This window comes from Salvia miltiorrhiza, chromosome 3 (genome assembly GCF_028751815.1).
Source record: "Salvia miltiorrhiza cultivar Shanhuang (shh) chromosome 3, IMPLAD_Smil_shh, whole genome shotgun sequence".
Classification (NCBI taxonomy): Eukaryota; Viridiplantae; Streptophyta; class Magnoliopsida; order Lamiales; family Lamiaceae; genus Salvia; species Salvia miltiorrhiza.
In genome coordinates, this window is record NC_080389.1 from 33,821,685 (window position 1) to 33,893,059 (window position 71,375).

Sequence of the window (71,375 nt, forward strand, 5' to 3'; positions counted from 1 at the left end):
TTATCGTGGTAAGCAAGAATCTTATTGAGGAACATCCTCTCAATCTTGTTGATGTTCTCAGTACTGGTCTTTTTCGTTTGTTTATGGATAAAATTTTAGTTAATACTATGCTGAACACACATACCTTAATTTCGTACGTAGTGTTGTCTTGGAGTTTCATTACAATTTGTCCAAAGTATAGCTAAGCTGGGTTTTGCAGATCGCTTTCTTACCTTTATTCATAGAAGGTATATCAATTTCTCCCTACAGTTAGTTGGTGAGTTTGCTGGTTTTGATCACACAGTTTATTATGAGGAAGATGTTCATGTTTCTATTGTAACGACTGAACTCACTAGTGGAGTTCAAACTTATTAGCTCTATGAAATCTATGGATTCTATTTTTCCATCAAGTACTCTATCTTACACAAGATTTACATCCAAAATTGGTTTCCCACCAAGAACGGCTTTGACGTGGGAAAAGCTTTAGGAACACTTTAACATCGCATTGGTCTTAGTCAGTCGATCAACTTTGGGATTAGGGTCTTTAACCATGTTGCATCTCATGTTGAATCCTCGCGTCGTAGTAGTCCCTTATGATTTTCGAAAACTATTTTTTGAGTGATTATGCAACAAAGAGATGTGCTAGAGTCCGATAATTGTTATGATCCGCACCCAGACAAGCCTGTATAGTTAGAAGTTGTTCAACAAATCTCTCTGTATCAAATATACTGAAGAAGCTTCAAAGAGTGTCTAGAAGGGATACATGAATGTCAAAGTGACAAATGGAGCCCTTCCCAATAAGGGCATGTTGAAGGTGTTCGCCAATCGGGTCTTCCCTCGGTGGGCAGGGGCTCGTTTTGTGGTGGTGTCCCCTCATTTTCTCCCTCTCTACGTTTTTTTTGGCTCTTTTTTGCTGTTTCGGTTTCCTCTCCCGTCGGTTGTGGGTTTTTTGCAGGTCTGCGCTGTTTCCCGTTTGCGCTGGTGCGGCGTCTCTAGTGGTTCCGGATGTCTTGTGCGGTTGCAAAGCTGGAGAGGATCAGCGTTTTTTCGGTTGCGTGGCTCGTTTGCTTTGGTGTTGTGTCTCCCGTGGCCACGGTTGTCTTGTGCACATGTGACCAGAGCAGGGAGGATCAGTGATGCGTTCGGTGGGCATCCTGTGCTGCTCGCTCGGCTTGGTTCCGCCAGTGCAGATCTCTCTGGCTGGCTTGCGCTGCCCTCTCGGGTTTAGTTGTTGGCTCTTTTGTGCTGGCGCTGTGTTTCTTCCAGTTTAGGGGGTCGAGTCGCCGAAGGGTAATGGTTAGGCCGGAACCTGTGGCGGCGGCTTTCCCGTCCCCTTGAACTGTGGTTCTGTTTTTTTTGGTTGTTTGTTAGGTCGTTTTGCGCCTTTACGTTGGTCCCTTGTTGTTTTTTTCTTTTCGTTACACCGTTTTTGTAACAACTTTTCTTTCTTTCTTCTCAATAAAATTTTCATTTCAGCAGAAGGTGTTCGCCAATCGTACTTTTGCGGAGCTTGAGCAAGAGCATTCCCCTGTCAACAAAATTATTACTAGTCTTGTTAATATTGATCTTTCTGCTGGTAATAGTGATACCTTATCTTGTCGTGATGTCGTTGTTGAAAAGGAATATCTCGATGAATCTCTTTCCCCTAGAGTAAGCTTTGTTATAGAGGGAGTATGCCTGTGTGTGGATGGTTTATGTTTTTTCTTTATCTGTTTAGAGCTTGGTGGTCATAGACGTTTATTTCTCTGTTTCGTGTGTCATTTTCTTAGCTTTTTTTTTTTTGGTGTTGCCATGTATATGACTATTGAGCTAATCGCCTCTGTACTTCAGTGTGTTGGTACTCCCGCCTTTTAGCTTAATGGGGAGTTTTGATGAAGTTGGCTTCTATTTAAAAGGGATCATTGTCTTACTTTTTTATGCTTTTTCATATTCTTCTCACATGCCTTGGTTATTGATGAATCTACATAAATGAAAAAATGGGAGATTGCTAGTGTGTTTTGACACACTTAGTTTGTCACTATGTAGATTTATTCAATAAGCTCTCTTTTTATCCTGAGTGACAGTGCGAGTGCTTCGTAATTTATTTTGCAGTATTTTGAAAACTTTCCTCTTGCCAAGTAGATGTTGTTGGTAAGTATTATTTGCAAACATCCTTGTAAGATCTCTAGCGTGTGGAGTTGTTTAGCCAGATCTTCTTACCTTTCTTAAGTACATGTTCGAATGAAATATTTTCCAAAATATTCACTTGGCTACATACTAGCATATTTAGGATTTCTTCGGTACACCCTATATATACGTCTTGAAGATTCAAGTTGAAGCAGTCGTTTTTCTAAGTCTTATTTACTTAATGTTCTCATAACCATTCTGTGTTTGTGAAAGATAGGTTATGTCTTTTGTTGTTCAATAATCGAGTTGTAATCTTTTATTGTTTGAATCTTTAAAGTTTTGTTTGTTATGTTGTTGGGATTGCCTGGTGAGTGTTGGTACTCACATCCAAGTAGCGTGTGGTGCATACATACAAGCTTTTACCATATGGGTGAAGTTGTGGGAGTTAATTACTTAGGATTTTGACTCAGAGTTTATTATAAGTCCTTTATAACTTAACTTCAGTAGTTGAATGCGAGCCCTCCAGACCTAGGTGTGTTTATACCGAATTTTTTTATAACTATTCTTGTGCATTGATTGTCTATTATATTTGTTTTGTTTGTAGAGGGTGTGTGTGTGAATATCTTTACGAGTACCTACATATTAATCTTTTACAATTAGTGTTTCTCTACCCTCGTGCTATGCGAGGGAAAAGTTTTTATATTTCTATACTACTTATATAAAATTGATACCAACTCCGTTATCATATTTATAAATATAATGAAAAATTAATTTTAACTAAATATATTTGAGCTTAATATTAAAAAAAAAAAGAATTCGCAATAATAAAATAGCCAACTTTTGAGATAGCCATATTGAGCAATGGAACTCAATATTTAGCCCTCCCATCTTAAAAACACAAATTTCGGTCATTTTTTTTACAATTTTAGACTGTATTGCCCTTAATTTGGGTGGACCGGATCGGGTTAGGTGCGCAGGTTCGGGTGATACTTTTGGCACCGGAACAAATGATAATATTAATGCCAAAAGTACCAACACAAATAAAATAAAAAAAAACCAAGTAATTTGGTACTTTTGACACAAATGACAATATTAGTGCCAGAAGTACAAAATTACTTGGTATTTTTTTGTTTGCTTTATGTTGGTACTTTTGGCATAAATTATAACATTAGTGCCAAAAGTACCACCCGAATCCGCGCGCCCAACCCGATCCGGTCCGTCCAAGTTAAGGGCAATACAATCCGAAATTGTAAAAATGGCCAAAATTTGTATTTTTAAGATAGAAGGACCAAATATTGAGTTACAATCCCGAATATGGTTATATGAGTGCATATTCTCATAATAAAAATTGATATTATGAAAAGGCAAAAGAAAAGTTAAAAATGAAAGTAAAAATAAAAAAGAATTGAAAATATATTTATTTAAAAAAAATGAGAGATGAGAGAGATTTTATTAAAATTTTAATCTTTAAATAAATATAACCTTTACATTTTAAATCAAATATTTACAAAAAAATATATCAAATTAATGCTCTTATTGTGATCTTTAATTTGATATGCATATTAAATATTTTATAATTAATTGAATTTCATAAATTTAAAAGGAAAAAAAAGAAGATAAAAAGAGAAAATAAAAGGAAAAAGTATAGTCTGCAAATAAATAAATCTTCAATTTTATTATAACTACAAAATTGTCGTTCAATTTTGAAATCAATTTGAAATTGATTTCAAATTGAAATTTTAGCTTTGTTAATAGTATAGATGAATTATTTATTTATATAAACATATTTGGTGTTATATTTTTCTTTTTAAATTATTCATATTTTTCTAAATTTTTTAATTATTTTTGGGCTGTTAAAATGTAAAATTTTAATAGTAATACATTTTGAATTTTTAAGAGCCCAAAATTGTTATATTAAATGGCGACTATTCATTTTATCATATTGGTTTTTCTAGACAAGATTTTATTAATTTTATTATATTGACGTCTAGTAATTTTATTATATTGATGGTTTGGTGTTATTTGCTCAAAATGAAATTGACTCTAATTATTTTCTTTACCGTTTATAGATTTAATTTTTGTTATACATATCTATTATTATTATACACTACTCATTAAATTTAATATTATACTCATTAAGTTGATAATATTATTATTATACACTATTTAATTTACATTAACTACTACTATTTAAATTAACACAATTTTTTTTTTGTTACCAATTTAGTCTAACTCATAAATAATGATATTTTACACTCCCTCCGTCTACGATAAGTGTAGTCTTTTTGTTATTTTCGTATGTCCATAATAAGTGTGGTCTTTCTATTTTAGGAAATACACCTTTATATTATCGATCCCTCACATTCACACAGAATACTTACAAAAAATCCATTCCACAACTATTTATTAATTACCTAACATTCAACTTTGGTGGGAGACTTTCTCCGCCTTATACACATCTTCCAATATTTTCTTAAAACATGTGCCATCCCATTCACACCACACTTATCGAGGACGGAGGTAGTATAAATTAAAATTTTAAAAATAAATAAATATATCGTTGCTCGTGCATCGCACGTGAGGGCGTACTAGTTTTAGCTTTTAATGAAGGGAGATAAAATAAAATATTTTAAACTTTAAAATTTTCATGACTTATTCGTTTTAAATTCATTTTTGATAATTTTTATATCATATTAAAGATCTGTCGGGAATTAAATTTGACAATGTGAATTAAAATAAAAAAGAAGAAGAAAATAGAGAAAATTAGTGAAAGAAGAGAGAAAAAAAAGGAGAGGGAAGAAATGGATACAAGAAAACTCCATTTTTTTATATATTATATAGACATGAATCAAGAAAGTAGTTCAAATGATAGGAATATTCGAGGGATTTGGAATATCCCAAACTTCTTATCATATATTATAATAAACAAATAATTAATTAGTCTTACTCTATCAAAGCACAAAGTTTAATCCTCAAATTAAAATAAACAACTTTGTATTATAACTAATATTTTGAAGAAACTCCATGATCTCCCATTGTCAATATAATTTGAGAGACAGCTCTAGTGATGAAATTAAAGAATAAACACGTACATCGTAGGCGTAGTACCTAGCAAATTCAATCGTTAAAGAGAGTGTCACTCCATTATTTTTGGAATCCAGAAATTTAGCACATATGATCATTAACATTTCATCATTTGATTCAAAATCCACATCTGAGTATTAATCTTGAATTTGGTAGCGCTTTATCTATCCACAGAGGTGCTTGCGTATCTGCAGTGAAGAGTTGGAAAACGACATAACAACAATTTTAGTTTGATGGATGAACAAAATTAATTTGTAATATATATATATATATATATATATATATATATATATATATATGTACATACCTCAGGAAGTTTCTGGCGGAAGACAAGGTCTAATCGAGCATCCAAGGTATTCTCACATACAATTTTCCCATCTCGAGAAGCCAAAACGACCCCTCCGGAACTTTAATTCATTTCATCAACAAAATATCAGTGTATAAAAAAAAACATCAAAATATCATAAATAAGAAACATACACACAGACACACACATAGAGTTCAAATGGTAATCCTTCTTTATACATTATGTGCAATAAATAATACTCATATTGTTGCACAAATAGATTGACTTGGCGTGTTGTATATCATGAATTGTCGATATTTACAGAAATTCAATACGCATATTAACATAAACATTATGACAGTACAATAACTTATAATTTAATGTAACTAACCAAGAAGGAGCAATGGAGTGTATGTCGTCGGTAGGAGGAGGTGGCAAATACACTTTGTCAACGACAACGCTTGGGACTGGCACTCCTGCTTTTTTCGCATATTCACGCTTTGCTTCTTCTAATACTGAACTCACTACATTTGCATCCATCTCTCGACATCTCAACAACACTGACGCCTCCTTCAGCCGCATTAAACTCTGCATGCAACTAACTTCTTTATTATATCAAATTTTCATTCGAATTCATTTATATTTTGGCATGCTATGCGGCTGACCTGAATAATCAAGGCTTTGAGAAGGCCTTTATATGGACCTTTTTTAGTGGCAACTTGTTGGAGCTCTTTCCTCGTAGCATCTTTCATATTGTTGACGACGTCGTCTTGGGCCTGAAGCACCTTGATGCGCGATGCGTTCAACTGCATTGAGTACTCACTGCATGCATGCAGGCACCATTAATTACGTAAGTAATTAAGACTACATACATAATCTTGATAATACATACATCTTCTTGCGAACTTCCACCTGCTTGCTCTTGCGCTCGTATTCTTGTCTGATTTTCTTCTTCTCAGCCTCAACTATTTGCAATTTCTCAATATTGCATTCCTATATACGTACACACATTCTATTAGAAAAAAAGTAAGTAAATATGTATCGTAAGAAATTAATTGAGAAGAAAAAGAACCTCTTCGGCAGAAAGGGTAATCTCGTTGGCTTTCTCTTGGGCTTCCTGGCGGATGAACCGCACCATCTGCTGTATCTGCTTCGATACATCTGCGTCATTCATATTTCCTGTCTTTCTTCTTTTTCAATTCTTTTAATCATTCAATCTACAACACAATCAAGAATTATAATAAGAGATAGAGAGAGAACACAAGGCCGCGAACAACGTGATGAGACTTTACAGGGCTCTAAATTCGGACAAGTTATGGACATACTAAAATATTACTAATATGTCGACATAATCAACAAATTATATATTATATATATAATTAACAATCATCCAAGTCTCATAATCAAATGAAATTATATATTATATATACTTAGCATAGCTAGTCGTCCATTTTAATATAAAAAAGTATCATTTGAATTTACAATTTTGTCCGTTATATCTCCCAAGTCCCACCCCCTAACATTATATAGCTCGAATTTTCTTCAAAATTTAGAAACAAAAATAATGAATGTATTGCATTTCAACTAACTAAGATCAGCTAATTTGAAGTACCAGTAACCACCAGTACGGATATATCAAAACTCAAATTATGAATTACTCCACTATTTGAATTTAGTGCCATAACACAAAATGGGCCTACCATCGCCAGTCCAACTCACTAAACTTAGTAAATGAGCCCAAACCAAATCCCATATCCGCGAATTGGATCTTCTATTACGCATACACGGTTTCACAAATTTCGGATTATTTTAATATTTATGAATGCTGATTTTATCTTTCTATATACTCCCTCCGTCTACGAAAGAACTTCCTATCTTTTTTTTTGGGACGTACACAAAAGAACTTCCTACCTATTTTTGGGCTATACCCCACCACTTATAATCCTCTTACTTTTCACTTTTCACAATTCTCAATATTAATTATAACATTTTTTCACCACTCCCAATACACTCAACTACCTTTTATCCACTCTCAATACACTCGACAATATTTTTTCTTAAAATCCGTGTCACTCCCTCCTAGAAAGTTTTTTCATGGACGGAGGGAGTATATATATAGGAGATGGCTAAAATAAGTATATTTCTTAAGATGTAAAATAAGAATCATTTTTATCCTTTAGATCATTAAGATCTACGGTTGATTCATCATCCTGTTGGATGAATTCATGGTCCTGAGTTCGAACCCCAAATGCAGCAAAAATTTATTTTTCGCAATTCATACCTTTATACATCAAATTCATACGTGTTCTACATAAAATTCATATATTCAAAATTGTTCTTATTTTTTATTTTAAGATGTGTTCTCACGGTAGCCCTTCCCTATATATATATATATATAATGATCAAAAGCATGACTTTTTTTTTCTTTTTTTGTTTTGAAAATAAGCATGACTTGTTTGAAGTGATCTAAAGTTGTAAATTGGAACGTGAACTAATCGAATTGAATTGAATATTATTGGATTCGACTTATATTCATAAAAATAATTACATATTTGGATTAGTATTCGAATATATTTTGAATCTTAGAGCACTCACAGTGGAATAATCGATCGCACCTACTCGAGTAAGGTGGGGATTGAGTCCCCCACTACAGTTGAAGGGGACTCGAGGGAGATCCGATTTTTCGGGTAAGGCACGATGGCTGAAAAGTGCAGCGCGTGTCCACATGCGCCAGTTAAAAAAAATAATTTTTAAATTTTGAACTAAACGGCTATGTAGCCAATTTCGATTTTTTTTCCAACGACTATGAGACCGTTTTCTTCACCTTATTTATTTATTTATTTATTTAATTTCCTTTCTATAAATACCCCCATTTCTTCATTCACACATACAAAAAAATTTCTCCTTCAATCCATCTTTCTTTCTCTACTACATTTTCATATTCTCTTTCAAAAAATGGTCGAATGGTTCGATGATACTTCGTCGTCTTCGTCCGACGGGGTAGCGCAAGAGATCATTGATGAGATCAAGTTGCAGAAACAATTGATTGCTCAAAGGTACTTCCAATCGAAGCCGGAACGTGTTGTTCATCACCGGTCTTACGTCTACCGTGATCGTGAGGCTGCCCATTTACGTCTTATGCAACACTACTTCGAACGTGCCTTTGAATTGCTTCAAGCTTGATGGAGAATCATTCGAAGTCCGGCGCGGAGTTGGTACGTCTAGCATCTCAAGAACATCATGATGTATTGCATTATTCTCCACAATATGATTGTGGAGAACGAAGGTGAAAGAGCTACCAATTGGAGAGATGACGACGCAGAACACGGGGCGTCTAGCAGTGACTAGACGGAGAGTGCTTGAGCAACCCCGATTTGTTTCGAGAAATATGTGCGAAGAGATGCACTTCTCTAAGATAGGCAGATACATGCTCAGCTCTAAAATGATTTGATTGATCATGTTTGGGCACGTTTCGGACCTCTAGGGCCAAAATAGTTATTTTAGGATATGTTTTAAATTTTTTAAGATTTATGCAATTTTTTTATGTAATTTTTAGGATTTTGAAATTAATGCAATTTAAATTTAAAGTAAATTGTGTTATTTAAATTTGTGCAATTAAATTTAAATAAGAAATAAAAAAATCAAAACTAAAAAAATCAAGTAAGCCATCAAGTCATCCCACTGTGGCCTCCTTACTCATTCACTACAAAAAATTGAAGTTTTAGCCACACATAATTTGTGACATATAATAATGTGTGACAGTTTACCCACACATAACTAAATATGTGTAGGTAATTAAACATTTTTAAAGAATTGGTGAAATTTATTTATGTGTGGATAAAAATATTTAGTCATATTTATCTTTTATTTTATATTTTTAAAATACTCTAAATCTCAAATTTGCTTAAGTGGATGAATAACTTATATAATCTCTAGTATATTGACTCGCGAATACTCAAATCGAATCGAATATTCGTTTAATTGTTTTACAAGTGTATTTTAAACAATATAAATCGAATATTATCGAAAATTTCTACTATTTGATTTGATTCAATTCAATTTTGATAAAGAAAAATTCTAAAATAATATTTCAAACAAAACACTTTCGTTTGAAATATAATTAAAATCAAAGTCTTTTTAAAACTTTGATGATTATTATTATTATTGTTGTTGTCGTATTTTTTTTATTGTTGTTGTATTAATATGAATAATATATATATATATATATATATAGAGAGAGAGAGAGAGAGAGAGAAATGTTATGCTACATACCTTATGTGAGCACCGCTCACGTTTAACCCTCGTTAGCGTACTCTTTTTTTTTTATTTAGGCGTTTATTTTTATTCTAATACTTCATAAATTGATATTCGGATCGTAAATTTTATAAATTATATAAAAATCATAGTCCAATTTGTTATTTTTATTAATTATTTGAAGTTAAAGGGAATATGAACAAATTAGCTAGACTTTGATTTTTATGTAATTTATAAAATTAACGATCTCAATACTAATTAATGAAGTATTAGAATAAAAATAAACACCTAAATCAAAAAAGAATACGCTAACGAGGATTGAACGTGAGCGGTGCTCACATAAGGTATGTAGCATAACATTTATACATATATATATATATAGGGGCGCGCTCCAGTGAGACCCCCTATTTTTCGTGTAACATGAGTACAATGAATAAGACATATAATACTAATGAACAAAACGTATATCTAATGAACAAGATGTATATATTGATGAAAAATAAAAGTTAAAAAATTTGTAATGAATAAGACATATATACTGATGAACAGGGCCGTATATACTGATGAACAATGCAGTATATACTGATGAATACCAAAATTTAAAATATTCTGCTCCCTCCAGGATTCGAACCCTGCGAAAAAAAATCACCCTCCAGATACAATATCAGCCATAAGATTGATAAAATAAATGCACCAGATCGTGCCCTAGATCTCACTAAAATTAGGGGGTCTCATTGGAGCGCCCCCTATATATATATATTGAATATTATTGAAATCGAATCATATATTGTAATTTTCGAATTGTATTTAATAATTAATTGAATAAAAGAATTATTTGTATTTATTTTCAAATCATAAAATTTCATATTCAATTATCAAAAATTCGATTCGAATACTGAATTGAACAAAACTTATTTGATTCGTTTTCACCCCAATTTCAAATGAATAATTTATTATTCTTTTTCAACACAAAAACAGAAGTAATCGGTAATCGACAGTACATGTATGTAGAAATGCAAGAGAGAAAATGAAGTAGTGCATTTCATCGGCCCTCCAAACTCATAATATGAGAAAGAACGGCACTGGGAGTCACCCCACTCGAATCCAAATGAAACTCCTCAGAGGTCTCCTGCAGCTGCAGCGCGAACTCAAGATTCCACAGCACATCCCCCATCGACGGCCTCTCCTGTTGGTTATCCTTGACATCATCTAATGATACGCAGCGGAATATACATTCAAGGATTAGATCTAGATTTACAAATGCATCACGTGTAGAGATAAACACACAACGAAAAGAATAACTTACTCGTTGTATGGTACACGTGCGTCTCGATTCTTGCCGTGAATCCACTACTAAGGTATCCACGTGTATGTCGATTCAATGCAGGAACTATTCCAAGTGCACGATTCAATCGTCGACAGCTAGGAAATCTCCGATTGAAACTATAGTGCTCTCTTAGTGTTTTGCCAAACAAAAGCTCTAAGCTAATGTTTTTGTAATCTTGTCATTTGTAAGGCCAAGCCCCTTATTTATAAGTGAAGAAGACAATTCTAAATTGTCTTGTCTTCCTTAGTATTAGAATACATCAAATATATCCTAATCTAGTCCATAATATCTTTCAATCTCCCACTTGGACTAGCATTAGATTAAACACCAAGCACTAACTTTGCACTCTTGAGCGAATCAACAATACACATAAAGTGTGACCCTTTAGGCCTCCATTATCGACGATAATCAAATTAAAGTCTACACAAAACTCCTAGACTGCGTTGTGTAGCGAACTCGATATATGAAGAACGTTTACGTGGATTCTGTAAACAAACCTTTATATGAAGTTTATGTAATATCCCTTCATTCACGAACCACTCGATTGAGCCTAGGATCTGCCATGTGTCTATCCCAATAGCTCAATCATTTTATCTCATCTTTATTAAATGACCCTTCCGATCATATTCAATTATTCTAATTGAATATATCTTTGCATTGGCCAATGACTAACGGTCAAATAATATAGAGAATTTGAAGTGTTCTCTCGAAATTCAAATCGATGAATGAATCCTATTCTTGGCTCAACTACCATTTCCATTTGCCTCATGATGTACCCAACACAAGCCGTATCTACCCCTTTGATGGAGTGCAAGCATTGTACTTGGTCAAAGCACACCACTCAACAAACAAAATGAGTATTGACCTCAAGTCAAAGGACTATTACATACTCCATACACTATTAAATCATAGACACTAGAACAAATGATTTAATAGCAGGGTATACCAATATTCTCCAAAATATCCATGTGTCCATCACGGGAATCAAATTACTCGTAGTTGTGAGATCAACTACATTCTCTAAGAATATGATGCAGACCACATGCTAACCTATCGCATGTCATCAATATCCCATTCTTGATGACCATTGGTTAGGGCATCTTTAGAATTACACTCAAACCATTAATGTCTCACATCATTAATAGTAGTGATAATTCAAGGGAACAAATAAAAGAATAAAGTCAAACAATAAAACCAAATATTCTAATAAATGCACTAGCCCATGAAATCAAATAACATATATAAATGTGATCAGGTAAGGATGTCTCAATTCAAATTGTTTCTAAGACATTCAAACCAAAACTCCCACTAAATTAAAGCCAACTTCCAACATGTCTAACACCCAAGCTCTCAAAATGTTTGTTGTGTTTTGCTATACACAACGGCTTGGTGAAAGGATCGGCTAAGTTATCATCAGTGGGTATTCTTTCTAATTTCACATCGCCTCTTTCAATTATTTCTCTGTTCAGATGATATCTTCGGGGAATGTGCTTGTTTCTATTCGTGGGTCTTGGTTCCTTTGCTTGCGCAACTGCACCAGTGTTGTCACAATACAACGGTATTGCACAATTGGTACTTGGAATGACACCCAGTTCTTTCACGAATTCTAACAGAGCCACAGCCTCCTTGGCAGCTTCAGATGCAGCAATATACTCGGCTTCGGTGGTGGAGTCGGCAGTAGTGCTTTGTTTGGAACTATTCCAACTAACTGCTCCACCATTGAGGATGAAGACATAGCCAGACTGTGACTTATAGTCATCATGGTCTATTTGGAAGCTAGCATCAGTATACCCAGTAACTGATAACTCTGGCTGTCCACCATAGACTAAGAAGTATTCTTTAGTCCTTCTAAGGTACTTTAGAATAGTCTTGACAGTTCTCCAATGTACCTCACCGGGATTTTGCTGAAATCTGCCTGTCATGCTAAGCGCATATGCCACATCTGGCCTAGTAGATGTCATGGCATACATTATCGATCCTATAGCAGAAGCATATGGGATCCTTTTCATGTATTCAATCTCTTGGTCATTAGAAGGGCAACCCTTCTTAGACAAGATACTACCATGTCCCATAGGAAGAAATCCTTTCTTGGAATTTTCCATTGAGAAGCGCTTTAGCAATTTGTCTATGTAGGTGGATTGTGATAATCCCAACAATCTATTAGGTCTATCCCGATAGATCTTTATCCCAAGGATATAGGAAGCATCACCTAGGTCCTTCATCATGAAGGAGCTAGCCAACCAATCTTTCACGGATTGCATCATGGAACGATCACTACCCATAATCAAAATATCATCAACATATATGATAAGGTAGACAATGTTCCCATCTTTGCGTTTACTATAAACACATGGATCCTCTTTGCTTCTGACAAAATCAAACGATTTGATAGCTCTGTCAAAGCAAATATTCCAACTCCTAGAAGCTTGCTTAAGTCCATAAATGGACTTCTTTAGCCTACATACTGCATTCGGCCTTTCTTTGGATACAAAACCTTCAGGTTGAGTCATATAGACTTCCTCTTCAAGTTCTCCATTGAGAAACGCAGTTTTGACATCCATTTGCTAAATGTCAAAGTTATAATATGCAGCTATAGCAAGTAAAATCCTAATGGACTTGATCTTTGCAACTGGTGAAAAGGTTTCGTCATAATCAATGCCCTCGCGTTGACTATAACCCTTTGCCACCAACCTAGCCTTGTAGGTTCGTACTATGCCATCTGCATCTCTCTTCTTTTTGAAGATCCATTTGCAGCCTATGGGATATTTCCCATCTGGCAAATCAACTAGTTCCCAGACTAGATTGAAGTACATCGAGTCCATTTCGGAAATTAAGGCTTCAAGCCACTTCTCCGAGTCGGTGCCCGACACCGCTTCGGTATAGGTCTTAGGTTCATCATCATCTGGATCAACTCCATCATCTTGGTTCTCAACCAATAGATTAAGTCTTTCAGGTGCTCGACGATTCCTACGAGGCCTATGGAGTTGTTCTTGCGTTTGTTCGGGTTGTATATTCTGAATGCGAGCAGGTTCCTCTGTGTTGAACGTTTCAACAGTTTCGGAATTTTCAGGGACATCCTCAAGATTTTCTTGAGGTGGTGGTGACACAACTATTGTATCATCGTGTCTTTGATGCATCTCATTGTCTTGAGGCGTCTCTCTAAGAGATATTCCCCTTCCCAATAGATCATCAAATACTCCCACTGAATTCTTGTCCACACCATTAGACAAGTTTTCATCCTCTATGTTATTTTGCGATTCTTGAATTTCTTCAAGTTCTATCGTATTGTGACCTTGTTCCTTAGAGACAAAGGTGTCTTCAAGAAACGTCACATTCCGGGAAACAATCACCTTGTGATCACCGGGAACGTAGAAATAATATCCAATTGTTTCCTTAGGATATCCCACAAAATAACATTTCTCACTTTTATATTCCAACTTATCAGTCATCATTTTCTTAACAAAAGCAGGACATCCCCAGGTCCGCATATGGTTAAGACTTGCCTTTTTGCCACACCATAACTCATATGGTGTTTTCTCAACTGATTTAGAAGGAACTCTATTCAGAATATAAACAGCGGTCTGTAAGGCATGACCCCAAAGGAATAAAGGGAGACTTGCAAAACTCATCATGGATCGAACCATATCTAATAAAGTTCGATTCCTCCTTTCGGATACCCCGTTCATTTGAGGTGTCCCCGAAGGAGTCCAGTCTGACCGAATTCCATGTGATTTTAAGTAATCAAGAAACTCATGGCTTAAGTATTCTCCTCCTCGATCTGATCGAAGAGCCTTTATACTTTTCCCAAGTTGTTTCTCGACTTCTAACTTAAACTCCTTAAATTTCTCAAAGGCCTCAGATTTGTGCTTCATGAGATACACATATCCATACCTCGAAAAATCATCAGTAAAAGTTATAAAGTACGAATATCCACCTCTTGCTTCTGTTGGGAACAGTCCACACACATCTGTGTGAATCAATTCTAGCAAGTCTTTGGCTCGTAACCCCTTCCCAGAAAAAGGTTTCTTAGTCATCTTACCTTTGAGACAGGATTCACAAGCACCATATGACTCAAGGTCAAATGATTTGAGATAGTCTAACTTTCTCAATCTTGCTATCATGTTCTCATTGATATGACCAAGTCTACAATGCCAAAGATAGGTAGTATTATTCGCATTACTCAGCTTAGGTCGTTTGTTTTGTACATTGAGAATACTCCTTTCACATTCAAGATAATATAAACCATTCAAAAGAGAGGCACTTCCATAAAACAATCCATTAAGGGAAAACGAGCATCTACTGTTTCCAAAATGGAAGGAAAAGCCTTCAATGTCCAACATCGGAATGGAAATAATATTCTTAGAAATAGAAGGAACGAAGTAACAATTACTTAAAACAAGTCTATTTCCCGAAGGAAGATCTAATCTATAAGTCCCCACGCGTTCAGCAGCAACTCTTGCTCCATTTCCCACGCGTAGATCGACTTTCCCAGGCATCACTTTCTTGGTTTCACTTAGGCCCTGCACATTATTGCAAATGTGTGAGCCACAAGCTGTATCTAATACCCAAGATTGTGAATTATCAATAGACATGTTTATCTCAATGACAAACATACCCGAGCTCATACCCGATGCACCTTGTGCCTTGTATTTCGGGCAGTCTCTCTTCCAGTGCCCCTTTTCATGACAGAATAGGCATTCATCCTTTGGCAACTTCGGCCTTTTCTGAGCCCCTCCACCTTTAGGCTTCAAACCAGCATCAAATGCCTTCTTCTGCTTTTTCTTCTGCTTGTACTTCCTTTTGGAAGACGTGGCAGTAGAGCTCACCATGAGCACAGATTTGCCTTTAGAGGTGGAAGACTCATAGGTCTTCAACATGTTATGAAGCTCAGGCAGGCTTGCCTTCGTGCCGTTCATATTGAAGTTCACAATGAAGTTTTCAAATGAGGCAGGCAAAGACTGCAGAATCAGATTGACAGAGACAGTAGCGGGTAGCATCGTTCCAATCGATGCCAACCTCTCAATCAACCCGATCATCTTCAGTACATGATCAGAAACCGGACTCCCTTCCTGAAGCTTACACTTGAAAAGATCTCGGAGTATCTCATACTCCATAGTCTGAGCTTCTGAAGCATACAGACTCTTCAAGTGTTTTAGCATATCATAAGGGAACATGTGTTCGTGTTGCCTCTGTAACTCCGTAGTCATAGAGGACAACATCACACATTGTGCCGATGTTGCATCCTCGACATGCTTCTTGTGAGCAGCTTCATCAAATGATGCATACTCAGCAGACTGCTTGTCAGGAATGACAGTAATTGGGTTGTCCAAGACATACTCAATCTTCTCTAGCCTTAAGACCAGACGCAAGCAACGGAGCCAATCCGTGAAGTTTGACCCAGTCAATTTGTTTGTTTCTATCAAACATTTCAGTGACAAATTCGACATATTATCTGATCAATAAATAAAGAAAAGTAAATTAGAAAGAATAAACTATGATCACATTGTATCATTAATCAAACAATGGGCTATCGTATTGATTAGCTCCCACTAATTTTAACATATCTTACGCCCCCAACGTAAAATACGAATTTATAATCCATATAAATATTAGTGGTCCAAGATCCAAGTCAATATTATGCAGCCTCTGCTTTGCTGATGACTACAATAATATCACTTAGTAGGCCTCTAAGCCAATTGCAACAACAATTTTGCAACTTTTGGTTGATTAATCCAATTAATCTGCGTTCTTAAATCATTCTTGGTCGCTTTGCGTTCCAAAATAATTTAAGTAAGTCAACCCCATCACACGGTGCCAACCTATGAATGAGTCTTGGCCTTGTCGATTTAGAGTATACAATTTTATGTAAATACTCTTGGACGAAAAAGGTTAGGTACTCAAACAATTATGATGGACGACGCATTTTGTGTTTTACACAAAGACTTATATTTAATGGGGATTTAGAATGTGATACTAATTGCTTATATTTAATATCCAATATTAAATAGCAAAACAATTTCTGGGTGCCGCCTACCCAGGCACATAAAATGCGGACCACACATATTGGGCGCCGCCTACCCAAGATAAATGCGGTCTTTAACTACTATAGTTAAATAATAAGCATAAAATCAAATAGCATGCTTATCACATAAAGACATAAAACCTCTACGAATAAAAACATTAATCAAATTAATATTTTATTCTCTAATTGAATATGGGTTAATCAATTTATATTAATTCTAAATTAATATAAATTTATTTCTATTATTATTAATTCAAAATTAATAACAATAAATTAAATTTATTAATCCAATTAATAAATTAATTCTGAAATTGGGGTTCAATTATTAATTCTAAATTAATAAAAGATTTTTTTTTTATTAAGGGGCTGTTACAGCCCAACTGGGCCATTTAAATGAAATAAAGGCCCAACCCCTTTCATTAAACAATTTTCGCAGCCCATAGAAAAGAAGCCCAGACCGGGCCCAAACACCCTTGGCCCAAATACACAATTCAGCAGCTAGGGTTAGTAAAAGGGGTTTGCAGCAGCAGCCGCTGCCCCTTCTCCTTCCCGTCGCCACGCCGCCAGTCAGCCCGCCGCCGCCGCGCGCGAAACGAAGACGCCATCACGCCGGAGGTCTCCACGCCGGTCGCGGTTCACGCCGGAGGTCTCCACGCCGGTCGCGGTTCGAAGCTGCGTCGGAGGGCGTCTTCAGCGGAGGAAGAAGCGGCGCTCTCGCCGCGAGCGCGCAGGTCCGCCGCGCGAGACCACCACCGGTGCGACGCTTCTTGCGTCGTCTCGCCACCAACACGCCACCACGCCGTCGCCTCCCACCACCGGACTCCAAGCCCGCGTTAGGGACGCGTTGCAGAGGGATAGCGGCGTCTCTGAATCGAGGCGCGACGCAGACGGCAGCGAGTGGTCGGGCGCGGCGCACCGGCGAGCCCCGACCCACCTGCGCCGCCTCGTCAATCACCCACGCCCTCTGCATCGGCGGTGGTCGATGGCAGCAGCAGTGATCCAGCAAAGGTTCGAATGTTGCCCAGCAACAAAAACCCAATTCCAAAACTATCGATTTCAATTCCAATTCGAAAGTCGAAACATATTTCAAAAATTTCGATTTCAAACTGAATTTTCAATTTCAGATTTCTAAAATCACATATTCTTAACCCATAAACAATTAGAACACAATAGCAGTTGTAAATCGAGCCCCGGGCTCTGATACCACTGTTGGTTATCCTTGACATCATCTAATGATACGCAGCGGAATATACATTCAAGGATTAGATCTAGATTTACAAATGCATCACGTGTAGAGATAAACACACAACGAAAAGAATAACTTACTCGTTGTGTGGTACACGCGCGTCTCGATTCTTGCCGTGAATCCACTACTAAGGTATCCACGTGTATGTCGATTCAATGCAGGAACTATTCCAAGTGCACGATTCAATCGTCGACAGCTAGGAAATCTCCGATTGAAACTATAGTGCTCTCTTAGTGTTTTGCCAAACAAAAGCTCTAAGCTAATGTTTTTGTAATCTTGTCATTTGTAAGGCCAAGCCCCTTATTTATAAGTGAAGAAGACAATTCTAAATTGTCTTGTCTTCCTTAATATTAGAATACATCAAATATATCCTAATCTAGTCCATAATATCTTTCATCTCCATCCCCACCTCATCCACGCACTTCGCCGCCGTCTCCGCAAACTTATCGAAGCTCTCTCGCGCAATCTTCCCGATCAGACACTGGTCCACAATCCCATCAAGGACGCCCTCGTTGTAGCATTGCTGCGCCCACTCCGCCAAGCTAACTTGCTCCTCCGGCAGCCTCCGCATCAGAGGCGGACGAGCGCACAGGACCTCAAAGAGCACCACTCCAAACGAGTACACGTCGGATTTCTCCGTCAGCCGCTGCCTCCGGTAGTACTCCGGGTCCAGATACCCGAAGCTGCCCTTCACCAAGGTGCTCACGTGGGTGTCGTCCAGCGAAGGCCCCGTTTTTGATAGCCCGAAATCGGAGACCTTCGCCACCCACTTGTCGTCCAATAGTATGTTGGTCGTCTTGACATCGCGATGGATGATGGTGTGCTTGGGCCCCGTGTGCAGATAATGCAAGCCGCGCGCGGCGCCGATGCAGATCTCCAGCCTCTGCCTCCACGACAGGGGAGCGGCTGAGGTGCCGTAGAGATGATCGCGGAGAGTTCCGTTAGCCATGTAGTCGTAGACGAGGATCATCTCGCAGTTGTCTTGGCAGAATCCGATGAGAGAGACGAGGTGGCGGTGGCGGAGCTTGGAGAGCATCTCGATCTCTGTCTGGAACTCGTGTACCCCCTGTTGCGACTGCGGGTTCCCTCGCTTGACGGCTACTTTGGTGCTGCCGCCGTTGATCTCGCCTCTGTAGACCTTGCCGAAGCCTCCCAGGCCGAGGAGAAGAGCCTCGTCGAAATCGTTGGTGGCGGCCTTGATCTCCGCGATGGAGAAGTGGCGGCACACGTTTGAAGGGAGGCTGCTGCTACTGCTGCCATCAGCTTCACCGCCGCTGGAGTCCTTCCGACGGCAACAACCAAGTAGAAGAACCACAAGAAGCGCAGCAACTCCGGTGCCAACCCCTCCTCCGATGGCGGCTCTGTGATTTTTTTAGGGCCGTTTACTTGAAGGATCGGATTTTGGGCGAGGGGGAGGGATTGGATTTGGGCCACCAAGATTGCCTCTAGTGTCATTAATCTTGAAAATCTCCAATCCGTTCAAGATAGCGTCGTAGTATTGAGGCTTGGAAGCAGTGTAAGGATGCAAATCGAGCCAAAGATCCTGGCGCGGCGGACCGGAAGAGGGGACGAACACCACATAATCCCGGTGAATCGGAACTCCATTTCCGCCCGCCCAGGCAATCACATCCGCCTCAGCCGCCGCAGTCCCATTGTTCAAGAAAATGCTAAAAACCCTCTGGTTTGTCTTGCTTATAACGCCGTCTATCTCGCAGAAATGGAGGCGAACAAGGTAGGAGAAGCCGGAATCCACAGCGAAGAGCCAAGTGAGATTGAAATTTCGGTTGACAGAGTCATCAGGCCCCATCGATCTCAGCGTCGTGTACAAATCCAGCGGCGCCGCATAGTTTGACGGCAATCCCACCGTGACGTTCGGATCGGGAGCTCCGGTGACCCCAGAGGCTGCACTAAGCAAGTAATCCAGGTCAATACCCCATGATCGGAAAAGCCCATTATCATCAGACGGTTTGATGGCGTTTCCGCCCACGTTAAGGCGGTAGACGTTTTCCATGGCTGTAGAGTTATCAATGCTGAATCCAGTTGATTGACCCACCACGATTGCAGTGGCATCCATGGTGTATATATCGGGATGCGACACTAATTCGATCCCATTCACGAAGGCATACGAGTTGCCGGAATCTTCAGCTGGCGCGAATGTGATGTTCAGAGCTTGTCCCGGCGGAACGTGGACGGAAAACTCCTTCACCATGTGAGTGGAGCTGAGAGCCTCCATCGTCTGGGCGGCGCTGAAGTTTTTCAAGAGGGTGTAGCCTGCTGTCGTGGCCGAGAAGAGAGCGTCGGCGGCGTTGAGGCCGTTGTAGGAGGCGGAGTACAAGTGCAGACGGACGAAGATGCGGCCTGGAGCTACTCGGAAGGTGTAGGTGAAGTTGGAGCGGGAGACTCGGGCTGTCATGTAAGGGACTTGAGGCACGTCGGGCTTCTGCACGTCTGCGGTGGCGGCGGCCGTGGTGGTGGGCGGGGCAAAGCTGCTGTCGGATATCCATTTTCGGCCGTCGGAATCAGTGGAATTAGGGCCTCCACAGTTGAAGAAAATCGCGTCTCTTGGAGCATAGTTAGATTGATTTTGTGATTGCACACTGACAAAATAGACCAACAAGAAAATACTCAATAATCGCACACATTGGCGGGGATTACTCATGCTGTTCCTCATGGGAAATACACTAAATGTGAAGCTTATAATTCAACAAAATCAATTAAATTATATTTAAGTAAAATGTGCTTATAATTTCATCATCTATCGTACAGCAAATAAAAAGAGGGAGAGGAGAGAAAGTTAAACGGGCATTACGACAAACGCAAAACGTTAATTAGACCAGCAGCATCAGCATGCAAGAAACTGAGACCAAGTTGCTGAGAATAGACTTAAGTATTACTACAATGTAACTACTTCTTCTTGGTCGGAAAAGCCTGCTCCGTTATTATTATTTTTTTTTCTAAATTAAGAAGGTTTTCTTGGGTTTTAGTGTGGGTGACCTCATAACTCAACGATCCATATTTGTATTTTGTCGGGGAGCTTATTTAAACGATTTAAACAAATACAAGTTCATGGGATAAGCTTTAGAGGGAAAAAAAACATTGAGATATGTAACCATACGCAAATTAGGTGGTTTACGAATGATGTAGATAGCTGACATGAAGTTATTGTGAAAATTGAATAACGTACGGAATCTTCTACTCAATGGGTACCCTCACAAATATAGTGTAGTAAAGTAATTAATAATTTGAGTACTGCTAAAAATCATTTAATTTATCTGTATTTACATATTACATAATTATCCATGGTAATTATTAAAGAAAAGATTACACATAATATTCCCAAAATAATTAAAAATCTTATTTCCTTCAATTATATCAATCAATTCCACAAATTGTTTAACTATCCTATTATCAAACTCCACCATTTAACGTGATTAGCTGATTATGTAGCTAAGATAGAATCATTATCACTCTATAAGTGCATTTATTTGCTGCATTTTTTTTTCTTTCACAATTATAGTCATTTTTTGAGTTGACTAATTTAATATAATATATTATCCTATAGTATAATTTTATTGAGTAGTCGATCAAAATGCTCGACGTATGATATTATTTTCATAATTTTAGTAATTTTTTAAAGGGTTAATTGCCGGTAAATTCACGAGAAATTCTCAAATTCAGGAATATTTCATGACCTTTTACTTTGGCACAATAAACCATCACCGGAGAAATTGATTTGATTTATCCCCCGACGAGCTTATGCGGCCTACTTAAAGCTGACATGGCAATCGGCGTACCCACATGGCGATGCCGGATGGTGAAAGCGGACGACATCGTTTCGAATGGGGCCTTAAATGACGTCGTTTACATCAAAACGACGTCGTTGGAATGCAAAGGGTTGGAATTTTACCGCCACAAATTCACCCCTTTTCACAATAACCCTTCACTTTCTACCTCTTTAGTTCTAGGGCGGGAACACTGGTGCCACTGATATTCCTCAAGTGTTGTCGCTGTTCTTCGAGAATCGTGGGTGTGGATATTATAGAAATCCAGTTTGTCGCCCAAGTGGAGGCATCTGGGACCGGATGTTGGAGAAATGTTCAAAAGGTGGGCTCTTTTCACCATTTTTTAATGTATCTCCAAAAGTATTTTTTGTAGTTTATTGCATGGCTGAAAAAGTTCCTTTTTCTTCATTTGCAACGATTTGTTTTCGGTTTTTATTCATCATGGGGATCGGTTTATGGAGTTGTGTGGGAAAAATTCTTATTTAGGGGGGACAGTAGACTGGAAAACTCAGGTAGATAAAGATAAGTTTGGATATTTTGATGTTGTTGAGTTAGTGGAGAGTATAGGTTTCCCTAACTCAACAAAAATGTGCTATAAGACTGCTAGTGATGATTATGTCGAAATATTTTCTGATAAAGAGGTAATGGAGTGGTTGAAAACAATTTCTGACAAGACTAATGTTGTCAATCTATACATTGAGGGTCAGAAAACTGTGTCTGGGTTCAAAGAAAAGGGTAAGAGTGAGGTCGGTGTTAAAGATGTTTTAGGGTTTAATCAGAAGGGTAAAGAAAAGGATAAGAGTCAGGTTGATCCTCCTAATGCAGATGTAGGGATGACTTACAAGGGTAAGGAGAAGATAACTGGTAGTGAAGTTGTGGGGAATAATGACAGGGGTATAGGTAACTCTTTGGAACAAGAATTGGGAGATACTGATGATGAGCAAGCTTTGTCTGACCACTACAATGACTGGTTATTAGGAAGTGATGATGACAGTGAGGATCAAGACTATGAACAACCAACTGAGTTGCCTTCTAGTGATGATGATGGATTAGATGACCTAGAACTAGCCTCGGGTGATGAGGAATACATCCAATCTAGGAAGAAAAGAAGTTTAATTGCAAACAAGAAGATATTTGATATGATTGATGATGAAGTAAGGACTGAGCCCGTGGAGTGTTTATGCTAGCATAGTGAAGGGAGAAGGCTCTTTCAAGGTGAAAAGAATTGGTGGGAGACACAAGTGCACCAAGTCCATGAACAATAAGTTAGTGAGTTCTAAGTGAAGAGGTATCTCAATGTGTTCATGATTATGAGTACTATTAATATTCCTGAGTTGAGGAATGCCATCTGGAGGAGATTTGGAACACAGGTGGGAAGGGATAGGCTTTACAAGGGTAGGTCAATTGCACAGCAAATGGTTAGGGGGACAGTGTCTGACCATTATGCTTTGATTAGGAGTTACATTGCAGAGAATAGGAGGGTGGATCCAGAAGGCCGGTTTGAGTTGGTCACTGGAGAAGCAAATGTATTTAAGGCAGTATATATGGGATATAGTGCCTTAAGAAAAGGATTTAAGTAGGGATGTAGACCCATTTTAGGATTGGATGGGTGTTTTTTGAAGACTTCTGTGGGGGATATTCTCCTTTGTGCTGTTGGTAAGGAAGCCAACAATCAAATGTACTCGGTTTCATGGGCAGTGGTAGGCATTGAAAATGAAGAAAATTGGGGATGGTTTGTGAAATGCTTGAGTGACGATTTGGAGATAGGGACAGGAGAAGGACGGTGCTTCATCTCAGACCAACAATATGACTTTATTGCTTACATTGTCATAATTATCTGTTCATTATGAATTATACATATACACTTACAAAACTTTATTTTTTATTGAGTTGGGGTCTTGAGAATGCAGTTGCCAACATAGATCATAAGGCTTTAACATTAATCAATAATCATAACACTTTCAGTATTCTTTACAGATGCCTCAAAACAAGCATGTCACTCATGTCAACCGTGCAACAAATGCTAGTGGTACATCTACTCGAACATCAAGTGGAAATAGAAGGGGTAGACCAAAGGCAGCAGCAAAGGGTGGTGTCCAGCTTCTTGAGATCCCACATATTCAGCCGCTGCGGTGTGCCCAGAGCAATCATCAGTGACCAGGGCACACACTTCTGCAATGCCACAATAGGGAGCCTACTCAAGAAGTATGGAGTTCAACACAGGGTGTCCACAACCTACCACTCACAGGCCAATGGTTTGGCCGAGTTGTCCAACAAGATCATCAAGACCATTATGAGGAAGGTTGTGGGACCAAATGAAAAAGGATGGAGTACCAGAATGGATGATGCCCTGTGGGCATATTGAACAACATTCAAGACTCCATTTGGGATATCCCCATATCAGATGGTATTTGGCAAGAAGTGCCATCTACCCGTTGAACTGGAGCACAAAGCTTTCTGGGCCACAATCATTACAACCTTCATTCCTTCGAACAAAACCCTCATTCCTCTCGAAAAATGGCCAAAACCAGAAAAGCCTCAACCTTAAACACTCAAGCCGCCACCACCACTACCAAACCCAAACCTATGAAATCCAAGAAGCCAAAGAAACAACAAGTGGTATGGCGTAGCAGCGCCGGGATCTGAGTATCTATCGCTTGCTAATACCACCACAGAGCTCTTATGGTTACAGTCCCTGTGTCAGGAACTTGGGCTCAATATCCCGGGTTCTCATCAGATTTGGTGTGACAACACTAGTGCTGTTACTCTCTCTACAAATCCTGTGTTTCATTCAAGAACCAAACACATAGAGGTAGACATACATTTTGTACGAGAAAAAGTCTTGGCCAAGGTAGTAGAGGTTGGTCATATTCCCACTGATGATAAAATTGCCGATATCTTTACTAAACCTTTATCCGAACAAAGGTTCTGTCATCTTCGAGATTAGCTCAAGCTTTCTTCTCCCGGATAGCAATTGTTGGTGAAAACTTTTTTGGGAGTATGTTGAATGTATATAACAGTTGTAAAGTCGCGTTAAGTGAAGAACGCGAGTTTGTTAGAGTTAGCCAGCTCAGCAGTTAGGGAGTTAGCTTTTTCTGTTATAACTGAAGCCTTTGCCTCATTTATATATTCTGTAAATTGTAAACTTCTTCTTCAAGTTTCAGATATAGAAAATTCTCTCTCAACTGCCTCTCTCTTCTCTGCTCTCTTTCAATTTTCTAGTCTAGCTTAAACTTCAATATTTCTACTAAATAAAATTAATTGGATAGATATATTTATTTATAAACCTTATCAATAGATATAGATATATATCACATAGATTTAGTGTAATTTTTAACAAATTAATATATTCGTTTAAATATATAATATGTAAAATAACCTTAATTAAAATAAAACATATAATAGGGGTAAAATAAGCAATCCACATGTTGTACCTAAGGCTCTTTTTATATTAGTATAGATATATAAAAGAATAGATTATCGGTCGTCATCAGTGGCGGAGCCATGAATTAAGCTGAGGAGGGTGGGCGAGGGGGGTGCTGAGCTTGTACGGGAGCCCCTGAGTTTTTTTTTTTTGACATTCCGTATATTTAAAGTATTTTTTATTGAAATACGAGCATAATAATAATAATAATAACGAACAATATTTTATAGATTATATAGTTTCAATATATTACAAAATATTTTTTGGGCATTCCATATATTTAAGACATTTTTTTATTAAAAGACAAACATAATAGTAATAATAACAAGCAATATGAAAATTATATAGTTTCAATATATTCAAATTAGTTTTAATACATTACATTTTTTTTGAGTATTTCGTACATTTTAGGCATTTTTTATTAAAAGCTACACAAGCATAATAGTAATAATAACAAACAATGGTAAAAAGAAAGTAACGACATAAGGAACTCCGTTTTTCTTTATGGATCTTTTCCATATGGCTTTTCGTTAACTTAAAGCAGATCTGCTCGGATCCTCGATCCGGTCGGCGGCGCTGAGCACGCCGCGGCCCACCGCGAATTCTCTTCTCCGCACCCGACCAGACGCCGATCCAGACTCACCACCGCACCCGACCAGACGCCGACAACGCCGATCCAGACTCCGCACGCCACACCCGACCAGCCCCACAAGGCGGAGACGAACGCCGCTCAAGCCTTTCCGCAGTCAGCGGAGACGATCCGCAGCAATCGCAGTCATAAGCTCCGGCTGACCGCGATTCACCACCGCTTCAGTCTCCCGTCGCATCTCCAGATCCGGCCCCGCTGAGGCGATTCTCCAGATCCGGCCCCGCTGTCCTACGAAGAAGTACGAGCGGAGCACGACCAGGCCGATCGCCACCGCTGGCTGCCCGCTGGAATCTGGCTCCGGTCAGCGGAGAGGAACGCCGTTTGGCGGCCCGCCACCCCACAAGGTGGAGAAGAACGCCGCTCGTCAGCAGCAAGTCAACAGCTACGGCAGACCGCGATTTCCTTCCGAATTCCTTCCCGTCTCCGCTACCGTCGCATCTCCAGACCCAGCACCTCTGTTCCTAAGGCGATCTGAGAGAGAAATGGATCTCTCAATCACCGGCGACCGGGCTGTTCCCATAGCCACCCAGCGTTCCGGCCTTCCGCCTCCGACGTCTCCTCGCAGCAACTGGCGAAGGTCCGCTACCGCCGCAGCCGCTGATGAAGCTCCGCAGCTGCTGCCGAACCTCTCTGCCGCTGAAGAAGAGATCTGCTCAACGGCCCAGTCGCCGCCCATGCAGTCCTTTGCTGAGATCGCCGGCACGCCTCAACCGATGCCGCCAATGTCGCCGAGCAAGCCACCGACGCCTACGATGCAAATCAACCAACAACAGTTGCCGATTATGGTTGATAAGGCAGGGCTGAATCTGCCGCAAGTTTCCAATAATTTCTTTAATCAACGTCATAGCCATGGAGAATGTCACGACAAAGATAAATATGCTGTTGAATATTCAAAGGGTTTGGCTGAGGAATCTATTGCTGGTAGACCTTCTGGACATTCACAGGTTCATAAATTCACTACATCCAATACTCAGGTTCAGGATTTGATCAAGGGAGACAATTCTAAGAAGGCCTCGGCGACAGAGCTTCATCGGCCGAGCACCACTTCTTTTGCTTCGCTTCTGAGGAGACCCCGACAAATTGAACGTACGCCGGATGTGCTTGTTCATCGATTCACTTCGCTGCAACCGGACTTCTCTGGTGAAATACCCACGCTGAGGGTGCCAAAAGAGCATCTGCTGCCCAAAATAAATCAATTTGAGCATGCTTTAATTGGTCGTCTTCTTCTTAGGAAAGGAGAGAAGCCGCGTCTTCTCACGGATCTTAAACGTGATCTTCAGGTGGCTTGGAATTTTGACAATGATTGGCAAATCATCCCCATGGGAAAGAGCTTCTACACTATTAAATTTAATACCGCTGAAGACAAGGCGTTAGTTCAGAAAAGCACTTCTTGGGAGTTACCTTTCGGAACCATGCGGTTACGCGAATGGGTGAGATTCTTCGACCCCTATAAAGAAATTTCATCACTTTGTGAAGTTTGGATGCGCATTTATTATTTGCCCTTAGAATTTTGGACTCTGGATGTCATTACGGGTATTGGAAGGGCGATGGGATCGCCTATTAAAGTTGATGGGGCTTCTGCACGTGGTGCTGCTGGACATTATGCTCGAATTTTGTTGGAAATTGATCTCTCGCGCCCTCTTCCGGAGGCTTTACTGGTTGACGGGGAAGAACGTTCCTTTCACGTCGAATTTGAATTCGAACAACTACCGGCCTTCTGCTCTAAGTGTAAGATCACTGGACATTCCATTGATAACTGCAATAAAATGAAGAACAAATCCAAGGAGGACAGCAGGAATGGGAAGGCCAAAGATAGGTCGCTGGTGAAAGACAATGAAATAATTAATAAGGGAGCTTATGCTAAGGAGGTTAGGGCACCTAACTGGAAACCAAAATCTTGGGACCAGAATAGGACTGACCAAGCTCACAGACCGCAGATTATCACTGAAAATCAGTTTGGGGTTTTTCAACAGGTGGCTGTCGAAGAAGAGCAGATTCTAAATCAGTTGGGGGTTTTGGAACAGGTTGTTGTTGAAGAAGAGCAGATTCTGACACCGCGGGGAACAAAGAACCACAATCAGTCGTTGGCTTTAACTGATCGGAATGTTGATTTTGAGGATGCCAATGGAGATAGATTGATGTCAGGTCCAGATATCTTACAGGCGATCACTGTGCCGGTTACGGAAGAGATAGATTCAGGAGAGGAATCTGATGGGCAGTCGGATGGAGGCAAGACAGTGGCTGAAGAAGATTCACAACAGATCGTCTTTTTTGAAAGTTCGGTCAATCGGGATAAAAATTGTGAGAAACAGGAAAATATGATGGAAAGCGCTATCAAAGCTCAGCGGATAGTGGAAACTTTCAGGAATTGTGAGGCGGAGGCGCAGGTGAAAAAAAGGGGGAGACCGCCGAAAGATTTGGCGACAAGGAAACCGAGGATTCTTGAGGAAGATAGTATCAAGAGTCGTCTACGGAAGTCAGTGGAGCAGCAACCTAACCAACAACCCAATCAACAGGCTGAAGATTTCATCAAAAATAAACTTTACAAAGCTTGGGAAGCAGGAGATAAACCTAGAGATTTCATTATTACATCTGGGAGCTCGAAGAATGATAGAGCCCTGAATAATGTGGCGGCCAAGAGTTGGGCAGCTGAAGTGGAATCGGGTGAAAACCCGAACACGAATTCTCAGTCTTTATGATGAATGTCCTCGTATGGAATGTCCGTGGCCTTACGGACGAGTCCAAACGAGTTTTAAAGGAGCATTGCGACTCCTTCTCCCCTGTTATTGTTGGGATTATTGAGCCTAAGACGAATCTCAAGAAGACTTTTTCTAGATTTTGGCGTTCTCTGAATCTTATTCCTTGTTTTCAAAATTCAAGAGACAACATGAGTTCGAATATTTGGGTTTTTTCTCATCCTTCTGTTATTCATGATGTGATTTTCTCCTCGGAGCAGGTGGTTATCATGAACTGCAGATGGTCGACGTGGAATTTCAAAATCGCGGTGGTGCATGGCGTTAACACGTATGCTGGCAGACGGCATTTGTGGTTGGATCTTCTGGATCATATTGATGGTAATGTTGTCTTTATTGGCGATTTTAATGCGGTGAAAGGCGCCCATGAAAGAAGTAGTGACTGTATGCCTAACTCTACTGCTTGTGCGGAGTTCTGTGAATTCATTGAAGCCACCGGTTTCATTGAGGCGCCTACGGTTGGTCTGCATTACACGTGGTCTGGTCGTAGATTTATGCCTACCCATGTCGAGTCTCGTCTGGATAGAGCGATTTACGTTGACTCTTTTGCAAATCTCTGGAGTTCGGTTTTTGTCCAAGCTCTTCCACGTATTACCTCGGATCATTCCCCGCTTGTTCTTCATTGCATGGTGGATGCTCCTCCTCGCCATCGTTTCTTTAAGTTCCTTAACATGTGGACCTTACATCCGGATTTTCTCCATACGGTGGAAGGGTCCTGGCAGATGGATACCGAGATTGGCTGCCCGATTTTTAAAGTTATGCATAAATTAAAGCGTCTTCGGCAGGTTCTTCGCGCGTGGAATCGGAATGTTTTTGGAAATGTTGATTCTTGTATCATGAATACTCAACAAGAGCTTTTGGAGATTCAAGATCAGATTGCCAGGGATGGTTACACGGAGGATCTCTTTGATAAAGAAGTGGAAGCCCAAGCAAAGATCAACGTTGCGCTTTCTAGGCAGAGCTCGCTTTTACAGCAAAAAAGCCGGGTGTCTTGGCTTCAAGATGGAGATAGGAACACGAAGTTCTTTCATGCGATGCTTAGGTTTCGTCGTAAACCTCACATCGTTTCTCACATGGAGATCAATGGAGATATGAATTACGACCAGAAGGTTATTGGGGATCATATCGTGGATTTCTTCTCTTCTTTGTTTTCGACTAGCAGTCATACTAATACTGATATTACGGCGGTTGAGGCGGTTATTGAGGAGATGGTCGAAGATCGTTATAATAATCTGCTCATTCGTTTGCCGGATGAAGAGGAAATTTCTGCTGCGGTTTTTCAGATGGAGCCGAACAGCTCGCCTGGGCCTGATGGTTTCTCGGGTAAGTTCTTTCAGCATTGTTGGTCGATTATTAAAGTGGATATTTGGTGTGCTGTTCAAGCTTTTTTTCCGGAATTCTTATCTTCCTCAAGGCTGCAATTCTAATACCTTGGTGTTGATACCTAAGAAAGATGTCGTCAATTCGGTCTCGGATCTGAGACCGATTGTTTTGTCCAACTTTCTTTACAAGATTATTACTAAGGTGTTGGCGTCTAGACTGAGCCAGGTTGCTGCTGTTTATGTTTCCCGTCATCAGTTTGGTTTTATTAGCGGTCGTTCCATTCACGATTGTATTCTGATTGGATCCGAAGGCGTGAACTGTATGCATCGTACGAGCCGTGGTCAAAACATGGCTTGCAAGATTGACATCAAAAAAGCTTTTGATACTCTTAGCTGGGATTTCCTGCTTAACGTTCTTCGAGTTGCTGGCTATGATTCAAAGTTCATTAGTTGGATTGAGATTCTGCTTCACTCGGCTAGGATTTCTATTCTGTACAATGGTCAGCTTAAAGGTTATTTTGCGTGTTCAAGGGGTGTTCGTCAGGGCGATCCTCTTTCTCCGATTCTTTTTGGAATCGCCGAGGATGTTCTTGGTAGGCTCTTTGCAAATTGTGTTAGCGCGGGGACCCTTACACCGATGCAAATGAGACAGGGAATTAATTTTCCAACTCATCTTTTATATGCGGATGATATTCTGGTTTTCTGTCACGCCACGGTCACGAACGCTAATACCATTCAGAAAATTATGGAATATTATGGTCAAATCTCTGATCAAATTGTGAGCCCGGATAAGTCACAAATTTTTTTTACTAGCAAAGTTCCTTCTCAGACCTGCAGGGCTATTCGGAGCATATTGAGATTTTCTCAGGGCAACTTTCCGATTACTTACCTTGGGGTTCCTATCTTTAAGGGTCGTGTGCATGCCTCCTATCTTCGACCGATACATGATCGTGTGATCAACAAGTTCGCGAGATGGAAGGGATTACACTTGTCGATGGCTGGGAGGATTTGCCTGATCAGGTCGGTTATCCAAAGCTCCCTGACGCACTCCATGATGGTTTATAGATGGCCGACTGCTCTTATTAAGGAGCTCGATGCGTGCTGCCGTAATTTCCTTTGGACTGGCAACATCAAGCAGACGCCATCTTGTTCCGTGAGTTGGAAGAGGGTTTGCTCGATTAAGGAGGAGGGAGGTCTCGGGGTTAGGTCGTTCGAGCTCATGAATAAGAGCTATCTAATGAAAATGGCGTGGAAGGTGGTTGGTGGGCGTGAGTTCAGATATGATTTGATTAGAGATAGATATCTCGATCGCTTTGGGCGTTGTAAATCTCTGGTGGCTGCTTCTTCTGTCTGGATGAGCTTACGTGAGGAAATTGATGGTTTGGTGGCGGATTCGTACTCGTATATTTATGACGGCGCTTCTACTTCATTCTGGTATGACGACTGGCTTGGGTATAATCTTATGAATAAATGCGGTATTCCGCATTTCATGCTTCCGTTTCTTACTCAATCGGTGGCTGATTATTTCTACGATGGGCTCTGGCATTTCACGCAAGCCTTTGTTAATGCTTTTCCTGAGATAGTGTGTGATATTTTACTCACTCCTCTTGGTACTGAGGGAGATGTGCGTTTCTGGAAACCCTCATTGCACGGGAATGTCACTACTGCGCTGGCATTCAACAAGCATTGTCATCATTTTCCGAAGGTGTCTTGGGGCTCTTGGCTTTGGGAATCTTTTATTCCGATTCGACGTTCTTTGATCTGTTGGCGTCTTCTTCATAATAGAGTACCGACTTATGATCGCCTTATCCGCTACGGTATGATCACGCCAAACGTCTGTTTGCTTTGCTTAAAAGGAAGTGAGTCTCAGGATCACCTTTTCTGGAATTGTGAGCGTGTGCAGAATATTTGAGCTACGTTTCTTGGGTGGTTCAATTTCACGCAAGGGTTGCAAGAGAATGATATTCATAGTTTTTTGGTGGCAGCTTGGCAGTATAAACTTAGTCCCCTCACCGGTAATTTCTGGAAAGCTGGTATCATCACGGTCATCTGGGCCATCTGGATGCAGAGAAACAATTGTATCTTTGATAATCAAAAGTTCGAAGCAAGTCGTGTAATCCACACTGTGAAAGTTGCTTTCAAAGAGATTGATGATAACTTTCCTAAATTAGGTTACATGTCGAATTCTTGGTCAGATTATCTGATTCTCCGGGCAGTGGGTGTTACTACCAGGAGTGCTCCTCCTCCGGAGTTTGTTGAGGTGCATTGGTGGCCACCGGTGGCGCCGTGGATCAAAGTGAATACTGATGGCTCAGCGACGGGAGCTCCGGGCACTATTGCTGCAGGTGGGGTGTTTAGAGATAACTGGAATGTGGTGCGTGGTTGTTTTCACTTCAAAGGTGGCTCGGGTTTTGCCTTTGAAGCGGAACTCATGGCTGTTATCTCGGCGATTCAAATTGCTCACAATCGTGGTTGGCACAAGCTTTGGATTGAAGCCGATTCCACCTACGTGATATCAATTCTTAATACTCGTTCTTTTAATGTGCCTTGGCGTTTTAAGGCAGCGTGGAATAGGACTTTAAAGATGTTAGATGCTTTCTCGCTGCAGGTCTCTCACATCTTTAGAGAAGGAAACAAGGCGGCAGATAATATGGCTAACCAACAACGTTCAGAAGGGTGGTGGCCGCACGAGATTGAGGAGATTAGGGCTGCGGTTCGCCTTGACATGGCTTCACATAGCCATCTACGTAAGAAACGGTAGTTGGGACTGATGGGTGGTTGTTTTTTCGTTGTTATTCTCGGAGTTGTATCTCCTTTCGCTATTCCCTACTTTCGTCTTGTGTCTAGACGAGTACTCTTTTTTCCTATTCACGGTTTTTCCCACTGGATTTTCCGTGAAAAGGTTTTATTGAGACTCGGCCCTTAGTCTGCTCTTTCTGTGCTTTCAAGGGTTTTTTTAGGTTTTTTTATTTTCTTTTTTATATAAAATTGTCATGTAAAAAATAATAACAAACAACATTTTCATAGATTATATAGTTTCAATACATTACAAGCTAGAATCAGTAGTAATAAAAGACAAGCATAATAGTATAATAACAAACAATTTTTTTTTGTGCATTCCATACACTAGTGTACCTCCCGCGCTATGCGCGGTGAATATGATTTTAGACTCGTGCAAAATGTGCATATATATGTTTTATAATATTAATATAAATTAATAAAATTAAATTTTGATATCAAATTTATTTTTTTGCAAAGTGATCTAATATTTTAATATAACCAATGTAATTTAAATAAAAATATAACATATGTCTATATATAGATATTGTATCACTTATATAAGGAGCTCTATAATTATAAAAATTAAATCAATTTATCGTATAAAATAAGTTGTGTATGAATTTTCTATGTAACATTATGAATTTGGTGTGAAAAATAATGAATTAAAAAAAATCAACCTATGAGATTCAAATTCTGGACCCAAAACTATAATTTCACCAAAGATCTTTTCATAATTTAAGGGATTAAAATAGTTTCTATTAAGCATATTGGTATTTGACAGACCATATCTCAACACATATTTTTGAAAAATTAATAAACATGTAAAGATATCCGAGCTTAATTTAATACCTATCAAAGATAATTATATGGATACAAAAAAATATAATACATTAATTAAAAATAAAAAAAGTTGTCATATTTAAAAAGAAACACTAATTTTATACAAATTAATTAAAACATAGTAATTTTTTTTGGTCTCTTATAACTTTTAATTCAATAAAAATGGAATATATTTAATCTGATTATGTTAAATATTAGGGGGTTGTAACCCTGAACGTATTTATCGTGAATCTTTATATCCAAGAGCTAAAAATAATTTATAATATATGCAATATACACCTAGATTTATTTAAATCAATATACATACATACATGTTTATATATATATATATATATATATATATATATATATTATAATTCATTTATAATAGTCACTTACATACTTAATTTAATTCAATAACTTATTACTTATAATTAAAATAAAATTACGTAATTAAGATTAAAAACTTATTAAAAAGGATATAAAATTCCACCACCGTTTTTCATAAAGAAAAAAAGTATAGAAAAAAAAGATAAGAAATTAAATCAAATTCATAAAAAGATAGCAGAAATATACGTTAAAAACAATTGAAAAATATTTACACACGTTAAACATTTAAAGGAAAGTTAGAAAATACTTATTTTTTGAATTTGGTTAAACTTTAAATGGCAACAACTCATTTGTTTTAAATTATTTTTTATATAATATATATCAAATTAAAGATCTTTTTATGATCGTTTATTTAATATGCATTGTGTATATTATATTTATAATAAAATTATAAAATAAATAGAATAGAAAATATGATTATATTTGTTATTATTACTTTTATATACTTGTCTTTTAATAGAAAATGTCTAAAATCTTTATATATATAAAAAGCAAAGTAAATGTAATTTAATTCAATTACAAGGGTACGGTGTAATTGGAATTGGAGTGAAAAAATTAAGTTAAAAAAAAACTGCCAATAACTTCCTACAATGTCAAAACCGTGCATTATCTTTTAAATTGTGTTTCTTTGTGTTTTATAAGACAATTAATTGTTTTTTTTTTTTTGGTTTCAAACGGTTGTACTTCTCCATTTACTTTTTATTTTCCTTCATTATATTAAACATGTTCATAGATTATATAGTTTTAAATAATACAATTATCCTTAAATTAAGTATATGTGAGGAAAAATATAACAATCAAATACTTTTTTGTAAAACAATTTTTTTTTATAATAGATATAAACATATATTTATATATATTAAAAAAAATCTCAAAATTTGAGAGGGGCTTCAGCCCTCAGCTCCGCCCCTGGTCTGTCATGTTTTGTATGCATGATAACACGAGTACATAGTCATTAAAAATTATTATTTATGTACAAATTGCACGGTGATCTTTTAAGTAATAGTTCTAGTGAAACCGGCCATAACCAAAACGTAACATATTTTCGATTCTCCACGAAATGAATATATTTTAAGAAAATTTGCCCCCTAAAACGCGATGTGACCTTATTGCGCACTATATGGATGCTAGCCAATTAGATATTGGCATGCATGAAGATGAATCTTAAGAGACGATCTAATTAAGTGAGCTCTTGGGTGTCTAATTATCCTTACGAAATCTTCTAGCTACTTAATTATCTCATATTTTGAATATTTTCTAAATATGCATTTTAGGTATTTCTATTACGACATCACTGACATATACATTCTTGTAATGAACCAAATGGTTCGTGTCACAATCATATTTATTTGCTTGAAATATAATACTAAAACTATAAAACTCAACTAGCTAATACGTAAGTCAAAAGAAGAAATTCAAGCGGCAGCCACCAAGCAACACCGCTAATGTTTTTTTAAATTTAAAAACACATAAAATAATTAATGTCAAAATATAAAGACATAAAATCAAACTTCATGTATAAAATCTTTCCTTGAAGCTCGTCTCTATGTAGTGATAGAATGGCAATGACCTCCGGCAATTTCTTTTGCTCAACTCAAGTTGATATCATGAATAGTGAGCTTCAATTCTCTCTCTCTCTCTCTCGCTAATAATCTGTGAAAATCACGTATGTAGTGCTTTCACGGTAAGAAACAACCAATATTTAGTCGACAGATTGAAATGATATAATGATGGCAATGACATATATATAGTCTTAGCTTGTATTCAACTCTCAGCATGTTTAGCTTTCTTTTCAGTATTGTTAAACCATTAAACCTCATATATGCATTTAGCCGATTTCGAGGGGAAGAAATCCCCAAGAGCACGAACTTACAATGCATCTAATCTATACATGCTTTGCTTCCAAGGGAGAGCTTCAACATTTCCCTAGCTTTCAGTACTTGTCTTGTGTGTATATATATATAAGTTGATGCTCTTAATCAAATTCACATAGAATCATCATTAATTTCTTCAACATGTACATGTTCAAGGCATTGAGTCTCATTTTGCTCCTTCACCATTCAACATGTTTAGCACTCATCTCTAGATATGACATCTCTGAGTTAGAGGATGAGGTTGGTGCAGGGATTGATGAAGATTCATGGAGCATGGTGCAGAGGAAGGGGAACCAATTCATGTTGGATGGGCAGCCATTCTATGTGAATGGATTCAACACATACTGGCTGATGATTTTCGCGGTGGACGAGTCGACCCGACCAAAGGTGAGTGCTGTGTTCCAGCAGGCTTCATCTGTGGGGCTTTCAGTGTGCAGGACTTGGGCTTTCAACGATGGCGGGTGGCGAGCTCTTCAGAAAGCCCCTAACGTTTATGACGAGCAAGTTTTCAAGGTACCTCACACTCACAGTAGTAGTTGCTATTCCACATGAAATTTAATTATTTAACAGAAAGCAATATATGTTACTAATTTGCAGGGCTTGGACTTTGTGGTGAGTGAAGCAAAGAAGTATAAAGTAAGGCTGATATTATCGTTGGTTAACAACTGGGAAGCCTATGGAGGGAAATCACAGTATGTGAAATGGGGAAAGGCTACTGGTCTCAACTTGACATCTGATGATGATTTCTACTCTCATCCCACTCTCAGAAGCTACTACAAATCCCATGTTAAGGTACCTTAATTAATTCATTCATTAATTAAATTAAACATTCTCTTCCAATCAGTATATATTCCTTGGTGGGTGGTGCAGACAGTTCTCAACAGAGTGAATACCATAACAAACATAACATACAAGGACGATCCCACTATCTTTGCTTGGGAACTCATGAACGAGCCTCGTTGCGAATCCGATCCCTCCGGAGATACGTTGCAGGTTAGCTTTGCTTGCTTCTCTTTCCAAATTCTGCAGCTCAGCAACTCAAAATCTAGCTATCTACAGGATTGGATTGAAGAAATGGCAGTGTATGTGAAAAGCATTGATCCGAAGCATCTGGTGGAGATTGGAGCCGAAGGCTTCTACGGCGCCTCGACCCCGAATAAGGTTCGGTACAACCCCAACACCTACGCTCAACAAGTTGGGACAGACTTCATCCGCAACCATCAAGTTCTCGGAGTGGATTTTGCATCGGTTCATATCTACCCAGATTCTTGGTAAGAATATATAATTCAATTCATAACAAACATCGATCAGATCAACCACGCTTAAGTATAATATATATGTGTGTTGAAGGATCTCCCAAGCAATCTCGGATGCACACATTGAGTTCGTGAAATCATGGACGCAAGCTCACATCGATGATGCAGAGAAGTACCTGGGAATGCCGGTGGTGTTTGCGGAGTTTGGAGTGTGTCGGAAGGATCCAGGCTACAACGTAAGCTACCATGATGCGCTGGTGAGTTCGGTTTACCAGAGCGTGTTGAACTCGAGCAAGAGAGGCGGGGCGGGCGGCGGCAGCCTCGTGTGGCAGCTGTTTCCGGAAGGGACAGACTACATGGATGATGGATATGCATTAGTTCTATCAAAGAATCCTTCTCTCTCACATCTTATATCGCTGCAGTCCACCAGGCTCAATATGTTCAACTCCTTGTGTTCATGGAAATGCAGGTGGACTTGCAAGAAGAGGCACGACGACTATCATGCAATCGAATGAATCTAGCTCTCTTTCATTCCACATTTTTTCTCTGCTTCTTAACATATATGATATGATATCTCTTAAAGGTGGAAATGAATCTCACAGATGATCAATATTCTTTTCCCTACTCTAGTAATTGCTGATCTTGAACTTTACAATGCCCATTGTTTGTCGCCAACTTTCAGAATTTTTAAAAAGATGCCCTCAACTTTACAAACACTAACTTCGATAACAATTGAATTATATCTCTCTTTATAAAATTTGACAATGGAATGATGAATCATTTCTACGAATTCTTAAAATCAATTCTCCGAATTCTTAAGGTTTAAGGTTTTCTCTACAATCTTATATTAAAAAAAATGGATTAATTGCCTATAAATACATAAGTTATACCGAAATTTTGGTTTTTAATAAAATCTATTTTCTTGATAAAATAAAGGGGTTATTGCCAGAAAATACATATACTTTGTCAATTTTCTGGTTTATATCATGACTTTATAATTTGGCCAGAAAATACATCAATTTTCAATTTAATTGCAATTATAACATGACTTTATAGTTTGGCCAGAAAATACACTAAATTTCAATTTATTCTCAATTATAACATGACCTTATTTAGATTATTTTTCATTATAGATGTATTAATATTTATTGTATTTATATTAATTTTTTACGTATAAAATATTTTTAATTGATTGATTAATTTTTATAAAAATTAATTTTTATAAAAATTAAGTTAGATGATTAATTATTTCATAATAATTATTTCATAATATATATATATATATATGTATATATATATGTATGTATTTTTAAGCCATCAATATAATATCTTGTTATATATATATATATACACACATATATATATATATATATCTACATTTTCAACACACAAATGCATATATATATATATATATATATATATATATATACTCTAAATTTGATTTTAATATTCTATTAATATATTATATATATAATAAGTATTTATTTATTTATTTAAATTGTGAAATTATAAAATATTAGGACCAATTAAAAAATTACGTACATATATAATAGAAACTATGTTAAAAAGTAAATAATATATAGATGTATATTTATCAAATATATATGTATTTATATATAGTATATTGTGAGATGAAAAGAAAATTAAAAATATTTAATGTATTAAACTTGTTATTATTATACTAAATTAATTACAAGGTCATGTTATAATTGAGAATAAATTAAAACTTGGTGTATTTTTTGGCCAAACTATAAAGTCATGTTATAATTACAATTAAATTGAAAATTGATGTATTTTCTGGCCAAATTATAAGGTCATGATATAAACCAGAAAATTGACAAACTATATGTATTTTCTGACAATAAGCCCTAAAATAAATACATAAATTTTTATTTTTTTGGAATTTACCCTGACTCAAAAGATTTGTTGGCCAATAATTTAATTATTTGAATTTTGATGGTCAATCTGAAGGTACGGTTGGAAAGCTACTGACGTTATTTTTTTAATGATACTTATATTGTTGGGTCTTGATAATAAAAAGTGGTCGAAAAAAAGAAAAAAAAAAGAAAAAATATAAAGTTTCGTGACCTCAACTTTCATACCATTTTTTTATCACTTCCAATTATCAAAACCCAATAATATAAGTATCATTAGAAAAATAACGTTAAAAAACTTTACAACTGTATTGCCCATCGAAAATCAGACAATCAATTTATTAGCTGACGAAATTTTGGCTCAAGTCAAATTCCAAAAATATAAAAGTTCATATATTTTTTGAACAAAAAACTAGATTTGATCAAAAATCAAAATTTGGATATAGTTCGTATATTTATAGACAACTAATCCTAAAAGAATATTTGGAGTTTTTTCTAGGGTTAATATGCAAAAACACCCCTAACGTTGTCACCCCAACTACACTTAAGCCCCTAACCTAACGTTGGTAGCAACTAACACCCCAAGGTTCATTAAGTATTACAATTAAACCAATACACTAACAGTTTATTTAACAGAGTTAAGACTTCATTTTTTTTAACATATTATTAAAGAGGACATGAGAAATAAAAGCGGGAGTTCAAGAGACAAATAGATATCTCCCTATCTTCCTCAAAACATATCAAACGCAGAACTCAAGAAGAGGCAATGAAGAAGATCCAATAGGAACAAGTGCTTCTACTACCACCAAGAGTTGAAATGGATATGATGTTACACCAATTGTTTGGTGTTCTACTTATGCTTTTGTTGCTAGGAAGAGTGAACTTCCATCAAAAGTGGCTATTGTGCTTAATGAACATTCATTTTTTTTATGGATATTAAGATTTTTGCAATTTTGATGAATATTAAGATTTTTGCGATTGTTATTGCATCTATTAACGTTGGAGCTCATATGGATATGAAATATTTAATTTTTTTGTTAGATAAATTTTAAATTCTGCTTGCTTTTCGAATTCCAGTGGTTTACTTGTTATTTTGAATAGTTTTAGTCTCATTTTGCTAGTATAAGCAGATACCAGTTCTCATTTGGAAAGAATTGCATTAGAATTTTTATTGATGAAGCAGAGGCTTTCCCGATGAAAGAGGGTGAAATCAATTGCTCATTTGAGCAAGCATAGACTTTTGATGGTGAGAATTTGGTTGAGGACTTTGATCAAACAGGTTATGTTCATGATAAAAGCAAAGAAATTAAAGTATATTACGTATCTACCTATTTTCCATAATTTGCAAGACATATATATCCTGGATTGTAATGTTATTTTAGTATAAATTACCTTATTGTAATAATGCCTCAATTTCACAAAACAAATGAATCAAAAAAATGAAAAGCCCAAAGAATAAGGATTTGATGATACCTGGAAAATGACTCTTTGGACTCCTTATATATATTTAAAATCTTTGAGAAGAAAGAGATAATATTTTATATTTAATTTTTATTTATTTATTTGTTTGGAGATGTGAAATGTGGAAGATAATAGAAAGAGAGGAAATAGGAAATTGGCTTTTGTCGTAGATTTTGTGGAAAATTTAGAGGTAAATATTAAATTAAAATTTAGAGAGAGAGAGAGAGAGAGAGAAAATTGGCATTTTCTTGACAAATGAGATATACGTAAACAATGTACATATATTTGAATGGGTGGGCAGTTGGCATTTTCTTGACAAATGTTCTCCTTTTTTTGACGAAACGTTAGCTGGAATTTTATGTAAACATTTCTCTCCACTTTCCCTATAATATATATATAGTTTAAATAAATAAGAAAATGAAGTCTTAACTCTGTTAAATAAACTGTTAGTGTATTGGTTTAATTGTAATACTTAATGAACCTTGGGGTGTTAGTTGCTACCAACGTTAGGTTAGGGGCTTAAGTGTAGTTGGGGTGACAACGTTAGGGGTGTTTTTGCATATTAACCCTTTTTTCTATAATTTTATAGTACTATTAAATAATGCAAATTTTGACTAGAATACTCATTATTCAACCACTTGCAAATGTAAGGCAAGATATAAATCAAACTGTTTTTAAAATTTAAAACTTTTTAAGTGAAAAAATAAGTTATTAACATTTCTTGAAAAACAATGAAAACTAGGTACATAGACACAGACACAGACTAAGATTAACCCTAAATTTAAATTACAAACATGTCAAGAGAATTATATTAGATTTCACGAAGTTCAAAATAATAATATCATCGTTTGAATTTTAGCTACTATTCAACTCGCCCAACCTTTGGCGAAGATGCATGGATATGAGAAGCTCAACATGTTAAAAGAAAATCAAAAGATTTTCTGAGTGTTTTGACAACAAACATCGCACCCCACAGCGGGTTCCCAATAAACAACTGATAAAGTAACATACACTAAAACCCTCCTAACTTACTCAAACTCTATTGATGTAAGCATGAAAAGAGTGGTAGCTAGCTAGTTTCATTTGAGAAAGGAGGAAGCCGGCCTCACATAGGTGAAACCCAGGAACAGATTTCCTACTTTTGGACTTGAAGCTGGGGAATCAGATAACGACATATCTGTGTATTGCTTGTCAAAATTCGCGATGCAGAGGTCTCCACCAACCACAGGACGGAAACTTGGCGTTATTTCCCTCGCCTCCAATTTCTTCCAGTGGATCGACTTGAACCACTTATGGCTCTTTATTTCATCACTCCCCTTTGGCCCACTACCAAGCCGCTTACTTGGTTCCTTTTGCAGTAGCTACAAAGTGGAGTAACAAAGAGCCACAGAGTATAAGAGGATTGCAAAACGGGCCAAAACTAAATTAAGCCTCGCATGACTGTAAAATATGGATATGTAGGATTACCGCTTTCAACAGGGAATGTGCTTCACTTGATAGAAAGGCAGGCAACTTAACTTTGTCCTTGATTATCTTTTGCTGAATCTTGTCCCTATTTCCACCAACAAACGGAGGCTGCTTTGTAAAAGCAGCAAATCGTCAGTCTATATATAATAATATAAGAAACGGATTAATTTATCCTCAAAGACAGTCAATATACTACATTTTCAGTGCATCAGAAACATTATTTCCAAGTTCTTGAGAGGTATGCCTACTATAGAACTCATGGTTCAACGCAAACTTTTGGGTTCATGGGAAACTATCCAGGTCTAAATGTTGGGTAAAATGACAAACTATGTCGTATATGGGATATGGGAAAGAACAAAGCTATTCGCCTAACAAGACAACTCTAGGTAATGTAACAGGTGGCCTTTCTTGTGAGTGTGTATGAGTCTAACTGTAATTTGTTCAATCAAGAACCATGTATAGATTACAAACCAAATCCAGGGATGTTCAAATAAATTACAACTGTAAGTACATGCTGTTCAGGTTTATAGACACAAAGCAGAAGATGAGTGATAAGTTCTATAATATTAACAAAAAGCAAGAAGTTTATAACTGACATATTGTCAAACTAAAAACTGAATTTAGAAAAGTAACCTTTCCAGTAAGCATCTCAAACAATAGAACTCCAACACTCCACCAATCAGCAGCCTTGTCATGGCCCTTCCCAAGAATAATTTCAGGAGACATGTATTCCACAGTTCCACACAAGGAATTCGCTCTTGCATTCTCTTCCAACTCTTTTGCTAATCCAAAGTCAGTAAGTAAGACCTACAGAACCATTTGGCAACAAAGTCAACATCACAAGGAGAGGTCACACAGACACGTGTTGAAAGAGCAATGCATAAAATCATACATGGCCATCTGCATCCAGAAGGATATTTTCAGGTTTGAGATCCCTGTGCATTATTCCATTCGCATGAAGGTGTGTCACTGCTGAAACAATTTCTGCTGCATAGATGCGAGCCAGATCCTCTCTGTATTTTTATTTAAAAAAACAAAGAGTTCAAAAACTATAGATACTGACTACTAGAGAATAACTCCACAGTAAAATAATTACCTGAAAAGGCCATGATGGTAAAGCTGAAAAAACAGGTGACCACCATTGATGAAGTCCAGAACAAGGTAAAGTCTATATTTGGTCTGCACATTCGACACGAGATAAAGAAGTATACATCAATTAAAGCCTAATCTTATGCATAAATTCAAATATTCGACAGCTCAAATGTAAAAGACAACTGTTTTTTTTCCTACTCCATTGAGCAGATCATTTAAAGCTGTAAATTAATAGAAATATCTCCTATTTTTTTCTCTCCCACTCATCTACCGGCCCACACTTATGAAAAAATATGCAGACAAGAAATTGAACAGTGAAAACCAGACATTTGAAATATTGTAGGAGGGAAATGACTTGAAGAATCAGGTCTTAGAGAGATGTACCTGGAATGAGTATCTCAGCTGGACAATAAAGGGATGGTCAATCTTTGTTAAAATATCCCTCTCTGCTTTCATATATTCAGCATGGTTTTTCTCCATGATCTTATCCTTCCTCATGACCTTCATAGCATATATTTCAGATGTGCCCCTCTTTTTCACCTGGTAAACTTTTGCAAATGCCCCTTGTCCAACAACTTTTAAGACCTCAAAATCCTCAAGGCCTACTGCTTGGGTCTTTATCATATTATCACAGACCTCAGCAACAGAATCATCCATGGAGGTGTCCTGACCTTTTTTACTGGTCACATTCATAACAGAGTCAAGAAATTCTATCTGCTCTTCAGTCTCATGAATGGTCAGGCCACTGAGGTTCAGAGATTGACTAACACAAGCAGATGGACCAACTAGTGAATGGGATCGATTGTAAATGACCTCAGGATCATCATAAACAAGCTCATTTACATCACCACTTTTTCTATTGCTGACTTCATTTGAGGCATGAACGGGTGGAGGGCCGAACACATCAGAAAAGTCTAACTCAACCTGTTCTGAAGAAACAACATCGGGTGGACTCACAGGTAAGAGTATCTGGCGCTGGATAGGTTTGCACCTGGCATCTTTTCTCACGGAAGGTAGTATTTGAGAAGAAACCATGCTGAATTATCTTAGATAGCCAGTTATCAAGCAGAGTTACAGCTGGATCTCTTCCAAGTTGCAAAATAATGAAGAGTCAGCCTTAAACAATGAAATATCTATCTTCGGAGATCTCAAGATCTTCAATAGCAAGCAAAAGAGAATCCAGAAGAAGAAGCTGCTCTTGTTTCCCAATTTGCAGGAAACTCTGGATGCCACTGTGGGTGTAGAACTCATGAAGATCTTCCGTCAAGTCTGCAAAGCAAAAACAGAACGACAAAGCAGCATGAGGAGTTTTTAAATTAGAATTCGCAAGTAAATTTATTCACAAACAAACACATATAGCTTTTTATTAAGTAGGCTAAATAATATTGACTAAATCATTATCAATTTTCTTAATCATTTTAATGGTGGTGTAATAAGCATGGTGTGTTCATGATAGTAAATGAATTCTTGGCATTGGCTCAAAAGAACCACAATATGCAGTTCAGTGATTATTTCTTCCAACAGTACTACACAAAACTCAAGTACAAAAATAATTGGACAGTTATAGTAATTGAAAATTAAATACAAGCTAACGTAGATCTGGTCAGGTGCATACGATAAATTAATGTATCTTAATTAAATCTTACAAATCAATTTCAAAGCTGACGCGGGAATAATACACTCAACACTCGTAGAAGTAAAAGAAAATCTTTGTAGAAAAAATAGCCTCAGTATTTAAAGCAGACCAAATTGAGATCTATTACAAGTGTTATAGAAAAATCAGTAATAATCGGCAAAAAAAAAAAAAAAAAAAATAGAACCAAGAGATCCGAATGCAAGATCGCATCTTTGATCAAAATAACGCACTGCAAATATATACGTTCTTCAGAAAACAAAAGGGAATTTCTGGGCCTCCACAGAAATTAGTGAACGAATTCAACAGTGACCGTCAAAATTGGCGGACGCAGAGACGCACAAGAAAAACGCAATTGAGCTACCCAGCCAAAAAGAAAGAAGCTAAAAGAAAAGCAAATGGCCATTAAGATCTGAGAAGCGGGATGCATGTTCAAAACCCCGCTGCAGTATTCGAGATTCGATTTTTCCAGTTTTATACAGAAAAGAAAAAACACCAGATTTGTAGAGCGCATCCAAAATTCAGAGGAAAAGAAAAAGAACAAGAATTAAGGAAAAAATGTACCTTGGGAGGGCTGTGGAGAAGGCGAATTGAGGAGCTTTTCTGAACAATTTCAGGGAGAAACTAACCAAATTATGGTCTGTCGAAGAGGTTATATATATATGTATCGTGCATAAACACGCCTCGCAAAAAAGAGGAACAAAAAGGGAAAATATTATATTTCTGACGTGGCGTGTTATTAGTGGGCATCAAGATTTACGCTGTCGATGAGTTGGGCGACTGGGGGCCCCATCAATCTCAAAAGAATATGCCTTTTATATTTGATCATATGCTTTAAAATTGCATTCCTTATTGGAAACTGATTTTAGATTATTGATCTGATTACGAGAGATTAGGACATACAATTAGACATCCATATAACAAAACATCTTTGAAAACACCATAATAACCCACAATTTTTAGGGGATATCTTCACCATTTTCTATTTTTAGTTATTTTAAAATCTCTATTGAAAAAACATATTAAATTTTAATAAGAGAGAAATTTATATATAGCCAAAAAAATAAGAAAGGAGCATCACTCATAAAAGTATTACATAAGTAGTCATTTTTAAGTAAAATGATGCAAATGTCCCTTTGATGGGGATACCGTCCACAAAAAATAGTCACTTTTTTGTTATTTTAAGACGTTCACAAAAATTAGTCTCTTTCCACTTTTGGCAACTTTCAATCATATGGTGGGCCATTATCTCCACTCATAATACATTTAATTATCACTATCAATACTATCTTTTTAGTGTGGCCCTTTCTCCACTCACAATAAACTCAACCATTTTCATTAAAATCCTTGTCGTCCCTTCTAGGACTATTTTTTTATGGACGGATAAAGTATCAAATTATAAAAAATACTCCATCCGTCTCAATATTAAAGACACACTTTCCTTATTGGGTTGTCCCAATAATAAAGACACACTTCCTAAAATAGAAATAATTAGGCATAACTTAAAACCCCTAATTTCAGATCTTCTCTTTCAAACTCTCTCCACCCTAATTTCAGATATTCTCTCTCCAACTCTCTCCACCCTAACATCTGTCGCCCCAGATCTTGTGCCACCATCCTCAGACCTTCGAACGCCCCTCGCCCCTCATGTGAGCCTCCGACCGCTCACACATACACTGACGGGGGCAGAGGGCCGAGCCCTAACCCCGCCGAACACCCCTCTTTCTCTTCGATTTTGAGTTCGATTTTGAGTTCGGCTTTCTTGGCGCCGTCGCCGCCCTGACCACAGCGCCATCGCTGCCCTGACCACGGTGCCGCCCCACGAAGACCGACGGTATCCACCCTCATCTCGCCCTCTCTCTTTCTCTCTCATTTGGAAACAGGGCGAGCGCCCTCTCCTTCTAAAATCGTCGCCCATCCCCCTCTCTTTTCCTTTCGACTGCACAGCAGCGGTGAGGCCACATCTGTCCTTCTGAAACCCTCCATCTCCGCCGACATTATCCCACTTTCTGCCAATTTTTGTTTTAGAATGGGAATGGTTTTGTTTGGAATGAGAATTGCCAATTTTTATTTTGTAGTCACAGATTTGCAATTTTGATGCTAATTTTGAATCAGTTTTTGGTGCTAATTTTTTTGGATAATTTGTGATTTCTAGTTTTGATTTTCTGGGTTTGATTTTCAGAGGTGGTGGTGGTGATGGTCGGTGGTGGCGGTGGTGGTAGGATAATATGAGAGAGAGAGAGAGAGAGTTGAGAGTAAAGTAAATAAAGCCCCTAATTAACTCCTTAATCAAATACACTAATGATATGGGCCACAACACTTTATTCCCTAAATTACCTCACCTTAACCTCCGTGCCCAAATGAAGTGTGTCTTCATTATTGGGACGGAGGGAGTAAAGAGAGAGAGAGAAAGAGAGAGAGAGAGAAAAGAAAATGGTGAGAAGATAGAATGGGTTTTGGCTGCCACATGAGAGATGAAAGAAAATGACTTTTTCTCTTTTTTTGATTTGATTATCAACAAAAGGGAAAATTTTGCTTTAATTTCATTTTCGATTTTTTTGAATAAATTTGGATTTTCATTTATTCTTCTATAAGGTTGGTTGGTAAACATTAAATAAAAAATGTATATTCTTGGGTACACGAAATTATTCATGAATGATTTTTTATGTTTGTATATGATTTTTTGGTTGATTTGTTGTTATTAGAATGTATAATTTAATATTTTGGGCTAGATATTGTATGAATTATACATTTATTTCTGTTACGATAAGACACAAAGTTCTTAGATCGAATGTTCTTGAATACACGACATTACACTCTGATTGTGCACGAATGTATTTTCATGGCACAAACATAATTTTTTGGTTATTTTGTTATTACTAAAATGCATAATTTAATATTTTAGGGTCCGAGGTTGTATTGATAATACATCTATTTTCAGTTACAATAGGACATGAAATTCAGAAGTCGCATGTTCTTGAGTACATGACACTATACACGAAACTGTATAGAATTATGTACATACCTTAAAGGTTAGTGTACTCTAATCTCGTGCACCATTGAGAAAATTCATTTTTTTGGTTGATTTTTCCTTATTTAAATCATTATAAGTTGATGAAATCATTAAATTCATTATTATTTTGAGAAAATAGAACAATGCTCACTATAAGGATTGACTTCCTCACATTGGTGAATGTACCTTCATCCAATCAAACAATTTGTTCAGCAAGAAAGTGTGAATTGAGGCGTTTATGCCTGCATGTACTTGGATAAACTTGTCACATGTCATCCACGTATTAGATAGGTGGACGATCATTATGCTCATTCGTTCCGTTTGAAGATAGCTCGTAGAACTTGAAGCTTATGTTTGGCATAGTAGTTATTTTTGTACTACCCTAAGACTATATTGATTTCTACTTTATCACCTTAGATGATGTTTTGATCTGCGTTGTTATTGTGGATGATGTTGATTTATGTTGTTCGATCTTTAGTTTAGATGTTGCAGATGAATTGTTGAATCTTTTGTTGGTGATTGTTGGATCTTTTGTTTGGATATTATAGATGAATTGTTGGTTGTTGTTGAATCTTTTATTTAGATGTTGCATATTAATTTTGTTATCGTGTATTATTTCGTGTACTATGTGTTGGGTCCCGGAAGGTCTAGAATAGGTGTATGGGGGGGGAGGAATACACCTAATGGCAGTTTTTTAAAATCAAACACAATACAACCTTTAACAGTTAACTGATACTGAAAAGTATGACTGATGAACCAGTTAACGAAAGGTTGAAGATATCAGTTAAAGTCAAGACTTTAACCGATACACTCGTAGAGCTTTAGTCTTAGATTGAACAGAGAAATGTTATGAATCTTACTGACTATCTGAAGAATTATCAGTTAGACTAATAACACACGCAGCGAAAAACTTTGTCTTTTGAAAAAGTGTTTTAGAAACACCTTGTTAGGTTAAAGTTTCACTTTGCGATTAGTCAGTTTCAGTTAAGAACGTTTGTGCACATATAAGAAGGTAAAACTAAAAGCGATAAACGACAAAAGGGATTTTTACGTGTTTCGGAATCCAATTCCTACGTCCACGGTCAGTTGTTCGCACTGACATACACTCTGGGCTTATGCTTACGGGTGCACGACAAACCTTGAACTAAAAACATACGTTTCAGCACCAACACACTGGGTTGGATTTCTCAATCACTTAGCACGCACTGGGTACTAAGATCTCTTTAAAGTCAGAACACTGGTCTGAACTCCACACTACTCAAACACTCTTTTCGCTCAGTTGAAAGGAGGTTCGAAAACTACCAACTAGATCACAGAGAACAAGCTCTCTGTAATCAGTAAGTTAGGCTTTGGATAAACAATATTTGCCTAAGGTTCTAAGAGAATATATATAATCAGCAATGAATTGATTTTAGCTTTGCGATTCTCTTCTTCGATTCAAACTTTAGAAGGCTTTGATTGGCTGAGTTGCAATTTCGGCAGCATTTCAGCTTGTGTATTTGAATCGGTGAAGATTGAAGTGATCCTCGAGCTCTATTTATAGGAGAGGTCTTGAATAGATCCATTGGCAGAGATGGTCTTCAAGAATTCATCCGTTGGAGAGTAATTCGAATTTTGCTGAGGCTTCAATCTTCGGGGTTCCTTGTTTGGTGAGAAACGACTACTCAGGTACAGGAGGTAAGGCGCCTCTAAAAAGGTAATCACCAAAAATGAATACTCTGCAAAGAAAGGATGATCCTCTGTATCTCTGCATTTAATGCGGATGTACTTTGATTGCGTGGCTTCCTTTTAACGTTGGAGTTTCAGTCCGAGGAAGAATGTCAACTGATACTTGACTTTAGTATCAGTTCGCTGATTCCACGTAGCCAGCATTAGATGAATCAGTCATAACTGATTCTTCAGTTGAGAAACTCGTTCTAGTCAAATATCAGTATTTGACTCTGCCTTTAATCGCGAACATCAGTCGAGTTTTTCAGTCTTCAGTCCTCCGTTCTTCATTCTTCATTCCTCCGGTCTTCAGTCTTCAGAACACTAAACAACTAGAAGATGAACTCCAACACTTGAGTTCGAAAGGTTCTAGTCTATTACAAAGAAAATTTAAGGATTTTGGTATCATCATGGGGCTAGGATATTTCATTAAGTTCCCAATAATTTCCCCCTTTTTGATGATGCCAAAACCATACAGCAGTTTTAAGACAAACAACAACTGAAAGCAAAAGGCAAGTTACTAAACAGGGTGAATACTATTCCCCCTTAACAAGATAACCTATGAACTTGCACTTAGAGAAAAAACAAAACAGATAGAGAACAGAACGAAGACATAACTGAAATAAGTAATCAGAGCCTGGACAAAAAGATATTGTCTTCAGGTTGAGATCAAAATGAGTTCTTTTCATTTAAGAATAACTGATGAGAAATCTGTTAAGGTACAGAGTATACAGAAAGAACAACGAAAAACGACCTAAAATTTTTCTCTATATAATTCAAAAATAGTTTTCTTGATGTATTTGAAGTTTTTAGGATCATTTCTCTTAGTTACTCCTCAGATTTTGCAAAGAGCATTGGCTTCTCTCTTGATGACCTCTCGGTTGGTAAGATTCCTGATTCTTGGAGGGCTCACGAAATCCTTCAGAGGGTAGCAGATCATCTGAATCCTTGCATTCTCAGCAGCTTTCTGTAATCTCTGGACCGTTCTTCTTTCATACCAAAGACAATCCATTTGGTGTAAGATTCCTTAATCCTTTCCCACCAGTTGTTCATGTCTTTAGGTACCCACTTGTCAATTCTATCATATTTTGTCATATGGGATATAAGAAGATCTGCTTTAATGTAGTGCTCCAGTTGCTGGTTTTCTTTGAATTGAAGGAAGAAGCGAGGATGAGGAGCTGAGTCGCCAAGTTTGAGTGATTTCTTGGCTTTTGGCTCATGCACACTTGATGCATCGTCCTCTCTGGATTTTTTTCTGTATTATCTCGATACAGAGGGAGCAGGAGCTTTTGCAGTTCCAGATGGAAGTTGATGAAATTCAGGAAGTTCAGGACCCCGATACTCTTTCGTCTGAAGTTCAAGGCCTCAATACTGATGAGGAGTAATATATGCAGAACAGAGGAATCGTCTTTATCAAAGGAACGGACCTCACCAGAGGAGAGTATATGTCAGGGAAATCATTCCCGATCAGAGAAATGGCTCTTGCCAGGAAAATGGCCCTTGCCAGAGAAGTCACATACGCCAGAGAAGTCATCTACGCCAGGGAAGCCGTTTATGCCAGAGAAGTCCCTGAAGAGCGGAGGATTCGCCCGCCTGGGGGGGCAAAATTACCACTATGCCCTTGACCACGCGGGAAGCATGCTTCGAAGGCAAAATTACTATTTTACCCCTAGCATGTAATCTATAAATAGTCGCATGAACGCACCTTGTAACCTTACGCTTTCAATACTTTTACTACTGCAATTATATTCTCTCGTGCTCTCAGCAATTTAGCAAGCTCCTTTCACTTTTTCGATCAATCTCTAGGTAAAATCCATAATTCATCGATAATTCACCAAACAAACGACCACTGTTCATTTATGCTATACCAAATACCCTTCCCCATTTTTGGCATCATCACCGGGGAGAGAGCCAACTTTATTTTGGAGGTCCTGGATGTCAGTAATCATCTTTTGAATGAAAACATAATTGGATGATTCGCGGACTGCACGGAGCTCACCTTCCAGTTGCGCAATTCTGACATGGACTGGTCACAGCTCTTCTACAACAAGGAGTTTGGCGTCGACTGTAGTCATGAATTCCTTCATGAATTTGATGCGAAGGCTGTCGAGACAACGTTGAGTATCAAGAATCTATTGTTTTAACTGAAGTTCAGATTCCAACACCTCAGTTTGAAGTGCCTTGAGGTCCTTTTGAAGTGTAGGAACAATGACTGTGATGGGAATAAGTTCTCTAACATGTGAGAATTGTTCTTGACGGATTTGGAGAAGTTTGTGATTGAGAACGCCAAGGCGAACATCGTGGTCTATCATGTCAGCAGTCAGGGTGGACTCGACTTCAAGCAGTTTTCTCAAGAATTTGGCGCCGTAGATGTCTTGGCGTTCTTTCTCATGCTTGAGTTGCTCGATCTCCAATTGTTGATCTGAGATGACATCCAGTAGTACTTGGATTGGATCTTCAGTGTCTTCAGGAAGCTCGAAGACAACTTTGCCAGGTTCTCTTTCTTTCCAGTGTGTGATCCTACCGTCTGTCTCTTCATCAGAGTTATACTTCAGATACGGCTTGCGTTTGATCTCAATATGTTCAACGGGCAGCTCTGGAGGAATGTGTGGTGCCCGACATTTCTTCTTTGACGAAGAAGCTCCTTGAGATGAAGTGGAGGGATCAGCTTCAGTGGCTTGGACTGTGGGTCCAGAGGTAGCATCAGTTGGCTTCTTGGAAGATGGATCATAAGCCATATTTGCAGAGGCATCCTTGGAGGAGTCGGTGGATGTATGATCGGCAGGAATGACCTGCACACCATCAGTAGAGATGAGAGGAAGGTAAGTGAGTCTATAGATGGAGGTGACTTCCTCTTCTTGATCAGTAGCATCAAAGGATTCTTCAGATGCGTCCACTTCAAATACTTCAGGAGTGGACATAACTGCCATATCAACTGTTAGATTTTCCACCACAGGAAGATTAGTGGAGACTTCAGTCTGATCAATATCCATCAGCTGTGGTTCTTCATCAGTAGGATAATTGATGGGTTCAGTTATCTGTGAAGCTTGTTGATCTGGAGCTGTAGAAACAGTAGTGTCATCTTCAGTTAGATGACTGAATGGTGATCAGGTGCTGTAGACACAGGGGTTTCGTGAAGAGCTAGTTCAGAAACAGAAGTTTCTTGAGGAACAACATCAGTGGGCTCTTTGGCAGCTTTAGAGGTTGAAGTCCCTGCATCTGTATGAGCGATCAGGGGAACTCTTGTGAAGTCTTGCGACTCGAGATAATCTAAGGCAAATTTATCATAGCCATAGATGACATCCCACAACCTGGGGAAGTAAAAAATGCTATACAAGCTGGCTTCTTCAAAAGAAAAAGAGTCATCAGACTCAACCAGTTGCATTTCATTGACCTGAGAGCAAAATGCAGTTTTGAGGAAGGTGAAGGTGAGAAGTCTATGAAGGTTTTTATAGACTTCAAGGGAGGTATCGAAGCCTGCGAGCAAGAGATTCAAGTGTTGAGTAGCATCTCTCTTGGCTTCTGCTTTCAAGGCTGTAACAGCCTTCAGTTGTTCTGTGGTGCTAAAGCGGGTTGGCACAAGAGAGGATTGTTGAACTTCTTTGCCTTTGGATTTGTGTTTGGGCTGAGTCTTGGAGGTGGGTTTGAAGGTGAGTTTGGATGTGGACTTTGAGATGGATTTGGAAAATGTCTTTTTGGGTGTGGATCGAGGGCGGCGATGTATGTTTGTGATAGTGACAGGGTTTAGGACCATTGTTCAAAAGATTGAACAGTACACGAACAACTTTGGTGACATTGATTGGCACTTCTTCTGGGACTTCTTCTTGTACTTCGAAGTTCGAAGAGGTGTAGACACAAACTTTGGTGAAGAGTTCACCGGAGTCATTGTAGTGCAGTTCTTGGTAGAACTGTTTGATCGGAGACGTCAGGAGATAGGGCGCTTCTTTGATGACTAAGTGGTGTTTCACGAAACCAACACCTAAACTACCAAATGAAAAGTGTAAGCTATACCTAGTACGGATGATCGGAAAGAGCAAAGTAACAATCGGAGAATTGAGCACGAGAGCAAAATATAACTGTTGTATTCAAAAGCGAATGATAGCCTGATTACAATGCACGAAAGCGAGATCTATTTATAGAGTACAGGGAAAGGTAAAATGGTAAAATTGGTATAAGCGCATGCACTTGGCGTGGTCGAAGGGTATATCAGGAATTTTATCTTCACGCGGGAAGTCTTCCGCGTTTCTGGCGATCCCTCTGATGGAGGTGATCTCTCTGGCGTGGAGGACTTCTCTGGCATGGAGGACTTCTCTGGCGTGGAGGACTTCTCTGGCGTGGAGGACTTCTCTGGCATGGAGGACTTCTCTGGCGTGGAGGACTTCTCTAACGAGGGTGACTTCTCTGGCGAGGGTGACTTTTCTGGCAAGAGCCATTCCTCTGGTGGATGAGTTGTCTCTGATGGATGAAATCCCTCTGGTAAGAATGATTCTTCTGACCAGTATGATTCCTCTGGTGAGGATGATTTCTCTGATTTGTATCCTTTCTCTACTCTGCACATATTACTCCTCATCAACCACTCCTCCCTCTGGTCTGGTTGAACCGGGTATTCTTCGTGTTCAACCATTGAAGTATTGTTAAAGCTGGTGCTATGATGTTTTCCCTGATCCCTGCAAATCCTGAAAACACGAGAATCTTAATACTATAAGAAAGCACGGATAAACCCTATAAATTATTCTCCAGTGTTTTTGTTACTCCCACCCCCTGGTCTGGCTAGTTCACTCTGGATTAGTGCAACTAGTCAGAGGACTCGCCCGCGTGGATGACGTCACCCGCATTAAATGCCTGTCTGAGCTACAGTGCCTTTCCCGTACCTCGAGGTTATCTTTTAACCTTTGCGTCTTTTCGCCTCTCCGTAGGGATTTTCAGCCGTCGATTTATTTCCGTATGCCACGTGTCGCTCATCCCGCACGTTGGTAGTTGCCCGCGTACATTTTTACTTAGTCGATTCGAACTTTCGTTTTTCACTATTCTTCTTCTCCAAGTTTTCCGAACTCCTTTATCTGTGTTTTTCGGCGATTCTCTCCCTGTTCCGGCGCATTTCCCGCGATCCCTCCGCTCCGGTTTTTACCGTCAATTTTTCTCTGCCCTAGGTAATTTGCGTATCCTTTTTTCTTCCCCATTATTTGTGATCAGTGTAAGTAGTTTTGAGGTTTGTTGGTGCTCTGATTGAGCGTGTTAGAAACCCTAGGTTTTGTGTATTCTGACGATGGCCTCCACTTCTGTCCCCCAACCCTCGCGGTCGCCCTCTCCTTCTTCCCGAACTTCTTCATCTTCCTCTCCCCAACTCCAGGATCTTGACAACTTCCCTTCCCCCTCTGCCTCTTATGACTCCCAAATTGTCCCCAGTTATTCTCAGCCTAAGAAAAGGGGTAAGAAGACCCCCCAACCCCCAAAGCGTGTTCCTGAATCACGCCTTGGCGTCGCGGCGGTGGAAAAATTAAAGAGCAGGTGTCGACACCCTGAAGGTTTACAATTCACGGCCTTCTCTAAGGACTCAACACCTCCCGAGAAACTTCGTGATCACAAAACAATCGCCATCTGGCAAGCCCAGATAGATGCTGGCCTACGGCTCCCTCCTCCTACCCTTCTGGTTGACGTTTGCAACCATTTTCGTATCCCCTTTTATCAGGTCGCTCCCTCTGCCATCCGAAGACTATACGCCTTCCATATCCTTTGCCGAGCCCATGGTGTTCAGGACACCGTCAAACTGTTCTGTCAGACCCAATCTCTTCGTATGCAAGGCAATCCCTTGTATAGCTTTGCGGGTCTTCGAAGATATCCTACTACCTTTCTTTCCTCTCTAAATTCTTCTGATGACGGCTTTTTGAGCTATTATTGTTATGTGCGCACCCTTTGCGGCACCTGGCGCGATTATCATGTTCGGGAACTAGAATGGCATAGTCCTCGGACTACCTATAGACCAGCCTCCCTAGAAGCCCCCTCGATCTCTGACTTGGAGGTCATAACCCGTCTGAATGCTATGAACAAAGCCCAGCCCTTAGAATGTAAAGAACAATTCGGCTCTGGCATACAATGGCCTGTTTCCCCTATATCCCAAGAAATCAATAGGTAAAGAATATGAATTAGAAAATACATTAACTTTTGTTACCCTGATTTTAAAGATGTGGAATTTTGATTTGCAGACATGTCTTGGAGAAAGAAATGCGGGGACAAATTGCCTATCGCTGCTTCTCCTGTTCCCAGTGGGGAGCATGGCTCGGGGGATTCTGCTTCCCGAACCGCTCCTTCAGAACAACCAGCTGGGGCCGAGCTGGACATCATTCCCCCTGTGATAGAGGTCCCAGAGGGAAATATGGGAGTCTCCCGCGCGTTTGATGCCGAGGAGGTTGATGCGGGTAGCCTTGTTCACAGGCGTGGATGCCCCAGTACTGGTGATACATCTGGTGCCGGTGAAGAAGATGTCCAGATTGTGGACATTACCGATGAAATTCCCTCGCCTGATTCGGTCCCGGGTGTCACCCTCACCGAGCTTTCCAAGAAGAGGAAGAGGGGTTCTCTGATTTCCGTAGGTGAGAAGGAGAAGCAAGAGAGTCTGAAGAAAGCCGGCAAGTCTCAAGAACCATCGAAAAAGTCTGCTGGTGGTTCGAAGGTCCTCTCGCCTGCGGTGGACAAGGGCAAGGGGCCAGCGAAGAAGTCTGCTGGTGGTTCTAAGGTTCCCCCTTCTGCCGGGGGAAAGGGCAAGGGCAAAGCTGTGGTGCCCCCTGCTGATGAACCAGAGGATGTTGTTCCTGGGCTGATTTCGAGTTTGTCGGGACAGGGGTTGGTTGATGCTTTGATAGCTCGTGTCCATTCAAAGGACCAGGAGAAAGTGGAAAAGCTGACCCGGGGGGTTTTAGTTACTCAGCTGTGCCAGTTGGCTCTTCAGGTACCCTGCTTTTTATACTTTTATCATAGAAAAAACGAAGTTACTAACCTCTTTATTGTTCTGTCGGAACCCGTTTTGTTTTCTTGCAGGTGGAGGCTCAGATGTGGGGGGCTGTTAAGTGCATCCATGACTACGACATGTCAGAGAAAGAGAGAGAGAAGGAACAGGCGGATATCGCTAAGCGTGATGACGACGTGTCCGGGGTGGTGGCGCGTTTGAGTAAGGCTGAAGCGGAGATTGCTGAGTTGAAGGCTCAGTTGTCCCAAGCAGAGGTAGAGAAGTCCTCCCTGGTTTCTGAACTGACAAGGACGACCAAGGAAAGCCATGAGAACCTGGCCAGGTTCAAGGCGGGATATGAAGAAGCCTACAAGGAGACCGGCGTGGTTGGAAGAAGACGCTCGTGGAAGCGCAGAACCGTGCCTATGTCTTGGGGGCGCGAGATCAACGCCTGGAGTATTTCTTGTCTCCGCAGGGTCAACACTTTCTGGGATTGATGCTGGAGGGCACCTTGGCGGCCTACAAGCGGACTCAAGAGTACCTGGAGGACTTCGGGCCCCTCTTTGCTTATGTGATACAGCAGTCCGCCTCCAAGGCGTTAGAGATGGCTGGGGCGACCTCGGAACAGCTCGCTACCCTGGACTTGCATGCCTTAATGGATAACCTCAATGATGAGGAAATAAATAAGCTGATGGGGATCCCTGCGAATTCTCCGGGGAAACCAGAATGGTGGTATCCAGTGCTGGAGAGGGCCATTCCCTATTTCGCCTTTGGGGTTGGGTCTACTTCATTGCCCTCCGCTCCATTGTATACGCCTGCTTTCTCTGCTTCCCTAGCGGGATTTGTGAACCGGCTGCGGGATCCCACCAACAAAAGCACCCGAAGATTTTCTCAGTATGGCGTGGTGCCTCCTCTGCCCTCTGATTTGATGGCCTCTGTTTCTGAAGATTCCGCTTCCTCCTCTTCTACAATGGATCAGCTTTTTACCTTGTATCGAGATGAGAAAACGTTTGTACAAGAAGCTGTGAAATTGCTGGACTTGGGAGTCCGTCTCCCCGAGGTGAAGGAAGCTGGCATGCTGCCAGTGTTTACAGAGGGAACCTCTGCTAGCCAGATCCCTGCCAGTGATGTTCCTCCTCTGGTTTCCTCTGCCTCTGCTCCTGCTTCCTCTACTCCCGCTGAAGATTCTTCTGCTCCTCCCTCTTGATGTCCCCTATCTCTTCCCTGACTTACAGGAAATTTTTGTAACTCTTAAATTTGTACAAACTTAGTACTTACTTCTCGTTCTTGGATGTACAGCTGTGCCTCCTTGGCATGTTTTTATGAAATTTCTTCCCTACTTGCGTTGATTTTCTCTCTTTGTTCTTTGTGTTGTTTTGTTGCTCTTTCATGTTGGATTTATATTCCCGCATCTCCTCTGCTGGTTTGATTTGATTTTGATGACTCTTCTAGCGAGGGTTCTGATGACTCCTGTGTCGAGGGTTCTGATGACTCCTATGGTGAGGATTCTGATGACTCCTCTGGCGAGGATCTTGATGATTCCTCTGGCGAGGATTTTGATGACTCCTCTGGCGAGGATTTTGATGACTCCTCTGGCGAGGATTTGGTTGACTTCTCTGCCAGAGATTTCGCCGCCTCCTCTTTTGAGGATTTGGTTGACTTCTCTGCCAGAGATTTCGCCGCCTCCTCTTTCGAGGATTTGGTTGACTTCTCTGCCAGAGATTTCGCCGCCTCCTCTTACGAGGATTTGGTTGATTTCTCTTATAGGGATCTCACCGCCTCCTCTTACGAGGATTTGGTTAACTTCTCTGTCGGAGATTTCGTGATTACTTTTCATCCAAGCGCTCCTTTGCTGTTTCCCATCCAAGCACTCCTTTGCTGCTTCCCATCCAAGCTTGAGCACTCTGCGCGGAGCATGGAAGACCCGGGGGGTACAACCAACTTTTGCGGCTTACGATTAAATAGTAACCCTCTGCGCGGAGCATGGAGGACCCGGGGGGTGCAACCAACTTTCGCGGCTTACGATTCTGCGCGGAGCATGGAAGGCCCGGATGGCACGACCAACTTTCGCTAAGGAAAGCCATTGGTGCCTTGACATGATTTCTTCTACTTCTATGTAACCTGGTTTTGTTTGGAAGGAGGGTACATCCATCGATTGTTCATACCGCACTTCCTTGTTGTTGCTATCTATTGGTTTCACTGTGTCAGATCTCGCCATACCTGTGATTCTGAAAGAGGAAAAGTTTCGAGTAGAAATTCTCACAGTTGATTTCTGTGGAACGAGGGATTAGTTTGCGTGCAAGAGAGAGAAAATAGACAAAAGAGTTGGTGAGGATGAGAGAGAAGCTAATGATGAAGTGTGATCGTGGAAGAAGAACAGTTACTTAGGACATTGAAAAGACATCGGCGGTTTGAAATCCGCACACCAAAGTGCATTTAATGATTTTTGAAATCCGCATTAAATGCCCGTCAGGAAAATCCCTTAAAATAAGAGATTTAAGTGATAAAGGATATTTTTGTATAGTCTATAAGATGGAAAGGACTGAGTAGGAATTATATCAAAGGCGGGACAAGTTAAAGTAATTTTTAAATGCAATTTGAAAACGCTTGTCCAACAAGAATGTTTCAGTCTCAGTTCCCAACAATCAGTTAAGACTATTTAAGTAACTCATCAGTTAAGCAATTGAAAATCTATAAGTAAAGATTTATAACTGATTCGCCTGATATACTCTGTTTAATACACAACATAAATTGAGTTACTCATTGGTCGACTGATCGTTGTAATCAGTCAGTTCCACGACTTCAACTGAACAGTTGAGTTTAGTTCTCCCTCAAAGATATAACCACTCAATTCTAAAAAATAATCATAACATGGTAGCAGGAGGAATCAACAATCATGATAGAGACAATGAGAATTTGTCTTTCGACAAAGAACTTCAATTCATTCAAAATTGAATCACTAACTGATAAGTCATCAATTACTGAACAAAACTATAACTGATAAAGTATCAATTACACTAAATAGAACAAGTTAAAAACGCGATAGGAAACACGCGAAAAATACAGACTTCTTCAAAAACAAATCTATCAAATTCTTTTCATCTATCTTGCCATACACAATCATCAAACAAATCACAATTTTCTCTTCATCTTACCATACCACCTAGTTTAGTCAGTGCGAGGTCTTTTGGTAGACCTTTCTTCAGAATTCTTTTCAGCTGATTCTTCATTGATCTTCCTTTCAGCCTATATCTCTTCCTTCCGTTTCCCTTTCTCCTTTCCACTTTCCTTCTGATGGCCTGGAGTTTTATTTACAGCTACATCCTCCATTTGGACGCTGCTGGTAACGAACTTCCTTTTGTTTTTTCCCTTTCATTCCTCAGTATTTTCCATCCCTCTCTAAGTGATTGGCTTAGAAGTGACAGGACCCTTGAACCCTTTTTTCCTGCGCGGGCGCGGTAGCAACCTTTTTGTGGATTACTGGTTCTTCTTCTCGTGGTGTTATTGGCATCATTGCGGGGAGTGCTGACCCTATCAGCTGACGCATAGTGGCATAGTTAAGCATTGCCATCATTTGCTTTGTTAACATGATATTGATGAGCCCTGGTGTGGGAATAGACACCGCATTGGCCTGCGCTGCCATTCCGACTAAAGACTGTGTTGTCCCCGGAATCGTCATAGCAAGTCCTGGAGTAAGATTAGTGTTGACAGTAGGGAACCCTGGTGGTGTGAGCTCAGATAGATCAACCCCCTGTGCTGAAGAAACCCATGTTTTCTTACTTCCCATGTTTCCTGCAGCTATATCGAATTCCTTAGCAAGATCTCGATGATGATCATCGATCCCCATAGTTGGTACCTATTAGAATGAAAATAATAAGACAGGGGAAAAAATGTAGTGTTAATGATGCATGGATATTTCTACGCAGACTGCCTGCGCTGAGTATTTCTTCTCCCCATGATAATCTTTAGCCGTGATAATAAGGCCCCTACAAACCCATAGAAAGCCCTTGAGATAACGAAATCCATAGAAATCCATAAACTTCGGCCCATAACATGATTTCAGATTAAACGTACGGACTTGGTGAGTGAGAAAAGGGGCATAGGAACCCTTCCTCATTAATGTTCATGAGTGACAACAGATCTTTCTGGGAAATAAACCCAGAAAAACCATGATCACCTCCCACTTCTAAAGCGTGATAATACCACTTTACGGAGATAATAATCATAATCATATATTACCCATGAATGGATCATCCTCTAAAAAGAGCAAATGTTGGTTAGACAGAACATCAAAAAATAGAAAGCGCACACCTCAAATTTATTAAGGGATCACCTAGAAGGGAGTGTTAAACACAAACATCAAAACACAAATACCAAACACAAGCGTTTCTTTCACCCTTCAACTAAAACAGAGCACATAAAACAACTTCACTCCATCCATGCATGAAAAATCAACAGAGAACCCAAAAAATATGGATTTGCCAACAAGGAAATCGAAAAATATGAAAGAAGTAATCGTTCCCTAATCCTCTTTGATAACACATCAAGTAATCATGTTTCTCATCCCGCGAATCCCTCACCCTCAACAAGTAACAGATAGCAAAATTTTCACATGTTCTCTAACGATTTCGCATGCAAAACTTCAAAGGAACATAGATCCGGACGCACTTCACAGGTCAGTCCCCAAAACATGTTTACACACCACAAATCTCTACTGGAAAGAAATAAAAATAGGAAAAACAGGCAAGGAAAAACCTAGGAACTAACTAAAACTCACGCCTTAACTTAGTAATTTCCCACAGACGGCGCTAGTTGATGAAACATAAAACCTCACCCTCAGTTATAAAGTAGATGATTAAAAAGGGGACCTGTTAGAATGAATTCGCGAGGAATGAAAGAACTCCATATGACATAATTCTTCACATGAAACTTAGAGATATTTTTATATTCCGGCTGAACTTACAAGTATATATCAGATGATGTGATTACAATAACTGAGATGGTATTTATAGGCATTACAAGGGTAAGGGTACAATAGTATTTTTACTCTTCACACGCACTCTTTATGCACGGACACCCTTCCGGTGTCGTTGTCACGTTGATTGTCCTTTTCTAACTACTTTGCAGTTTTTTTACCTCTAACAGGAGACAGTTGATAATCCTGTGCTGGCATCTCCATGAACACCTGCGCGGACTGTCCTCCCCATGGTCGAGCTCATCTTTATGTGTCAGCGCAAGTAGGGCTTCGAGCATGCCAACATGAGTAGGGCTTCGAGCATGGCAGAGCAGGTAAAGCTTCGAACATGGCAGCGCAGGTAAGGCTTTCTAAGGCCTCCATTTGGTCAGGTTCTAAGTTGGATTCCTAATCTGCAGTGTACTCCATCGAACTCTCCTTTATTTCTTGGATTCTCATCATTTACCTGCGCAGTCAGTTTTCCGACTTCTTTCAGTCTCTAGCAGATGGCGGCAAGGCTATGAAATTGGCGTTGAGTGCAATGGCCTGCGCTGATGAGGATCTTATCCCTCATCATTAATCAACCTGTAAGGCTTAGTGCAGTAAACCTTTTGAGTTCCTTAAGGGGATGTTATCATCCTATACTAGATACAATTACCTAATACAGATTAGAAAATGTTATATACAAATGGCTTTCACCCAATATACAAAGCACTCAAGTTAATATATAACTCTTAATCATAGTAAATCAAAGTGATACACAAATTTATATATACACCTGAAATCTTATTAGGATTTAGATTCCGCTAAGTCACCGGGATCTTGATTCTTCACTTAGGTCAGACAGAAGAATACATCTCATTGTGATCCTATCAATACGTTTGCACGCACTAATATAGACAAGTGGCCAAGATAAACTATTTCCATCTATAATGCAGCCTAAACCAACAACTCACCCTAGAGTCGTCTCGACTGTGATCAATTTTATATCTCATAAGGTTATTTCAATTATATGGCCATTTGTTCTCTACTACACACCATATAATCTACTTATATAGAGATAATAGGACACACATATGCAATCAAGAATAATTCATATAGGAGATAAAATAGTGTATTCGCTTTTGAGAAGTTCAGGTCATATCTCTTTGGGTGTAAGACCGTGGTGTACACAGACCATTATGCCCTGATCCGGTGGATACTTTTATTACAACAATTTGACATAGAGATCAAGGATAAAAGTGGAGCCCAGAACCATGTAGCAGTCCATCTATCCCGTATACTCTAGGAAGAAGACGGAGTGCCCATCAACGAGTCGTTTCCGAATGAAGAGTTGTACCAGATGGAGAAGGCTCTGACCAAAGAGCCATGGTACGTAAACATGGTCAATTACATGGTGACATGAGCACTTTCTTTGGGCATAACATTGTACCAGAGGAACAGACTTAGGGCAGATTGCAGGACCTTTATATGGGACGGCCCGTACTTATGGAACCTATGCTCAGACAAGGTCAATGGTATGCAAGTAACACAGAGAAGACAAAGTAAGATTTTCAAGAGATCAATTCAGAAAGACCTGATATTCAGAAGTAGAGGTTTGATGAACCACTGCTCTGATACTAATTGTTGGTCCCGGGGCGAGTATATACTAGTGTATGGGGTGGGGGATACACTTGTTCGCAGTTTTCCATTGTTTTATTAGTTTAGCAGAGTGTTAAGCAGAATATCAAGTATCAGTTTGATTGAAGAGTTAGTTAATCATTTATGGTGGTTAGTTAACTACTCACTCAATATGGTGTTTTTATCAAGATAGCAGTTTGATTCAAGTCCTTAGTGAAGGAACTAACTGACCACGAGTTTTGCAGCTTTTATATTTGGCTTGAATCAAATTACTATCTTAATAAAACATTGTTGTTATTTAACAGACTAACTGACCAGCTTTACAGCTTTACATTTTAATTGAAGAGTTAATCAACAAGAAGATAGGAACACATACAGTTTTACAATTCGTGAGAAATAACACATGTGTGTTAGACTCTAGGCTGAGACCAAATTTCAAACCTAAAGTATAATTAAATATATATAAGCTAGAGAGATGTGTAATCTGAGAAGAATAGACTCTAGCTTTTTGTGATGCCCGAGGACGAAGTGCGGAGTGATCGCCCGTGCAGAAGAGGCACGAACAAGGAGCGGCTCCGATTAAGACTTCCAAGCGGAGGGGCGCAGAGATGAACCGAAACACACCCGAACTAGAGAGATTCCGAGAATATGTTGGAATGGGCCAATATATTCAAGGAGAGCTTAAAGGATTTGATTGGGCTACTCATATCAATAAGATGCATCTTCTTTTCTAGTGCCCACATGGAAGAAACTCTAAGGTTAAGCGTGCTTGACTTGGAGCAATTTCAGGATGGGTGACCCCTTGGGAAGTTTCTCGGAAAGTGTGCGAGTGAGGACAAAAACACGCTAGAAAAGACTCGTGTTGATTTGTGGGGACAACCGTCAAGTCTGGAGACAGGCTGTTACACTTTTAGAACAATGAAGATTCTCTTCCTCAAAGTTTCTCGGAAAGCGTGCGAGTGAGAACAAAATACGCTAGAAAAGACTCGTGTTGATTTGTGGGGACAACCGTCAAGTCTGGAGACAGGCTGTTACACTTTTAGAACAATGAAGATTCTCTTCCTCAAAATATTGCTGAGATATGGAGAAAAGTATCTCAAGATAAAGCTCTTTGATAGTTGAAAGAATAACAACGTTATCGGTAGTCTTCTCGTCTGAATTCTCATGGGTATTTATAGACCATTTTCAAAATAATTCCGCTGGGAAAAAATGTCTTCAAAATAGTGGTAGTTGGCTTTGAAAATAGTCCCATTGAATTTTCTGGAGAAGACGTTTATGGCATTCTGCAGATCTGTACAAAGCAATGTAGAAGTGAAGCACTATTCCTCATACCTTTTTGTCATTTCTTCTGAAAAGTCGGGATTTTTCATTAAAGGTCGTACCTTTCACTTAATTGCATTAGTATGATGATTAGTTGTTCACAAAACCTTCTAGTCAGTCAGATTAAGTCATTGTAAACATGCTTACCTACAGACTGAAAGATGTTAACTATATCAAGCAAGAACAGCTATGTGGCATATACATCAATCAGAAAATTTGGTATAATTCAAAACGTCTTTTGAATTTTTCCAACAAAACTCCCTTGGTATCTGACTTAAAATTATGTGTACTTTCTCCATTGGTTATCTAATATACATATTTTTTCTCTTAAGGTGTGTTCTCTTTGCTCGATAATTTTAGGGCAAATTGCATGAAAATACCCAACTTTATACCAAAATCTGGTTTTTTGACAATCTTTTTTGTTGTTGCAAAAATTTCAACTACCTTTCAATTTGTTGCAATGTTCGGCCCATTAAATTTTTCGGCCAAATAAAATTGGGGATTTTGCTTGCGTGTAATTAGTATCTGATTTGACTAATGACATGTAATTAGGATGAATTCGTTGGATGAAACACGTGTAAATTACAAATGCGCTCATCTTTAAAAATTTCCCAAACGACGCCGTTTTGTGTTGAGGAGTCCAAGAGCAAAACGACGTCGTCTGGAATTAGGGCTGTAAATTCGATGGGACGCGACGAGATTCTTCATAATCTCAAGTCTTTGCTTCAATCAAAACCTTTGAATCCCATCTTTATTGTGATTTATGGATATAGTATAGCTCAAATCCATACTTGAAGAATAGTTTAATCTGCAGGTTGTTGTCTTTTTCGTCATTAACCCGTTGTGGAGGTGGTCCCAGCAGCACGAGGAGCACAGTAATTGCGTGAGAAATGGGGGACATGTAGGGCTTTTCTGCCATTAAAAATTGCTTTTGTACTTGGGTTTTTATTGGATGTAGTCGATCCTAGGGTTTATTGTGATTTCTTCCTGTTTTGGGGTTTTTTACAGTTCATTTGGCGTCTACATTCACCATGGTGGTAAATTCGTGCATTTTGATAAGAAAGATATGTATATTGGGGGGGGAATGTGAGGGTACTTTTCTGCATGATCCTGATAGATTTGGGTATTTCGATGTTGAAGATTTAGGGGGGTGTATTAGTTCAAGATTTATGTAGATTTTAAAAGTCCGTGGATTTTAAAAGTCTATAGAATTCTTACGGATTCTTCATGATTTTGAATGAATTCTTGGTCGGATTTTCAGTGAATTAGCAAGAATTTTTCGTGATTTTATCGAATTTGAAATCCACAAAGCCAGCGAGCATGGAGACCCCGCGAGCGCTGCAGGCCCCGCGAGCGCTGGGTTCACGCGAGCGCTTGAGGCCCAGCGCTCGCTGAAACCCAGCGACCGCTGGATACTTGAAAACAATAAGTGGTGAGGAAGACGCTCCTTGCTCAGTCGTGGTGTCTCAGGGGTATCCTCCAGCGATTCAACTTTTGAATTCTAAGGAAAAGGGATCACTTAATTACTACTCATTGCAAAGAGCCATTGAAAGGTGAATCCCACGAGATACTCACTGACAATGAATACAAACCAGCATATATTGACAAGCACACAAAAAATTGAACTGCAGAAAGATATATATTCAACAAAATGGCAGGTTAAACCAGTTGGATGATCCTGATTGTCACCATTCATGACATAAGAAGTATGAATTCGACACTGTTACCAAAGTTCTCCCGCTGCATGTTCAGCGACGACAAAGGGCGGAGCTCCGGCGAGTCCAATTTCCGCGGATTAGCAGCATTACTGAAGTTGATTGTAGCTACGGCGGCGGGGGCAGGGGCGGGGGCATGTGAATTGACCAAAGCGCCCAGGTAGAGGAACTCCGCGCTGGATTGTGAAGGTCTCTGGAGCTTCGGAATATGGTGCCGATTCGGAGCCTGATTGAACGAAACCACGCTGCTGGTATCGGAGTTTTGGGGTTTCGATTGATCGAAGGAGGACGATCGGCGGGAGGCAGTGTGGTGGCGGAGGTGGAGGAAGACAGCGAGAGAAACGACGGTGATGGCGGCGACGAGGGTTGGGGGTGGAGGCTAAGGAGCGGAGGGTGAAGGATAAGAGGAGGAGAAGGCGGAGAGAGGGCGCTGGAAACTCTCAACGCTCGCTTAAAACTCTCAACGCTCGCTGGAAACAATCAATTCTTGGCCGCGGGCGCTGGAACTCAGCGCTCGCTTAAAACTTCATGGATTTCAATTCTCGTGGTTCTTGGCCGGATTTCGTCGTGTGTATTTTTTGGATGAAATCCATGAAAGTCATTCCGGATTTTAAGTCAATGGAATAACGAATACACCTAGATTTGTATGGATTTTAAAAAGTCTGGAACAAATACACCCAGATTTATATGGACTTTTAAAAGTCTTGAACAAATACACCTAGATTTTTGCAGACTTTTAAAAGTCTTGAACGAATACACCCAGACTTTTAAAATCCATAGAAATCCATTAAATTTCAGAACGAATACACCCCCCTTAGTTATGAATCTTGGTTTATGGCTCTTGGAAAAAGTTGTGTTATCAAATTCCTAGAACCCCAACATTTAGAATCCTTCACAATGATAAAGACTGCATGGAAAATTTAACGGGCCGAACATTGCAACAGATTGAAAGGTAGTTGAAATTTTTGCAACAAAAAAAAAAGATTGTCAAAAATCCAGATTTTGGTATAAAGTGGGGTATTTTCATGCAATTTGTCCATAATTTTATTATGAAAAAATAAGGGATAACAACAAATTCACCCTTTGAATCTTCTCTTTCTTATATCTCATTTTCTACAAAAGAGAATTTCATCATTTCTGATTTCACCTTTTCACTTAAAGGAGGCAAGTTCGATAGGGGAAAAGAAAATAGATAATTAAATGATAATTTTTTTGTTATACCTCATTTTTTAATGATAAATTTATCAACCAAAGAAAACACACAGTTAGATATTTCTTCAAATTAACAATCTTTATATTTTATCCTTAAAAAAATCGATCTTTTCAATTAGAACAAAGGATATTTCCATGTACATTAAATGCTTGCCCACGGTGGGTAGGTGATCGGTTCTGACTGAATATATCTATAGTTTAGAAAGAAAAAGAAAATTGTAAATTATTATTATTATACCTTATCTTTTATTTTTGAAAGGTAGTACTAGTAGGTATGAATTTCCGAACACTTATCAATCACTGCTTATTAAATTAGCTTATAATAAATACTAGCCGTTGCTGCCGGTCAGACTTTTTCTTTCAAATTCAAATCTATTCTTCTTCTTCTTCTTTCTCCAAATCCAACCTCAACTCTCTCTCTCTTTCTCACACACACACCCACAGACGCACACGCACACACTTTTTAACTTGTTTTTCCCAAAGAGAAAAATAAATGCTGGCAGTTCAATCTCCAATCTCCGGGCATCAGCGGCCGAGAAGCGGCCGCAAACCGCTCCAGCCGAAGAACTCGTGGTCGAATCCTTTGGACACGAAGCCAAATATAAAAGCTGCAGCTGCAGTTTGTTTCGAGGTAGATGAGAATAACAAGGAGAATATTTTCTCCACCCCTGTAAAAAAAGAGTGTTTTGAGATCGAGTTGTTGGATGCATCTCTGGCGGAGGAGCTGAGCGCCATCCGCGAGAGGCTCGAGAGACTGCGGATTGATAAGGAGAGAACTGATGAGATGCTGAGAGAGAGATCCCTCTTTCTGGATTCCCAGATGAAGGAGATCGTTGACAGAGGGATGTTGCAGAAGCAGCTCGAGATCGAGGTTGATCGCTTGTTCCGATTGAGGGAGATCAAGCTATCCTGCACCAAGGTATGTACAAACATCACCGCTAAGATTCTCTACTTTAAGCTTTGATTCATTTGATTCTTGCGCAGAGCGTATCACCGCTTCGCTCATTGAGAGAGAAGGAGCACGCTAAAAAGATGCATCAACTCGAGGCAAGTGCACTATTGTTCCTTACTTTTCCGCTATCAATTCAAAATTTGAATTTTGTTGTGAATTAGTCGCTGTTTTTGTTTTCAGGCCAATGGAAACAGGGAAGAAAAACTGACTCCGAATTCACAAGTAAAGACTGAGAATTAAAGGAATACTCTTTCATCTTCGCCATTTCTGTTTTTCCTCTGGAAAAATCAGAGCCTTATTCTCATTAGTAAATATAATTTGATTTTAAAATGTTTGTATTGTATTGCATTGTATTGTATTGTATGGCAATGAGCAAGTCTTTTTTATTTTTAATTCTTTTCTCTTTGAGGCTTTTGTTCATTTTACAAATTACAACTGCTGTAGCAGATCAAATATTCAAAAACTTGTGCTCCTCGTTTTGTGCGTGCGTTCATCTGTTATGTTGTTCGATCTCAATTATACAAAATAATGGTATTATCTTAATAATTTTAAATCACATAATATTAAAAAGAAAAAAAAAGGTACTGGTGGGCAACACTCCATGGATTTTTAATTAATTAACCATGATCTATATCTTTAGCTCCAAAATTGAGTATAACAAACTTGGCTTCTTTGATGAATGAGTTGCATGTAATGTAACTGAAAAAATAAATTGTAGGTTTCGGACAGAGATAATGTCCAAATCTTAATTAATAGCTCCACACCACGTGTGGATGATAACCTTATTTGCTGTGTTGTAGACTTGACCAACCAACCATTCCCGATTTAGACTTGATCAACTAACTGCGCTTTCTTAGATCTCTATGCTTACTGTTTTTACGCTCCTAAATTAGTGTCTTTACAGCTGATAAACAAAAAATAACAAAAATGGTAGTTTCTGAACTCATGGAGTTGTAATTTACGTCAAACACTTTGAGATTTTACATTCATGCCTGAAGCATATAATCAAAACATATGAATCTTATCTTCCTCATCTGTTTCTCTTGTTCGTATTCATTCCAAAAACAGTCAAATTAATATCGATATATCCAACCGTATCTGCTGGGAAAGCCCATTATCAAAGATTCAAACTTTGTATTTTGATCTCGTGGGATTTGTTTTGTTGATGTAAAATCGGAGTCTTTGGAGAAAAAAGGGCTCTTTCTTTCTTGATTGGAAGTGAGAATCTTTAAACATATATACACACACTGATATAAAAGAAGATGAGAGAAAAGCTGAGCGTTTTTGCGTGGGTGTGTGTGTTAATGTTTGGATCAATTTGTTGGGGAAGGTTCGTTGTGGAGAAGAACAATTTGAAGGTGACATCTCCAGAGTCGGTGAAAGGCGTTTATGAATGTGCAATAGGAAATTTTGGTGTACCTCAATATGGAGGAACAATGGTTGGCTCTATATTCTACCCCAAATCCAATAAAAAGGGCTGCAAACCTTTCAAAGATGCCGACGTGTCATGGAAGAATAAGCCCGGTGGCATCCCCGTTTTCCTTCTTGCAGATCGAGGAGGTAACACCACACCATCTCACAATCTCATTACACAAATACTTACTAGGTTGAACATGTTGTGTGAGAGCTTGAATATTCTCAACTTGTTGTATGGCAGAATGCTATTTCACGTTGAAGGCGTGGAACGCTCAGAATGCAGGCGTGGCGGCCATTCTGGTTGCAGACGACAGAGTTGAGCCTCTGATCACGATGGACACACCGGAGGATGGAGACACACAGCCGGATTACCTGCAAAACATAAGCATTCCTTCAGCATTGATAAGCAAAGGGCTAGGTGACAGGATCAAGAAAGTGTTGGCTAAAGGGGAATTGGTGAGCATCAATCTTGATTGGAGAGAGGCTCTCCCACACCCCGATGAGCGAGTGGAGTACGAGTTCTGGACTAATAGCAACGACGAATGTGGCCCAAAATGTGAGAGCCAGCTGAATTTTCTGAGGAATTTCAAAGGGGCTGCTCAGATTCTTGAGCAGAAGGGCTACACTGAGTTCACTCCTCACTACATCACATGGTACTGCCCGGAGGCGTTCATCATGAGCCAACAGTGCAAATCACAGTGCATAAACTATGGGAGATACTGCGCTCCTGATCCCGAGCAGGATTTCAGCAGAGGTTATGATGGCAAGGACGTCGTCATCCAGAACCTAAGGCAAGCTTGTTTCTTCAAAGTTGCAAAGGAAAGTGGGAAGCCATGGCAATGGTGGGACTATGTGACAGACTTTTCAATTAGGTGTCCAATGAAAGAGAAAAAGTATAACAAAGAGTGTTCTGATAGAGTGATCAAGTCACTTGGTAGGGGTGAAGACACAATATATTTCTATGATGCACAATGGTTCTTGATCTGATTGACTCTTGTTAATTTGCCAGGATACGATGTTAAGAAGATCGATCAGTGCATTGGAGACGTGGAGGCAGACCTAGACAACCTTGTACTAAAAGCAGAACAAGAAGCACAGGTTTGGTTTTCCTCTGCCTTTTGTTTTTTGGTTCAAGTTTCTGTGGGAGAGCTATTAATCGTAGATGCAAATTTGTGAATCAGATTGGAAAAGGCCCACGAGGAGATGTTACTATATTGCCAACTCTAGTTATAAACAATAGGCAATATAGAGGTAGCAAGCACTGCTCTTTTCTCTGGAATTCATATTTATACATATATCATAGTGAGGCAAGAAATGTCACAACAAGTGTTTTAATTTAGGCAAGCTGGACAAAGCAGCAGTTCTCAAGGCTATTTGTTCGGGTTTCGAAGAGACTACTGAGCCTGCCATTTGCTTGAGTAGAGGTATCCATCTTACAATTCTTGTCAAATTTATACATTGCAAATACCTAACCCAAATTTATATGTGAAAAATTGGAGCAGATATGGAGACAAATGAGTGCCTACAGAACAATGGAGGATGCTGGCAGGATAATTCTGCTAACATTACTGCTTGCAGGGTATTTAATTTCCAACTTAATATTGTCAAGTGTTAATGGTTTATGTTATAGTAGCAAATAGTA

General features: G+C 39.0%; 5 protein-coding genes and 1 pseudogene across 9 annotated transcripts in view; 3 read left to right on the plus strand and 3 right to left on the minus strand.

The window, feature by feature from the left end:
- Positions 1 to 5,062: 5,062 nt before the first annotated feature.
- On the minus strand, positions 5,063 to 6,688 carry LOC131016410 (V-type proton ATPase subunit E-like). Its single transcript, XM_057945107.1, has 6 exons — positions 6,528 to 6,688; positions 6,348 to 6,448; positions 6,121 to 6,277; positions 5,847 to 6,043; positions 5,477 to 5,576; positions 5,063 to 5,357 (listed from the first exon to the last, which is right to left on the minus strand). Exons 1-6 carry the CDS (start codon positions 6,627 to 6,629, stop codon positions 5,334 to 5,336), a joined length of 681 nt encoding a protein of 226 aa, XP_057801090.1. The 5' UTR covers positions 6,630 to 6,688; the 3' UTR covers positions 5,063 to 5,333.
- An 11,992-nt stretch (positions 6,689 to 18,680) lies between these two features.
- On the minus strand, positions 18,681 to 20,965 carry LOC131018686 (receptor-like protein kinase FERONIA; annotated as a pseudogene).
- A 14,778-nt stretch (positions 20,966 to 35,743) lies between these two features.
- LOC131016412 (mannan endo-1,4-beta-mannosidase 6) lies at positions 35,744 to 37,970 on the plus strand. Of its 2 annotated transcripts, XM_057945110.1 has the most exons (6): positions 35,744 to 35,838; positions 36,349 to 36,611; positions 36,696 to 36,890; positions 36,969 to 37,091; positions 37,158 to 37,369; positions 37,449 to 37,970. In XM_057945110.1, exons 1-6 carry the CDS (start codon positions 35,784 to 35,786, stop codon positions 37,867 to 37,869), a joined length of 1,269 nt encoding a protein of 422 aa, XP_057801093.1. In that variant the 5' UTR covers positions 35,744 to 35,783; the 3' UTR covers positions 37,870 to 37,970. The 2 variants fall into 2 exon arrangements, with proteins under 2 accessions (XP_057801093.1, XP_057801092.1); XM_057945109.1 differs by having other exon boundaries at positions 35,775 to 36,611.
- Positions 37,971 to 41,589: 3,619 nt separating this feature from the next.
- Positions 41,590 to 45,594, minus strand: LOC131016411 (serine/threonine-protein kinase AtPK2/AtPK19-like). Its single transcript, XM_057945108.1, has 7 exons — positions 45,446 to 45,594; positions 43,633 to 44,517; positions 43,253 to 43,335; positions 43,049 to 43,169; positions 42,790 to 42,963; positions 42,157 to 42,264; positions 41,590 to 42,050 (listed from the first exon to the last, which is right to left on the minus strand). Exons 2-7 carry the CDS (start codon positions 44,281 to 44,283, stop codon positions 41,769 to 41,771), a joined length of 1,419 nt encoding a protein of 472 aa, XP_057801091.1. The 5' UTR covers positions 44,284 to 44,517; positions 45,446 to 45,594; the 3' UTR covers positions 41,590 to 41,768.
- A 22,109-nt stretch (positions 45,595 to 67,703) lies between these two features.
- Positions 67,704 to 68,710, plus strand: LOC131016413 (high mobility group B protein 6-like). Its single transcript, XM_057945111.1, has 3 exons — positions 67,704 to 68,284; positions 68,350 to 68,412; positions 68,498 to 68,710. Exons 1-3 carry the CDS (start codon positions 67,859 to 67,861, stop codon positions 68,555 to 68,557), a joined length of 549 nt encoding a protein of 182 aa, XP_057801094.1. The 5' UTR covers positions 67,704 to 67,858; the 3' UTR covers positions 68,558 to 68,710.
- Positions 68,711 to 69,105: 395 nt separating this feature from the next.
- The window catches only part of LOC131016414 (vacuolar-sorting receptor 1-like), a 3,655-nt gene continuing 1,385 nt past the window's right edge, over positions 69,106 to 71,375 (plus strand). For all 4 annotated transcript variants that reach the window (XR_009098985.1, XR_009098986.1, XM_057945112.1 and 1 more), the window contains exons 1-6: positions 69,106 to 69,877; positions 69,975 to 70,667; positions 70,743 to 70,831; positions 70,915 to 70,984; positions 71,074 to 71,157; positions 71,236 to 71,312. Coding sequence is in view for 2 of the 4 variants with exons in the window: in XM_057945112.1 (XP_057801095.1) it covers positions 69,580 to 69,877; positions 69,975 to 70,667; positions 70,743 to 70,831; positions 70,915 to 70,984; positions 71,074 to 71,157; positions 71,236 to 71,312 (1,311 nt within the window). In the remaining 2 variants the exon portion in view is untranslated. The remainder of the gene's footprint in view (positions 69,878 to 69,974; positions 70,668 to 70,742; positions 70,832 to 70,914; positions 70,985 to 71,073; positions 71,158 to 71,235; positions 71,313 to 71,375) is intronic.

Excerpts from the sequence above, each read along its gene's own strand:
- LOC131016410 (XM_057945107.1), bottom strand. The coding sequence starts at position 6,629 with ATGAATGACGCAGATGTATCGAAGCAGATACAGCAGATGGTGCGGTTC. Across the intron at positions 5,577-5,846 it reads CACTCCATTGCTCCTTCTTG|TTCCGGAGGGGTCGTTTTGG; the intron begins GTTAGTTACATT and ends AATGAATTAAAG. Across the intron at positions 5,358-5,476 it reads TCCGCCAGAAACTTCCTGAG|ATACGCAAGCACCTCTGTGG; the intron begins GTATGTACATAT and ends TCTTCACTGCAG.
- LOC131016412 (XM_057945109.1), top strand. The coding sequence starts at position 36,240 with ATGTACATGTTCAAGGCATTGAGTCTCATTTTGCTCCTTCACCATTCA. Across the intron at positions 37,092-37,157 it reads CCTCCGGAGATACGTTGCAG|GATTGGATTGAAGAAATGGC; the intron begins GTTAGCTTTGCT and ends AGCTATCTACAG. Across the intron at positions 37,370-37,448 it reads CATATCTACCCAGATTCTTG|GATCTCCCAAGCAATCTCGG; the intron begins GTAAGAATATAT and ends TGTGTGTTGAAG.
- LOC131016411 (XM_057945108.1), bottom strand. The coding sequence starts at position 44,283 with ATGGTTTCTTCTCAAATACTACCTTCCGTGAGAAAAGATGCCAGGTGC. Across the intron at positions 43,336-43,632 it reads AGCTGAGATACTCATTCCAG|ACCAAATATAGACTTTACCT; the intron begins GTACATCTCTCT and ends TCGAATGTGCAG. Across the intron at positions 42,964-43,048 it reads TTCTGGATGCAGATGGCCAT|GTCTTACTTACTGACTTTGG; the intron begins GTATGATTTTAT and ends ATGGTTCTGTAG.
- LOC131016413 (XM_057945111.1), top strand. The coding sequence starts at position 67,859 with ATGCTGGCAGTTCAATCTCCAATCTCCGGGCATCAGCGGCCGAGAAGC. Across the intron at positions 68,285-68,349 it reads TCAAGCTATCCTGCACCAAG|AGCGTATCACCGCTTCGCTC; the intron begins GTATGTACAAAC and ends ATTCTTGCGCAG. Across the intron at positions 68,413-68,497 it reads AAAAGATGCATCAACTCGAG|GCCAATGGAAACAGGGAAGA; the intron begins GCAAGTGCACTA and ends TTTTGTTTTCAG.